This window comes from Aricia agestis, chromosome 5 (genome assembly GCF_905147365.1).
Source record: "Aricia agestis chromosome 5, ilAriAges1.1, whole genome shotgun sequence".
Lineage (NCBI taxonomy): Eukaryota > Metazoa > Arthropoda > Insecta > Lepidoptera > Lycaenidae > Aricia > Aricia agestis.
The window spans coordinates 21,164,252-21,236,340 of NC_056410.1; the positions used below are offsets into that span (position 1 = coordinate 21,164,252).

The following is a 72,089-nucleotide window of genomic DNA, read 5'->3' on the forward strand; positions in this document are numbered from 1 at the left end:
CATAGAAACTTACCCGGAACTAAGCCACTTATCAGAGCAAAGGCTAGCTGATCAGATAAGAGTTATTCACCGTAATAATAGAATATCTGTTAATGTAAGAGAACAAATAAAACAAACAGTATCTGAATCAACCCTAACTCTGGTGGAATCTAATAGTCAAAATACCTTGCAAGACACAACTTCACTACTTAGCATATCCAACATCAAACAAACTGTCAATCTCCAGTTGAAAACTCGCCCTCATGTCTTTCTGCTACCTTAACCTCACATCCACTACTCACTCTTCCAACACTTTCTAATACCATAGAAAACGAAGCCACGCTAGATACGGATGATACGGATGAGACCACCCAGAGAGCCTAATCCTACAGATAACCAAAAAATTGAAAATATATTTAAAGAAATGTTAATTAAGTATACGGGCACAGCTCCATTCCTCCGACCTGCAATCTCTAAACTTCAAGTAACACGCAGCATAATTATGCTGCGTGTTACTTGAAGTTTAGGGATTGCAGGTCGGAAAGATGGAGCAGTTTTAATTAAAACTGTTAATGTATTAAACCATGTAATTAGTAGACATTTAGATGAAAAAGAGATGCCTGATATAGATGAAATCCAAACTACCATATATTGCGCAGCTCTAACTACCACGACTTTACACACGACTACAAAATTAATTAACAGATCAGAACAAAATAAAAAATTGAAAATAGAATTAAACAACTACGTAAAGAAATAGGACAACTCACACAATACCTGGGAGGTAACCTAAGCGCGAAAAAACGAAAGAAAATAAACCCCAAAAATCACACAACAAATCAATTAGTAGATCAATTAGATAAATTAAAACAGAAGTTACAAGCACATTCTAAGCGTTTACGCCGACTTAAAATTAGTAATGATAGAAGAAGACATAACACATTATTCCTAAATAATCAAAAAGCATTTTATCAGAATCTTAACTCAGAAGATAATAAAATAATTACACAGCCACCAAATATAGAGGATGTCAAAATGTACTGGGAAAGTATATGGTCAAAACCAGCTCAACACAACGAACAAGCGAATTGGATAAATACCGAAACACAAGAACTTCCGGCGCCGGGCAGCTCACTGTGTTCAATATATTATATTCAATTTATATTTGTGTACCATCACTTTCAATGAAGTGTACACTAGAGCTGATGATAAGTACTTTTAATTAATATTTAAATATAAAATTCTTAACTCATAGAGCATTGTTTCTGTTGCGTTTTGTGGCTGAACTTTGCGATTGTTATATTTTTTCTAGAGGCATATAATATGCGTTGCGTATCCTATGTTAATCACTCCTAATAAAAAGCGAACGCTGCAAAATTACCATTGGTTTAAGCAATATTTGCGAACGCCTTTATTTTGTACATAAATTAGCCTCGTTTGAGGACTATAATTATAAATAAAAATATATTCTTACGTCTCATAATTTAAGTTCGCAGTATCGAATGAATGTTTAGCCTGGGAAAATTAAGGAAGTCAGACCAAATAATTCATGTAATTTTGAATGTTGGTACAGTTGTCCCTAAAGGTGTTCAGATGAATGAAAATGGGTACCTAAGGTACACTTTTTTGACAAGTATTGTGGAGCATGTTTTTGACGGAGTTACTTTTCCTTAGTTTTCATTATTCGTAGCTTCTATATTAATTATCTACATTAAATTTCCTATAAATTGCGTCCCACAAAATACTGTCCAATCACTTGCCTACCAACACTATATAAATTACTAACATCTATTATCACACAAAAGCTTAACACCCATATCACACAAAATAAAATTATACCGGAAGAACAAAAAGGATGCGCGAAGGGTTCTATGGGTTGTAAGGAACAAGTAATTATTGACACAGAAATTCATAATCAAGCTAAGAAAAAACACAAAAACCTATATTATGCATACATCGATTATCAGAAGGCTTTTGATAGTGTGCCTCACTCATGGCTACTGCACGTTTTAAAAATATATAAAGTTGATAATAAACTAATTAATTTTTTAAAACATATAATGTCTACCTGGTCTACCAGGCTTAACTTAAGAACAAGTAATACTAATCTTTGTACGCCCCCAATAAAAATTGAACGTGGTATATTTCAAGGTGATTCACTCAGACCTTTATGGTTTTACATAGCTCTCAACCCACTTTCCAAAATTCTCAATAAATCATGCCACGGCTATACAATAGATAAACTACATAATATCAAAATTACTCACCTGTTATACATGGATGACATAAAAGTCTACGCAAGTGATAGGCAACAGTTAGAACATATTCTAAAAATTACTGAAAAATTTAGTACTGATATTAAAATGATTTTTGGAATCGAAAAATGTAAAATTAACTGCATTAAGAAAGGCCTCCACACATAAACAGAACCAATAAATCTAGAGCTGCAAGAAGGAATAATAGACAGCATGCAAGCAAAAGATAAATACCTAGGATACATACAAAGCATAACAATAAATCACAAAGACATTAAAAACACATTAAAATCTAAATACAAGCAGAGATTAAATAAAATACTAGCTACACAATTATCTGGTCGAAATAAAATAAAAGCCATAAATACCTACGCCGTACCCATTCTAACATACTCATTCGGAATCTTAAAATGGACAGACACAGAACTCGAAGCACTCAACACTACAACTCGAATGCTTAGCTACAAACGCAATATCCACCATATCCATTCAGCAGTCGAAAGATTTACACTTAAACGAAAATTAGGAGGTCGCGGTATTATAGATATCAAAAATTTACACTACAGCCAAATAGAGAATCTTAGAACATATTTTATCAACAAAGCCCAATCTAGCCAATTACATAGAGCAATAGTAAGTTTACCTCATAAAGGCACACCTCTCCAGTTAAACAATGACCATTTTAATCCAAATAACAAAATAGTAAAAGAAGCTGATAATAATAATAATATCTATGGACGCTTCACACCACGTCAGTCTGGCCCCGTGCTAAGTACCTAAAGGACTTGTGTTACAGGTACCAGACAACGGAAATATATTTAATACTTTTATACTATACATATATTTAAGATTTTTATTTTTTTTATCATACATATATTTAATACACATCCAGACCCGGGAACATTGAAAACTTTTTGTTCCGTCGGCGGGATTCGAACCCGCGACCCCCGGCTTGAGCTACCGACGCGCTCACCACTGAGCCACAGAGGTCGTCAAATCGATAAGATACAGAAATGGAAGAGCAAAGCGCTGCATGGTAAATATCCTCATCATCTAGAACAAGAACATGTAAACCAGATTGCCTCATGCAGCTGGCTAACCAGGGGCAATATTTATTCAGAAACGGAAGGCTTTCTTATAGCAATCCAAGACCAAGTAATTAAAACACGTAATTATTCAAAATATATTCTCAAAGAATCAATAAGTACAGACAAATGTAGATTATGCCACCTCACCACAGAAAATATAGATCATATTACCGGGGGATGCGGCGCACTCGCCAATAAGGAGTACACACACCGTCATGATAACGCAGCTAAACACATTCATCAACAAAAATAGCAATGTAAGACTTTACTGGGATCGTGATATAGTAACTGACCGTACCATCCTTAGTAATAGACCAGATATAAACACTAACAATAAAACCTGAAAAAACAACCTACCTCATAGATATCGCCGTCCCCAACACCAACAATCTAAAACAAAAACACAATGAAAAAATCCAAAAATATATTCCACTGGCTGATGAAATTAAACAAATGTGGCACCAAGAAGCTGTCAAGATTATCCCCATCATCATCTCTTCTACCGGAGTAATACCAAAAACCCTCGCCACTTCTCTGAAAACTCTAGATCTTCATAAAAATACTTATATCCAAATGCAGAAATCCATCATAATCGATACATGCTCATTAGTTCGCCGTTTTCTAAACCCATCCTCATCTTTCTCTACACCCCAATCATAACACATATTTAACATGAACCAGGATACTTGGCTCATGCCCGTACCTGAGTCATCTTCTCCGGCAAACAGCCGAGACTACTCTTCTTTAAATAATAATAATAACAATAATGTCTTTATTTCAGGCCAAATAGCCCATAATGTAGCCTAACAGTTACACTTATAAAACAAAAAATAAAAAATAACAACAAATGTGTTAGTAGCTTGGTTAGTATACAATAATAATAATTAAGAGTTAGTATTTGTTAGTAAATTACTTTAATCTATTTCTTATTACTATTGAGGTGTACACTTGTCCAGTATTTTTGAAACGGGCTGTCAATTTTCCCAGCCAACGTTCTGAGGATACTGTTAGTACTATTTCTACATATCTTACCATTGTAGATGCCGTTTTTTTACGAATTATGGCAAAGAAATCATCAATTCTAGCTTGTGCAAACATCGTGGATGCGCTACAATACCGAGGCTTTCCCAGCAGTATCTTCAGCGCGTCATTGTACTCGATTCGGAGAGCGTTATAAGCCCGCCGCGTAAAACTGATCCATAGACTGCACGTGTAAAACGATTGGCAGAAGCTTTTAAACAAGAGCAATTTTATGTCATTTGTACAGCGTGCAAATCTACGAGCCAGCATATTGCAGCGGACTGCCAACGCTCTCCTTTCCCTCTCCAAATCATCATCATCCCGCAATTCGTCCGTCAGTATGTGACCGAGGTATTTAAACTTATACACTCTAGTAAGTGTTACCCCACACAGACTGATGGACGGAATGCTTGCAGGGGTTTTAGTACCGGCTTTACACAGCATGACGACACTTTTAGTGGCATTATACTTCAGTCCGTAAGTCAGTGTGTACCTTTCACAAATTTCGACCAGTTTCCTCAGCGCAGCTACCGATGGGCTCAACAGAACCATGTCGTCTACATAACTAATATTATTAATCATTCTTCCGTCAATTAAGCATCCGACCATGGCACTGTTCAGCTCCCCGATCAGCTGGTTGACGAATAAATTGAAGAGACTTGGAGAGGTGACCCCGCCCTGTCTTACGCCACATTTTAAATAATAGCCGTGACTGTGAGCGTTGTCCCATCTTACTGTGTTGACCTGTGTATCGTACCAGTACTTCATAAGAGAGATAAGCTCAGTCGGTAAATCAGACTCCGTTATGAGCTTATGCTACAGAACATCATAGGAGACTAGGTCGAATGCCCTGGATAGGTTTAGAAAACACGCGTAAACAGGAGTCTTCCGGTCTGTGTAGTATCTGACTGTCTGCTTAAGGCACAGAACAGCCGATTCTGTTGACAAGTTGGGTCTGAAACCAAATTGTGATGTAGTGTGCGGCTCACCTCCCTGCTATATAAGTTAAAGTAATTAGTTATTAAGTCAGTAATTAAACATATTTCGCAGTAACAACTCTTTTAATCACTCTCCCCTAAGCCACACATTGCATGGCGACCCTGCCAGTGCTGCCTTGCGGCAGCGCTGCGCAACGGATGCAGGGATTGTAAAAGTGAATAAAAACGGACTTAAAATTTTATGAAACTAAATAAGACTATCTATAATATTATGTTAAAAGTGAAATTTATAGTGACTGGAAATGTGGACAATAATTATAGTGGTAAATATGTGGATAAAAATAATTATAGTAGTAAAAATATGAACTAAAAACGGCTGTGTGTAAAAATAAAATAAAATTAAGTAGGTTTAAATCTCTAGTCTCTAGTCTCGCCATTATAGTGGCTAGTGATATTGGCCTATAGTTGTTCTTGTCAGATGGGTACTTACCCCCCTACTAGTAGCCACAGTACTAAGCCACTATAATGGCTTATTACTGTGGCTACTTTTTTATATTGTGTAGATTTACATTTAGTTTGTGGTAGCCAGTGAATACTTTTAACCGACTGCGCCAGAAAATTATATTATTTTAGGTAGGTAATAATATAAAAGGAGCGATTAAAACTAATATACAACAACCCAAAAACTTATTTTTTATTAAAACGTGCCCCGACTAATGAAAAAATTTCCGAACAAAGCTAAAAATAATTGGACACGACAGACTTGGATAAATTATACAGCCAAATTCTTCTCAGTAACAAGCGCTTCTGAGAAAACTACTCAAAACATTGTCCCTACACAGAAATCATTACTTACACGGGAGTAGCGTATGGTCTTAAATTTTAGTACTCGAAGATAAATACGCACCAGCTAGTAAGTAAATGTGCAGCTTTTAAATTGTGGGGTTATGTTGCTTATTAAAGACTAGACCTTACTAGACCATTTTCTTTCCCCAAAAATCCCTACACTCAAAATTACTAAACACGTTCAGCCGTTGCCAAGAATTGAATAATTCATAAATACATAACTTTATCTCAATTAAAGTATAGGATTCGAAAAAAATGTAATTTTCGACGTTCTGATAATTATTTAATTACATTCAGTTTAGGTATTCTCATATCGCGAGTCGTTCAAATCATCATCTCGCGCTCCTGTAACAAGTGTGTATAATCGCTAAAGTTAAGCTCATAACATACTTAGTTTAAGTACATGGTAGAGACGGCGGTAAGAACTATCATTTGGTTTTATAGATTAGAAAGAAAGAAAGAAAGAAAAAAGAAAGAAAGAAAGAAACTTTATTTGGTAAAACAATAAAATATGTAATAAATAAGAATAATAATAATTATGTTTACTAATACGGGTTGATTAAAAAGTATCCATCGTTTTCATCATTCATTTTTCCGGTATAAAAAGTATACTACGTCCATTCCCGGGACTGAAAGTATATACCAAATTTTAGCAAAATCGGTTCAGAGGTTTGGGCGTGAAGAGGTTACAGACAGACAGATACACTTATGCAATAATAATATAAGTATGTATTGCAAAGAGGATTTGATAACTTATAATTAGCTTGCGTATTTAGGCTTCATAGTTTTTCGACTAGATTTTATGAAAATCATTCATCGTCTAGAAGCGTTTTTGTGACAAATAAACAAAAATTACCTATCTGCATTATCAAGTTAAGCAGCTATTCACAAAATGCTGCTCACAATTCAAATGAAACTATTTTCAATCGGAGCATAATTTTCAATGGCACGATCAGGTTATTATCAATTAGCAACATACGTTCCAATTAAATAATTTCAAAATTGCAAATTCACTGACAAGCTGACATGGAATCAATGATAATTTTGATCAATTTTGTACAATTGTTAATTAGTACTATTGTAGAATGTAGGTATTTTATATTATGCCGTCGGCTGATTGTTTTGTAGTATTATCGAAAGCTGGTCGTACATTTGGTTTAAATTCGACCCCCATGGTATTTTTGTGATTTTCATTACACAATTTTAAGCTTATCATAAAATAGGTATGAAAATATTACGTCTAGAGTAAATATGCGATGTATCCTAGCGCCGGTTGCGCCAAAAACTTGATAAAATATGCATGGAAACGCTAAAGTTGGACTTAAATTATTTAAAGTGTATCAACATTGACTAAAATAATTTGGAGCTGCGTCACGGTATTGACACAGCCACGCGAGGGAGTTTAAACTAATATAACTTTATCACTGCGTGTTGACACCCGTCGCGGCCTCCGTGATTCGTGAAGGATGCATAGGGTGCTCATTAAACGACATCTCAGTGGTTAAGCAGTGCTCAAGTCGGTTGCCGGTTCTTATCCCGCCAACGTATTCAAAGCGCCATCACGTTTCGTCTGGCTGTGATTATATTTAGTTATAATAACACACAAATTGTGATTCGTGTGTTATTATAACTAAGCTTCGCTTGTTTATCGCGCATTAGCTAGCACAATATTGTCCGGTTCCTTTAGTACACGGAAAACCCATTTAATCATCGTTTATTTTCTCTAGTGATGGATCTTTATTCAAATATTTGGATTAGGATATTATTGATAAAACTGGAAGCGTAGGCTACGTGCTAGTTAATTTGAGATGGCTTTGTTTTAGTTAAAATTTTTAGGTAGGTAGGTTAGGTACTCCTGTAGTTTTAGTTACAATTATTGTAGATGGCCAAACTGTATACAATTATGACAAATATTATGTGAAATTATGACAGAGGACTTTATTCTGACAGAGCATACAACCTCAGTCGATCGGAAGATCTTTCATTGTATCTCTCATACACCAACATAACTTTATTAATTTATTTTTGGGACTCACTTTAGGTGTAAAGCTAATCTAAAAACGTTTTCATAACAACTCAAGTCGTTCCGTTGTCGCTTCCTTCTTTAGTTGACACATTTCATCGTTACTCCGTCCAGAAATGAGAAACTCAACTCGCTAATTACTATTTTTGTAAGTTGTTACGTTGACTCATTATGACAAAAATATTGCTGCTATTTATATTTCGATGCTTATAGAGTTTTCAATATACCATCTATCAATTTTAATATACACTCGTACATAAAAATGTACTCTGTTACATAATAGAAAATAAAAATCATGGAATAAAAATGCTTTCCTAAAACGAAGTTACATATTTTCGCTGAATTACGTTGAATGAACGTTGCGTTATTTCAAATATTTTATTTATGATGTGCGATATTCATGACTGTATAGCATTGTCGGAATGCGTATTTTAATGGATTGATGGACAATGGCCATCGGCATAACACAGCATTCTATGTTTTGTTGCGATGACGCGACCAAACGCAACGACAAGGGGTATCATGGCCTCGCTATTCGAAGTGAAATTTATAATTTTCTGTCGTCATGTTAACTTCTAATGGTTAGAATATTCGCGATGCATTTTAAATATTTTCATGCGAGTAATATCGCTCACCGCTGGCAGCCACTGACGTCGTTGTTATTGCTAGTATCGGACATGTTACAGTTAAACAACACGATATCGCGTCGTGCTACGATCAAAGTCGGAGCGCATTTTTATTTTTATGAAATAAGGGGGCAAACGAGCAAACGGGTCACCTGATGGAAAGCCACTTCCGTCGCCCATGGACACTCGCAGCATCAGAAGAGCTGCAGGTGCGTTGCCGGCCTTTTAAAAGGGTAATAGGGGACGGTGGGGATGGGAAGGGAAGGGAAGGGAATAGGGGAGGGTAGGGAAGGGAATAGTGTAGGGGATTGGGCCTCCGGTAAACTCACTCACTCAGCAAAACACAGCGCAAGCGCTGTTTCATGCCGGTTTTCTTATTGCAACCTACTACTGGTAGCGAGACATAATATCAGGCCTTTCTATTATTAAACTATTTTTTATCAAAATTTATATTACATTTATTGTTATTGTACCTATATATAATTAATATGAATAATAATATGAAAAAAGCAAAAAATAAGAATTTATACGACATTTTTGAAATTGTAGTAGGTATGTTGAATACTAAAAAAACTTGGTTCACTTCTTGAAATGTGTAGCAGCTTCTACGATTGTTCGTAGCACCGCTACGTCATCTCGTAGACGATGCTACGGAGCTACGCTGATGGGTGCTACGACGCCATATCGCAATGTTCTTACATTCTATCAGTTGTTAAAGAATTAAATTGTTTTTGGTGCTGGCAAAAATATTATTCGAAGTGAAAAATATTTTAAGACATAAACGAATGTAATATTATACTAACGTAACTAATAAAAGAGCCCATACAACATAATAATATTGTTTTAAAATTAATTTGATAATATTTTGATTTTTTTAAACTCTTGAACAATTAAAGTAAGGGTTATATTTTTCGGAATTAGTGCAAATATGGTATAATATTATGACATCTTATCTACACAGTGCGTTTTTCGCGTAACTTTCTGCCGCGCACTGTAAAATTCTGGAACGAACTGTCACCAGCAGTATTTCCGGACCTATACGACCTGCAAACCTTCAAGAAAAGAGCGTATTCGCTCTTAAAAGGCCGGTAACGCACCTGCAGCTCTTCTGATGTTTCGAGTGTCCATGGGCGACGGTAGTTGCTTACCATCAGGTGACCCGTTTGCAAACGAGCAATTTTTTTTTATTAAATAAGCCCCCTTATTTAATAAAAAAAAAACACATCTGTTGGCGCATATTAAATCATTGGCCTTTACGTCTGTGTCAGACGATTTACGGCGTATTGGTCTGTGTTACAGCTTGTTTCATGGCTGTGCAAGCCGATACGTGAGCGATATAGACGACCACAGTAACGACAGGAGAAATTATTAGAAGTTGATGGTATAATGGCTAAAGAACCGGAAATAAATCAAGATAGAACGGCTAAGCGGGTAGAGGACGCGTGTTTCAATCTTGCTCTATCGTGCAAGATTCGTTGAATTGAAAGTTCATTCAGTCAGCGCGCACGTCTCGACTTGATTATACCAGAGTGGTTAAAACAGAAGTACGAAAGTGAATCGGTCAAAAGGAGGTATTTCTTGCCAGGGGTAAGTTATTTGTTTTAACTAAAAGCAAAGCAAAAATTGACACGAGCGATTCCTTAGCAACGCACGCGCGTCGCCGTTCTATCTTGATTCATTTCTGTGATGTTACTGACTTAAAGTACGACCATATTAAACAGCATATAAATCGGTCCAACGATTGCAAGTGCGAAGAGGTTACAAATAAAGACACCTTCACGTTATTATGTAGCACATGTAAAAATGCCAAGGCTGATGTAACCGCTTACCCCACGCACGATGTGTGGTGTTGTAGTGGTGTAAGCCGCGACCTCGTTCAACGTATTTGGCAGCTGCCGAGGAGTTTTTAAACAAAGCCTAAATGAAACTAGGCCGCTACCTATCCTATCCCGGCGCAGAGGAATATACTCCCTATGCACTCGTAACAGGAGCTACAGTGGGGTATCGATATCGAGTGCATTTGTTATTTCATGCAAATAGCGAGCGATCGTAAAAATGTAATGCAGATTGGGCCTTATCCAAATAGCCCCAGCGACTCCACTTTATTGATTCTCCGAGGATCCTCTCCACTCCAGCACCGCTTACATGTTTAATCTCCCGTATAATGTTTATTGCTTTTTGAATTCCTAACTTTGAAAAGTAGCGAGAGCGAATGACTTTCACGTGCAACCTTCAATGAAAATGTTGCAAGTTTGACACGCAAAGTGATTGTTAATGATCACGTGATATGCCGTCATGGTTATGTTGAGGTAGTTATTTCCTAGCAGGGATCTATTTCATAAGATAATCAGGTAATCAGCCTGAATAAATTTTTAAAACTTGGAAATTTATTGATTATTCCAACTCGAAAATTAAGCCTCAAGAGCTTGTGTTTTTATTCCCGCATTGAAAACTGTAGGATATAAAAGACTCGAGATTTTACAGTTGAACTATAAAGAACCACAAGGCATATAGACTATATTTCATATTACTGTTTCTTATACCAAGACAGAGAAGACTACCACAAGCTTTATATTTTATGCTAAAAACTTAACTGAATGTTTTCAAAGTTAATGTCACTTCAAGTTTGCGATAGTGGTTGGTTGAACAATAAATGTTTTAATCTGCACATTTCCATATTTAGATAAAAGTTACAAAGGCTGGCTCAATTTGGACTGTAGGCTGTGACGTGACGCAATATTAAAAAATAAACCGACTCGTTGGCGTCTAACAAACTCGCTATATTAAATAAAAAGGTACAGGGCATCGAAATAAGTTACTATAGACACATAGCCGTGACGATAAACAATGTTAGTTTGGTTCCTCGATGTTATCGTGGTAGCCCACAATATCCATGTGTCGCAACTGTTCTTATCGGCTTAAATGAGACTTAAGGTACCGGTTGGCAGCGGACGACATGAAGCAACCGCAGACGACGTGTCGTCGCAACACTACTGGTTTGTATATTGTATTTCTATGAAATACCCTGCGCAGCTAGCGACATGAAGCTAGCGACACATTCATGTAAATATATTATAGAAACCAGTAGTGTCTCAACGACACGTCGCGTCGTCTGCTGCAAGCTCTGTAGCCGGCTTTCAACTTGTACCTTTAAGCCGCGTAGGCTGTAATTCGGCGCGCAGGTTATCAATTGTCTCGGAAAACGACCTTGGTATTATGTACTGCAGTGAAGCATGCACTGAGGATGTATTTTGTCATGCCATTGCTATATTTTTTGTATACAAAAGGAAGCAAACGAAAAACGCTAGATGTATAAGAGTAACGTTTCCTTAACATCGTATGTCTATGGGTACAGGCTGCAGAGCAGCGGCCAATTTTTGTACATTTTTGTAACGCGGGAACCCGCTCGTATCTTTGTTTGTTGTTTTAATTGTGCCATTTGATATCGCAAAAAGTTTACAGTTTTTGTGCGATACGTTTCAATATTTATGCAGCTAACAAGACGTTTATACGAGCCAAGCTGAGTTTGTTTATTTTTTTTTTATATAAAGTTATTATATATAGTTTATTATATCGCATTATAACAATGAAATGTAATATTTATTAATAATGAAAAAAATAAAGAGATACCTGTACGACGCTTAAAAGAAAGTAAGTTTCAATATTTTTCAGATGTACATAATTTTAATAATCAATTAAAACGTGAAAAAAATCTAATATTTACAAAAATAATGTTTTTTTATAATTCTACTCTTATAAAATTTGTGCTTACGTACAAAATAGTCAGGTTAATATGCATGTAGAGAAGATATGAGACCCGTAAGCCAATAATATGTACCTATGTTGAAGTGGCCACAAAACATTTACTCCTCTTCAGGTGCGGTGTGAGCTAATTTTCCCGCCATAACTGGTTCCCGGGATTTTACGCTCTCGTCAGTAAGTCGGACGGAACTGTATATTGTTCACGGGTATTATAAAGTATTAAAACTGAGAACAGTTTGTAGAAATGCGGATGCTAAATAAACACAGCTCAGTGATTCACGAGGTGCTAAGGTTGACGTACACTGATACTGCGAATCGCGAGAAAAATTAACGATTCGCAATCCGCATAAATGAATCAGCAGAACAGGTACATATTTTTGCCGTACGCGAAAGAAAGGTATTCCTAAGCGCGTGGCGTATACTCTCCGGTTTTTCGGGTTCTAAATAGATTATGTGTATTTAACCAGGCTTAACATTTACATACCCACCCCAAAGAGTGTGCTATACCGCTAAAGAATTTTTCTCTTCAGAAAGATCTGTCTCAAACATCAAACTGAAGTGCGCTATGTTTCATTTCGCTCTATTATTGCTAAATGCTTTGTCGCGGCTCGGTCTCGTGCCACAAAGATGAATAAAACAGATTAATACCAGGCATGGTGCACTGCAGACTCTAACTTCTTTGTACGTAGTTAACTGCAATCTTGCCCACTTACCCGCGTTGTAGTCGCCGAAGTACGAGTAGCGAAAATCGACAAAAGACACGGATACGCAGCGTAGTTAGCGAATAGATCTGCGTTCACCTTTATAAGACACCCCGTTATTGTGAAATTTAATATATTTCAGACGTACAATATTAAATTTATTTCAAGTTGATTGCGACGTTTAATATTTTAGAATACACTTTTCCTATTTCTCTATTCTATTTTATATTTCTAGCTTTAAGCCCGAGCAGCGTTGACTTGTCTATCAAACATTCCTTAGATTGTTACGATATTCTCTTAATGTTTTACTTACGAGTTTAATAGCTAATAAAGATATTATTTTCGGTTACTTAGTGTGATAGACAATTTAACTAGATTTTATAATGTTAATTCAAATCTTACTCCTTCATTCTTGTGGAAGTTAAGTGCGGTCGCGAGGGAGTTAGCTCAAATCCCACGGAAATCAAAAAGTTGAGATGTCTCGCGAGTAATCCGGCGATTTGCATAAACTCCATTATGCAGGCTTCAGCCTCCTCAACCGCCGCGGGCTGGAGGGATCTACGTTTACGAGTTATCTGTATCGCGAGACCTCACGTGAATACGCACTAAAATCACTTTCAAGTAGTTTTCAGACCGTCGTAACAAACTTATTTAAAAACAACTAATTATGTTTTTGTTAAAATTATCATTAATATCAAAAAAATCAAAAAAGTAGACAAAAGTGTAACTTTGTGTGGCGTGAAATAATCACGGTTGACAACTGGCGACAAAATATTTCCCACGCTTTGACTAAAACTGAAAATGAAAGTGAAGAAAATATTCTTCAGTCTCCGCTAAAAAATGCTGTGGAAATTTTATAACTATTATAGTATTATACGGGCACAAATAATTATACCCATGAACTACAAAGTCAGGTAAAGGAGTTAAAAAGCGCATAAATCACTAACGAAATACTATACCTACTTAAATAACATAGCTTGGCCTTTTGTAGCGGTTATTTCCGCTCAAGTTACAAGAAACAGATTATCATCAAAACATCACTTAAACCAGCGAACACTTGAAGGCATTAAAATTTAAAACAACGTTGTTTTGGCACGATGCGATGCGACGTGGCGTTGGGCGGCGTGGGGCGAAGGGCGGGCGGAATGAATATATTTATGGCGGGATCAACCCCCGAGTGCTCATTACTGGCCCAGACAAAAGAAAAACTGTCAACTTGCGCCAAGTTTAATTGCCTTAATAAATCTGTTCAGAAACATTCGGGCCGCGAGCGCCGCGGGTTTAAGAGGGCGACTAACCCAAAAAATCAAACATCGTTCTTCTCTCTTCACACTCACGCCCGTCTTTCATATGCCAGGTGAAAAAGAACGACGCGGATTCATCGCCAAATTAGTTTTTTCTCAATAACTCGAAAAATCCGCTAAGTCGATCTCTCAAAGATAGAATTTTATACAATGTGTTAAAATATTAACTTAGTTCAATGCACGGTTATGGCAATAAATGAAAAATTCGTGAAAATTAGATGCATCTTTGTGAATTTTTTCTATCGAGAAAATTTTAAGATATCGTGTTTTTGCTCAGAACGAATTCTCGGAAATATAATGTAGTATCTAATTTTAGAAAATGAAACAATTCGGGGCTTATTTTCAAGTATAAAAATGAATTATAAAATCGACACTTTAGGGTTAGTCGCCCCTTAAGGCGATTTTTTTGGTAAGACTGTATCTGAAATAAGTTGAAATTTACACTAATATATTCTTTAGTACCGCTTACTTATTTATTTATGGTTCAATTTAAGTTATACGTTTTAACACAAAAGGCCTGAGCTTAAACGCTAACGCCTGAAAACATGTTTACTTATTATTTATTAAATTCAACTTCGCCCATCCAAATTTGGTTTTGGATTAGATTTGGTTTGGAATCTAGGAACTTCAACCATTAATGAAATAAATACAACTAATTATTATTGTACCTACATTCTTAGCAAATAAACGATCTATCTATCTACGTCCATATTTTAAACTAGCTGTTGCCCGCAACTTCGTCCGCGTGAATGTATGTTATTAAAATCGAGATTTAGAAAATTGAACACCCATCTACGACTATTTTTTTTTTGGATCTATATTACACACGAAATTTTTAATGCACCACGAAAATAAACTATAATAATAAAAATTGTAACTGAGCTAGGTATAGCTAAATTAATATTGGAATTTGTTGTGATATATAGTTGCAGTGATAGTTCCATAGACTACCTATTTCATTTAAATCCAAAGTATCAGGTGGAAGAAACAGTAACTCACAAATGACAATAAACCAGATACTACATCTGGTTTAACTGATCTTTTAGAAGCTGGAGATAGAGTTTGAGTAAAAAAGGTTTTTCAAGTAAGCAAGTTTTAGATGAAAGAGGTAAAAAAGTTAAAATTATTATGCCCCCATTTTGAGCAAAACAAAACGAGTACTTTCAAGAGGAAACCGAAAGGACTTGCTATATTGAAGTGATTGAAAGCAATGATATTCTATATTACTATTTTAGAAACTCATTGATTGAAAGTGTATTAATGCAAAGACTCAGAAACATGAAGAATGTTTGCACTCCGATTTTCTTCCAGAGTATTAATGTTGTAAAAAATAAATAAAACAAGATTTTTAAAAACATTACATTTATTTTTTTCAAGTATAAAGTATTGCTTGTATTTTTGTTACTGATTAAAGCAGCAATATGTTTGCAGTTGCCGCTCTGGTTATAAACGCAGCTGCATTTTACTCCAGCAACAACCCGATCATTATTATCTATCCGTAAGAATGAATAAAAATGTTTAGACTTGCTGTATCTAAATGCTTAGTTACGTTTTTGGTTGGTTCATTACTTACGTTTGAACTTGTTTTATAGGGTGCTGAAGTCACCGATGTTCAACGAATTATATTGGCTCGTATTGAATAACATTGCCATTAGTTCTTAGCTCTTCTACATCCCTTACATGTCCCGCTAACACCAATTTATTTCCTTTTAGCACAGATTGGTCCTTGAAACTTATTGAGTGTTTTATACTTTCAAAACCAGTTTTTTATTATTATATTCATTTTCCACAAGTAGTTTTTCACTAAATCTAACCCAAATACCATTAATTATTGTTCTAAATATATTTTATTTGCTATAATATTTATAAAATAAACAAACTCTTGTTGTTTATTTTTTGACACATGCCCCTAAAACTTCGTTTGAAATATGTCACTACTGACGTGCACGTTCCGAATAGGAACGGATTAAGTTCCTATAGCGCTGTCCACGATATCACCGTAGTATGCGAGATCAGATTTACACTGTAGGTTGTCTAGCATTGTAGTTCTTTCGTCTTGGCAGAAAAAACTCTCCCAGAGAACATGATGAGAGGTTTATTCAAACATACTGCCTTCGGTCGTACATATTCTACCATTTCTACCTATGTGCTCGACCGATGCTAGTAACTTAGATCCGTAAAGTTTGACTTTAAAATTTCCATGGCCGGTAACGAATTGAGATACACAGTGGTCAATATCCATCCAGGGTTTGGAAAATCGTTTACGAATATTAGGAAAAGTTTTAAAGATCGACCTTTGCTAGAATTGGTAATCACTTTGGTTGTCGTTGTAAATTTCGAAGAGTTTCTTCAATTCCATTACTTTTCGAGTCACCTTTTTTAGGGTTTCGTACCCAAAGGGTAAAAACGGGACCCTATTACTAAGACTTCGTTGTCTGTCCGTTTGTCTGTCTCTAGGCTGTATCTCAAGAATCGTTATAGCTAGAGTTTTGAAATTTTTACACATTGTGTATATCTGTTGCCGCTATAACAAAAAATACTGAAAACAAAATAAAATCATTATTTAAGGGAGGCTCCCATACAATAAACATGATTTTTTTGGCCTTTTTTGGTCGATATCAATAATTGCAACAGGTAGGCAGTTGAAATTTTCACAGAATCCTTAATTATATCTATAATTTAATAATTATTAATAAAATTAGAATATAATAAAAATTTAAGGGGATCTCCCATACAAAAACACAACTTCTGGCCTATTTTTTCTCTATAACGGTACGGAACCCTTCGTGCGCGAGTCCGACTCGCACTTAGCCGATTTTATTGTAAACATGGTATCAAATTCGAGCAATCTATATAACAAAAAAATAATTTTGAAAATCTGACCACAAACAGCAAAGTAAACATTAACTCCGCCTTTTTTGAAAGTCGGTTAAAAAAAGTATCTAAGATGTTGACCAGGGATGTAAGGTATCATCATGCCAAATTTCATTGAAATCGGTCCAGCGGATTCAGAGATTAGCTTGTACAAACAGACAAACAGACAAACAGACAAACAGACAGAGAAACAAAAATGCCCCTGACTCGTTTTTTCAAGTTTATTTTCAATGTACAAAAATTTTACCTCTACGATTTTATTATAAGTAGTATAGATAGCAGATTAAAATCGCGGAGTTCGTGGCCCCGCTCATGGGGTCGCGGAGATGCAAATTAAACTCTTTGTGAACAACCTTAAGGGATTTATTCGCGAAAAATACCACCGAGCGACAAAAGAAAATAAATTAGCCCGAACTACTATCGTTAGCGCTACATTACTTTCTTATAATTTTCAGTAATATTATGTTTAATGAAGCCAGCTACTACGCTCTTATAAAATGTTGCCTAATAATACCTAATAGAGCATTAATGCTCTAAGTATACAAAGCATAGTTAGTAGTTACTAAATTCCTATTTTTCTAGGACTCAAAGGTACTTCATAAAGCAGGTTAAAGTCAGTTTAAAATCCAAATTTTAAAAACCGCCACCAAAAATTATTATTTTAATAGCCACACGATCAGTAGTCAATTTGCACAAGCCTTGTGGATTTATTTTTAAAATCTCGCCGATTGAGGCGCAACAGAAGAAAATTATAGCGCGTCGGAAGTTTGTACATTATTTTTACGCCGAGCTGAGAAGTTGGCAAGCATCTGAGAAGTTTTACAGAGTTATGCATCGACACGTTTGAGCCAACACCGGAAGGCCAAGGCTTCAAAGAAATTCTGCTTAAGATTGCTTTATATTTCATCAAGATAATAATATAAAAGGCACTAAAAACCTAGAAGGTCAAAAAACTTCTTTTGTATTGCAAATGTCTATTGGTACTGTTCCATGATGATTTCGTGCTGCTAAATATAAATGTTAAAGTGTTCGTCTCGTAACTCAAGCTCAAACAGCTCAGTCAATTTGGATGAAATTTGGAGTAGCGATACATCCAGCCATAGACAAAGGAAAATATTACTGGTCTCTGATCCAGCCCTCGAAAGGACATAGAACTGTTTTAACAAGACGTACTGTATATTTCAAAGTATACGATTCTCCCTGATCGACTAATTTCTTCACGTACGAAGTTACGGATCTAGTATTCTATAAAATGGTAAAATACAAACTGAGACCGCGACAAAGGAAAATAAATTAGTGCGGCGCGAACTTCGTAGATATATTATTATTACACCGAGCAGAGAGGCCGGCTCCAGACAGTAATGTGCTACTTACTAACGGGGTCGGGCAGGGCTGCCGCCCCCACAATATTTCCCTCATAAACACTCCTAGATATTGTTCAAGTAGAGACAACCCTAGACGGAGATGATCTTGGCGCTTTGTTTCTATATTTTTATCAAATAACGGTGGCACGGTGAATGGCCACCTCTTGTATGAAGATTTATATCACAAGTTGTAGATGTCGGAATGCCTGATTGTTTACAACGTTGTGTGGCTAACCGCTAATGTTTGCTGATATGTTATACAGGGTGTCACAAAAGAAAGTGATAATACTAAAGGATGTGTATTTATAGAGTTTTCATAGAGAGTTCACTGTGAAAGTTTTTATTTATAGAGTTCACAGTGAAAGTAGCAGCAATAAAAGATAAAAAAAGTGATTTGTATGGACGCCCGAGCGTCATGAATTTTCCCATACAAAAGTAGAAAACACAAAAGTCACAGTGAACTCTATACAGGGACTTAAACACAACCTATATTATAATCAATTTGGTTTGTTACAAGCCGTACACTGGAGCTTGAAATAGAAGATGTATTTATTCCATTGTGGCAACTAATATTGTAAGCTCCCTTAGACTTAGACATAAGGTCTGCTTGTCTTTGTCTTGCGTATTGGAAACGTTAATTGGCAGACGTAGACAGCGAATCTTGAGTTACGTGTGTAAATATTTTTATTAGTAGCAAAGGTAAAATTAAAGAGAATTATCTTTGTACTGAGCAAGTTTGATTTCAAGGATGTCAGCGTTCATAAGAAAAATATATATGTATACGTCACTAGCCGCGTACTGACCAAGCGAGCAGCCTCGCGAGGCAGCCTCGGACGTTTGCCTCAGTACGCATGCCGCGCGAGACGGCCTCGGTCTCTAAGTTTTCTAATCCGAGGCTTCCTCGGCGGCAAGGCCGAGCCACGCACTAACGAATAAGCGAGGCGAGCTGAAGGGCATTAAAAAGCATCTCTGATATACACTATTCACTAAAACGCCACTGTCACTAACCACAGTTTGTCTAAGAAGAATTTATATTTTTCGATTCGTCGTACAACAAGCACTGAATTTCAAAATAGCAACAACCACGTTTCTTATGACTCGGGAACTATATCAAAGATAGTCATTACGACATTGTAGTCTAATATTATGTATATGTTTAAGTTTTAATAATATATCGGCGTCGTGTCTGTAAATTTATTACCTCAGTTTGAATACGGTTCCCCGGGCGCGTGGGGCTAGGGGGGGCTTGGCTCAGCCGTCAGGCCACCGCTAACTTTACTACAAGTTCAATTGTCACAAGAATATAGTTTCTAAGCTATGTCCACACTGTGCACTTTCGTCTTCAATATTCGTCATCTTCTTTCATTCAACTTTCGTATTGCCGCATTCAATAATTGAATGCGTCAACGAAAGCAACGCCAACATTGTCATTAAAGAACAAAGCGAAAGTTTTGGATACGGTCAGAGGGCATGGGTCGCGGGCATGCCTCACGTTCGCTGTTGACTGCGCTGTAACGCATGTCCTTGATGAACAACAAAAGGCACAGTGTGGACAAGGATACACTATTATACCTGCAATTCACTGGAACTAGTGCTAAAAAGTTCAAGTTTTCTGAGACTTACAAAATAAATCCATATTTATAAATTATTATTACTAGCTATTTGACCAAGCTTTGCTCGGTATTCGATAGAACACGAATAAAATGACATTTTCTAAAAATTATTCCTAGCTAGATCGATTTATCGCCCCTGAAACCCCCTATATACTAATTTTCATGAAAATCGTTAGAGCCGATTCCGAGATATATACAAGAATTGCTCGTTTAAAGATACTAGCTATATGACCGAGCTTTGCTCGGTATTCGATGAAAATGACATTTTCTAAAAATGATTCCTAGCTAGATCGATTTATCGCCCCCGAAACCCCCTATATACTAAATTTCATGAAAATCGTTGGAGCCGATTCCGAGATTCCAATTATATATATATATATATATATATATATATATATATATATATATATATATATATATATATATATATATATATATATACAAGAATTGCTCGTTTAAAGATATAAGATAAGATAAAATATGCGAAGGTGTGTCTGGCAGTCTGTCTGTTGCCTCTTCATGCCCAAACCGCTAAATAATTGATTTTACTGAAATTTGGTATGGAGAGACTTTGTGTCCCGGGAGACCTTTCCCGGGACACAAAATAGGAGACTTTTTATCCCTGAAAAATGTACAGTACGGATGAATGCCTCATCTAGTAGTTTTATAAGTAAACGTCTATGTTTCTTTTAGTAGGCCTTAGGGTCTGCTGATATTGCAAAGTAACGTGTTGATGCGATGCGTTAAAATTAGCTTTTAAATTGGAAGTAGATTTGAGAACGGTATGTTTAAAGAAGTTAAAAAATAGTAATAACATCGGTATAAAGGTTTGTTAATTTTAAATTTTTAACAAAACATTTCGTTCCAGTTTTCTGCATGAAAATTTTAAACCAATAGGCATCGACTATTTGTATAACATTCCAAAAAACTAGTAGGTATCTAGTAAAATCCTTTGTAAATGCGTTGTATTTGTTTTGCAATGCCGTTAGTCATACACAAAAGCTTTCCAGTAATGTTTCCGGCCGGCTTCACTAGCAAGGTTTTCGAGCGTATATCGTCTATATTAAATAAAACCGGCCAAGTGGGAGTTGGACTCGCCCATGAAGGGTTCCGCAGCAGCAATTAGGTTTATTTTTTATGAAATTAAGGTTTTTGATTAATTTTTATATTTCAGTTGATTTAATGACAGTTAATTTATGGTTTACCATTTATGACGTTTAAAAAAACTACTTGGTAGATCTCGTTCAAACCAATTGTCGTTGGTAGTTTTATAGTAATGTACATCACATATTCCTTTTTACATATTATGCCCCTACTTTAGAAGTTAAAGGGGGAAGACGCACATTTATTTTACCACTTCGGAATAGTCTCTCTCGCAAACTATTCAGGTTAGAAAAAAATTATATTAGAAACTTCAATATGATTCTTAAAGACCTATTCATAGATACCCCACACGCATAGGTTAGATGAAAATATTTTTTTTTGTTTCAGTTGTACCCATGGGGACCCCTAAAATTTTTAATAATTTTTCCATTTTGTATCAAAATCTTAATGCAATTCACAGACTACATCTAACTTACCAAGTTTCAATAGTATAGCTCTTATAGTTTCGGAGAAAAGTGGCTGTGACATACGGACGAACAGACAGACAGACATGACGAATCTATAAGGGTTCCATTTTTTTCCATTTGGCTACAGAACCCTAAAAACCAGTCCACCAATACGTCCACTAAACAAATCTGTAGTACGTTAGATAAAATAACATTCGTTTAACGGAAATCTCCATAAAAATATGCGGTTATGAACGTCATTTTCGAGCATCATCAAAGCGGTTTTATGCAAAAATACCCGCACAAATTCCATATCCATAGAAAAATAAATGCTTTTAAAAACCCGGAATAAAGGGGTATTTGTGGGCCGAATTGTACTCGTAGTGGTGTTTACGATATAATTCGTACGCAAGTACTCTTGCCGTAGACTGTAGTACGCTATATTGCCGGTCCACACTGTTATTTGACCTCTATGCCGTTAACATAAGGACTACTCTCAGAAACTCTGAGCGAAATATAGTCCCGGAGCTAAAGTAGACTTGGGGTAGGTGTTTGAGACAACCTAAGACCTTGTCTTACACTTTTTCCACTTACCCCTACACATTGAAGTGTTAGTCAGGATTCCCAAAACTGAGTACTCTGATAGCACCCTTTTCAGATATCCAACTAAACTTTACAAATTAGAACGAAGTCTGTCAACAACATTTCATATTATACATTTTTATTTGAACCATATTTAAACTATTAACGTGACGTGCATAGCACTGTGTAATTTTTGTAAATAACACAATGCAAATTTTAGTTACGCACGACGTGTTACTATATTACCATAGACTAAGGGAAACAGTATATTATCTTGTCTCTGATATTACATACATATTTTATACCATACCATTTTTTTCTCTAAATGTACCCGAAATACGCTCTGGTGTGCGTGCACCTAGTACAAAAATTATCTACTCAATAAGATTTATAAACGATGATATCAGCTTGCCTCACATCACTGCTCTAAATTAGCTCTCAGCTCTCCAACTATAAGTGGAGACAGTATATTGTGCTGTGAACGTCACCGACACTGTGCCGTATACCTTTGTAATTGTCGTACTCCACTTCATTATCAAATAACAAATATGTTTAGTTGCCGAATTCGGTGCTAGTTACCTAACTGTATTATACAACGCTTTATTGCTTGCTAGATAAGGTACGGCTTACGTTAATCTATAACCAAAATAACTATTGAATATTACGCTTTTTTTTTTTAACGGGCAAAAGGCCCACCACACATTCCCACCACTGCAACTCCTGTGTCGCCAGGATCAACAGTGGTAACCAACCACGAAAACCCTTTGATATGATCTCAGGGATGCCCGAGGGACAAGCTAAATCTGTCTTGGGACCCGCAACGAAATTAATCAGAAGAAATGTAGGAGGAGTATTAGATACCAATTTCCCTCCCCAAGCAAAGCGGGAGACAGCCAAATTGTAATGACATTGATGTCCGAACAAAGGGGGAAGCACCACGGGAAAAAAATATAATATTACGCTTACGATACTTGTTATGTATGTGTATCACGATACTTGTGATGTATTGTGCGAGTTTCTTACGCTGGTTCTTCTCGCCGGGTTAGTTCCCGAACCGGTGGTAGGCCTCATGCACACGTTCTAAAAGTGTTAACTTTGTTAACCTATTTATAAATAAATATTTTGATTTTGATACGAGACCTTTTCGAAAGTTCGTAAGAGAAAGGGAGACCAGCAATGAGTATCCTCTTCTTTTCTTCCGCTCGGCGAAAATGTAATGCTTTAGCTTCTGCCGGCCCTTTGTGAGTGCGAAGTTTTTTTTATTTTAGATATCCATCCATACTTAATATTATAAATGCGAAAGTGTGTCTGTCTGTCGGTCTGTTATCTCTTCACGCTTAAACCGCTGAACCGATTTAGCTGAAATTCGGTATGGAGATACTTCGAGTCCCGAGAAAGGACATAGGACACTTTTTATCCTCAAAATATGTGCAGTTCCCACGCGTTAACGAATTTTGGAGTAACACACTTGCAGGTGATATCTAGTAGATAATAATATTATTTAAATATTTATGTTCATCGTCGGCAAGAGGTAAAACAACAGTGTAGGATTAGTAAATTACAGTTTTTTTTTAATGAAATAAGGGGGCAAACGAGCAAACGGGTCACCTGATGGAAAGCAACTTCCGTCGCCCATGGACACTCACAGCATCAGAAGAGTTGCAGGTGCGTTGCCGGCCTTTTAAGAGGGAATAGGGTAATAGGGGAGGGTAGGGAAGGGAATGGGATAGGGGATTGGGCCTCCGGTAAACTCACTCACTCGGCGAAACACAGCGCAAGCGCTGTTTCACGCCGGTTTTCTGTGAGAACGTGGTATTTCTCCGGTCGAGCCGGCCCATTCGTGCCGAAGCATGGCTCTCCCACGTATTTGTGTGGATATTGCATATTTACGATGCAAGATTGTTTAAATTGGAATTCATTCCCGCGTTTAACACGTACGCTATACCGTAAATAAATTGAATATTCATTTTATTCAATATTCCATAGCTAATAGAAAATAAATCGGTTTAAAGAGTTACAATCTAGCCGAGATTGCTTCAAATTGCAATCTTAAACAGAACTCGGGTGATTTGAAGGTGTGATTTCTAATCAATTTTTTTTAATTGATAATGTGTTAAATTGATTGATTTTATTTTAAACAAAAACAATAATTAACTAGCCTCCTTGTTTGATAAAATATGGCCCCGAGCAAGTTTCTTGGGCCGGTTCTTCTTACCGGGCTAGTTCCTGACCCTTTGGTAGGCATCATTTTAAATTCGACTTTTACAAAAAATATGATTTACAGACGTATGTATATTGTAAATTGCTCTTGGCAGTGCACGTTTATTTATTTCATTTGGTAAGATAGTACTTAAACGTTTCAAATAACATATGGACTTATCGTCCTGACATACGTAGTATCAGCCCCAGATTTATAAATAGGGCTAGGGGCGGCAGCGTCCATAGAGGCATTACTTAGGCCATTACGTACTTGGGCAGCGGAAATAATGTGACCTATTCTCATAAAAAAATATAAATTCAGCACTGCCTAGCATAAACTCATAAAGTAGGTGTCTAGACAGTCTAGTCCTCTTGGATATGTGGAACCGCAGAAAAAAACGTTCACAAGAGTGCGTTATAAAACTGGCCGTAATTAGTTTCTCCAGCAATTATATTATGAGTGCATCGTGATGTGTGGAACTTTTAATGTGTAAAGTTTAATGAAAGCTGTAACTAGCGAGTAGTGTTGCCGTCCGACTCGCATCCGCCGCTGTTTTATGTTAAACTTGTTACATTATAAATCTAGTTTGTAACGCAATCTGTTTGATTCTCAACAATACTACAATACAAATTCGATATGGTTATGATGCAGTTTGAAATGTAATAAAATTACATAATTATTGTATTCACTATATCAAATTAACCGCCAACGTTAGAAGATTTCCGTACACCAATTTTTCAGTTAACCGTTGATTTGTTTTATATGATTACGTCATTGCTGTTGACAGAGATAATGATAATATCACAGGGTCAAAATCATTATTTTCGTAAATTCACTGTTAAATTTTTGATCTGTAACTTTAAGCTAGTGGAAACAACGAAAGCATCTTGAGTGAGAACCCAGATTCTTCATGATGAATTGGGTTAGTAACTAAAGTAAATATAATATATTTCTATGTCGGTAACTTGTTATTATAAATAAATTATAATCAAAATCTTTTTGAAAAAAAGCTTTTATTTAAACAGTAAACACGCTAAAAAGAAGAAAATAAATCTCTCTTTAAAATGTTTAACTAATAAGTTATAACCACAATATAATAATATTATACAATTTGCATGATAATAAAAGCTTGTCGCGCGATTTGTGAATAAACTAGTACCAATTTAACTAGGAGTAAATTGATATTAAGTATATTTTTTATTTTAATAAATTTATTAAATACTGACAGATTGTTAAGTCTCGCGACAACCTTTTAAATATATCTGCTTCAAAATTGAGTTCCAAGATTTCACCCGAACATACATAGCAAGTTAAATAAAAGCTTTTAATAATTAGGATCACCACTAACGTTATAAATGAAATATATTTTATAATTAATGAATGAACATATCTTACCTTACTCGGTTACTGATGTCAAAATTAAACGCCATTTAAAAAGGGTAATTACAATTAATTAGGCCTAGTTATACTCGGAGAGCCCGCGCGTCTCAAATTAATATTATTTAATAACAATTTTGACGTACAACAGACAGGCCTAATATTACGCGCGTAACAAAATGAAAATGTTTCCTGTTTAAAAGCCTGTAATTAAAACCATTCGCTTAATCAACATATTCTGATAAAATACGAGCACTTACTGTGGCATAATGTGCGAGACGGGTATGCTATAAGGTGTTGTTTATAAGACTGATATTTAGTATTCTAATTATTAACATTGGGCCAAGATATTTTAATTGCGTCTAACAGGCATTATTATCTGACAAACGGATCAATTTGATAAACTGAGAACAGTAAATAGCTTTGAACAGTGTGCAAAAAGTCTATTTTATCATCAAAAGCTAAGTCAATTCTTAAAGCAAGAATTTGTATTTTTTGTCTCAGACTCATTATAATATTATCTCGTCTCCGTCTGAAATAAAAAGCTGCTTCTGCAGATTCGTACAAAAGTATTAATTAATGTTCCTTTGTGACACTTACAGAGCCCGGACACTGGAAAAGTTGGATAATCCGAAACAATTATTTTCTTCCATCTTCCTAATAGTTTTCTATCCAAATATCTTACCATTTTCGTCTCTTTCACTCATCTATCCTTCTCTGTCGGCGTCTCGGGGATCAAGTACGTTCCGCTATCTCGCGCCTCGAGTCCCGAGTTGGCGTCGAGATAAGTTATTTATGAACGTAAGTGAAAGCTCCGGCTATTAACTAAGAAAGCGCCGCTCCGAAAGCTTTCCATTTAAAATCAAAAAGCGCTGAAGCTCATTGCTACAAAGATTGGAAAATAAAAAACCGGCCAAGTGCGAGTCGGACTCGCGCACCGAGGGTTCCGTACAAACCTGCAAGGTCGTTCATTACGACAATCGAGTCATAACTATGGTATTTTTATAGATTTTTTTTTTTCACGGGTTAAAGGCAATTAGATCTAAGTATTTGATATGAATTTCAACTTGATAGCTCTACGCGTTCATGAGGAAAAAAGTAATAAGTTTATATTTATTAAAAAATATATATTTTGTAATGTAACTAAAAATTTAAGGTTTTCGGAATTTTTCCTTTATGTGTGCTATAAAACGTTGCTTCATGCCAAATTTCAAGATTCTAGGTCGACTGGAAGTACCCTTTAGGTTTTGATTCCCTTGCGAGTACTTGCGAGTTTCAAAATATGCAGCTTAAATTGCTGTTTCTTTTGATTGCGTTGACATAGAAGTTTGATTTTGTTACAGCTTAAAGGTATTATAGACCTGAGTATTTGGTATGAATTTCAATTTAATACCTCTACGCGTTTATGAGGAAATGGGTAGTAAGTTTAAAATTATTAAAAAAAATTATATTATGTGATGTAACTAAAAATTTATGGTTTTCGTAATTTTTCCTTTATCTATGCTATAAGACGTTGCTTCGTACCAAATTTCAAGATTCTGAGTTCACGGGAAGCACCCTGTAGGTTTTGATTCCCTTGCAAGTGTCGAAAATTTGCGGCATAAACGGCTGTATCTTTTGATTGCGTTGGCTTAGAAGTTTGATTTTTTCACAGCTTCAAGAGACAGTAGACCTGAGATATTGATATAAATTTCAGCTTCATACCTCCACGCGTTCCTGAGAAAAAGGGTCTTGACAGACGGACGGACGGACAGACGGACAACAAAGTGATCCTATAAGGGTTCCGTTTTTTCCTTTTGAGGTACGGAACCCTAAAAAATGAGGGATTTATTTACGCATTCGCCACGTTTTATTCGCCGTTGCCCGTTGGATTAATCTTAAACTCAATCGGAGTATGAATGAATCGGTCCTTTTGTAGCGGCATGTAATTGTGAAAGAGTTCCGTGCGAGTCAAAAGCCGCGGTCGATGTATAATTTTATAGCGGTTTATTAAGTACGTAAAATATTACTATTTCATTTTATTCGCGCAAACATTTTAAAGCTCATGAAAGAGTTTTGTCAAAGCTTTGATACGGTTTTAAATAATATATAATAATTTATTCGTTATCGCTGGCAAATTGCATAGCGGAGCCACACACGTGCGAGAAACGCGGCTCCGAACAGCGAAAAAGCTACGAGCAAGTTTCACAAATGAATGCGAAACTCTTTAGGCTGGTTTTATCGTTAACCATTTCGCAGCACCGATTGAGCGCGCGCGTTTGAAGCTGTAACAAAAAACAAATGGACGAACGGCGCTGCTCAAGCGCGTGACTTTAAAACGCTACTACTACCCCCATACATCTTCAAACGCGCGGCGCTCCAACGGCGATGCCGAAACCGGTGTCCGTCTCACCGGACTACCGGCCACACGGTGAGTGCGGCACCGCAACGTTTTGCAGTACTGTAGTAGCGACGGACTAGAGCTCCCCACGTCCTCGCCTCATCTCGATTCCGGTGCGCGTGCGGTGCAGCGCCGGAGCGCACCGGACTGCGCCGTGTGCCATTCAATTTTTATATTATGTAGGGCACCGGAGCGGTACCGGTCAGGCGCCGTACCGCCGCCGCACTGCATCGTGTGGCATGGTACTTAGTGATCATGCGCGATACACAAAACCATCACACTTGATAGACTTCACGGGCATTCGCGCCAGTGTAGAGAGTGCATACCGAGCTGCAATGATTGCGAGCCGCGACAATGGAATGGCCGACACGCGCTCATAAAATCTCCAAACTAATGTATGCAGCGATGTACATCGCGGGGCGGCCGTAAACACGTGGGTTATAGAGCGGCACCGGGCGCGCGATGAATATTAAACGACGGCACTTATTGAATTTTAAAAAAGTTTTGTAAAAAAGTATACTTTGTTTGCGAATTTAAGCAAACGACGGCTGAAAGTAATCCCACATTCGCTATTCGTCTTCTCGCCCGACCTTGTAATGCTGACGTTGGTTTTGTAAAATGTTTTCTTATTTCTGACATGCTTAATAGTTTGCCTCCTAGAAAACCTTTATCTCGGGTTTTATCCTGGCGATTTATGTTTTATATTAAACTTCAGAGAAACATTTTATTATAATACGAGACTATATTAGCTTATAATAAGCTAAGATAATAATAATTTACTTGTTTTTATAATAATAAAAATATTATATAATTAATGTGAAATATGAAACTGTAACTAACTGTAAAATATTATATTTTAAGGTCAAAAAGTGTTATAAAACCTATTTTGAATAAACGAATTTGACTTTGACTTTCTTATATATATTTTACTCTATCGATGAGAATATCACGAAAGCAGTATTTAAGCTCTCGGCTAGTCCTTCTGCCTGTACTTTCTTATGTACATGTTTTCATTCTGGGTTCATTGGTACAAACTACAAAATAATTCGCACACAATGAGCGAATTGCTGTGCAACAAAGTTGCAAGAAGCATCAAATGTACAATAAAATGTAAAACGATCATTACAGCGCTCTTAAGGGGAGGCCTCGAGCCCTACTCCGCCACGGTTTCGTGTCGGGCCATTAGCGGAGCGGCTGAGCGGCATTGCGGGGAATTGCCGCGTAATCTCGGAGCGGTTGTATTAAAATTTCACACAAATTGCACTTTGCATGTTAGGGAGTTGGGAATTCGGGATGCGCCGAGACTGAGTGTTGTCTGTTAGCGGGATTACTGCCGACGCCGAGCGATCATGTAATTACTGGGAATTCTAGCTTCGTTTACACGCTAGATAAGATCATAGTAGTACATAGGCAGACGGGTACGCCATGTTACTTGGACGGGCTATATCAAATCTAGGTGAAAGATCATCACTAACTTTGTCTTAAATCTACCAAATTCACCATTCTACCAAATAAATCAATTTATCTGATATTGCTTTCCTGGAATAACTTTTCATTAAGTTTGCAGTGACCAATCATTGTAAATATTATCAATGGATCACGTTGTAATTAGAAGACGATAGTTCTACTGTATGGCAAGATGTATACAGTACAGCTAGTTAGTGGTCCAGGCCAACGGCAATACATCTCACATTGAGGGCAAATCTCGCGGAACGGCGGCACGCGCACTCGCTGTGACTGCAGTGGGCTGGGGACATAGAGGATGGATAACGCTCAAATTACAAGTTCCTAGTTATTCATCATGAAAAATTGACGAAATATTTTGTTCGCTACCTTTCAATTTAAAGTATTTCATCGTATTTTGCTACTTTCAATTATGTACTTAAATTGAAAGCAGCAAAATACGACAAATTTTCAAGTCCGTTGTCGGACTGCCATGATAATATGGAATATTTAATGTTTTAATGCACGATATCTTGAAAAGTAGAGACCTTTTCAAGATGAAGTGTGACAAAACATTAGAAGTGACAAAACATTACAATAATTATTTTACGAGAGAATCAGATACAAAATTATAATTTTAATATATTTAGTAGGTTATGTTTATTTTCTTTTGTCTACTAATAATATTATGATGATTTTGTGAGAAAAACTCACACCATAATAATATAAATAAAATAAAAAAATAATATCATTCAAATAAATGCCGAGTCTAGTCTCTATGTCCCTGGCGCGAGCTGTCTACAATAGCCCGTCCATTTGCCGAGGCGATGTTGTCTGTTCCTTTAGGAATCCAAATTACTCGGAATGTAACATGTTATTTGCTATAGAAATGTTAGAAAATGGTTTTCTTAATGTACGATGTAGCAAAAGGATTTCGTCATTGATAAAATTTCCTGAAAACCCGATTTCTATTTCGGCTTACCGATTTTAATTACTCTACTTCGAAAACCGGGTTGTTCATTTTAATTTTTTTTATTTTTAACGGTAGACTTGTAAGCTTTTGTTATTATTTCCTTTTTTACAGGATTTTGAATCCCACAAAAGCTTAGGTCGAATACTCTTTATAATCATTAATTAATACAATAAAAATTTGTTCCCTGTAAAAAGTAAGTTGTAGTTTCCTATTGACGTGAAAAAAATATCTTAATAAAAAAAAAAGACGGGTTGCACTCCGGGAGTGCCGGCAGAAGTGAAAACTTGATTATTAACGTTGTGCATTATTTTTTTTTAACCCATTTTTTATGAAAATCGATTTTCAAAAAATAGTTTTTTTTAATTAATCGAAACCCTTACAACCGATTAAATTTTTAACCCATTTTTTATGAAAATCGATTAAAAATATCGACAATCGAAAAAAAACAATCGATTGTTCGATTAATCGATTTCGATGTTACAACACTACTCTCCAACGGTCTTACGGTTTTTCGATCAGCACGAGAATCTGACGCGAGTTTCAGAGTTTTTACCCATCTCACAAAAGTGCTCAACGCCACTAAAGAAGTTTTCACTTCAAAAATCGTATTTTTTATATATTTTTTTTTGTGAAATAAGTAAAGGGGGCAAAGTGCAAACTAGTAAACGGGCCATATCGTCAATAATAACTTGTCAATCGAACACGTGCATGAGGGCAATATATCAAGCGCGTGACGGGTGAGTGGTGACCTTCGGCCGCGTCAAAGGCGAAAGGCAATTTATAAACACTATCCATCTTCTGGTGGATTTAATAAAGTATACCCACCAACCTCATCAGTCATAATTAATTTTGTGACCGTCCCCACTCCGACTCCGAGACGAAAAAAACAAAAGTTTCACCCATTACTTAGGCATTCAGTGAAAAATGACTTTGCGATCGCTTCAGACGGCCGGCTGATTAAATAAAGGCATTTTAATATAAAAACTCGCCCGCGTAACATTTCTTTTACATTTTTCTTATCCGCGGCACAAAGTTAAAGTATGAAATTAAAATTTCTAAGACAAGAAAGTTATAGGTTTATAATTTGTTTTAGACTTACTGTATCAAAGTCTAGGTTCCAATATTATTATCTATTGCTTGTAAAGTTACGACACAAGAAGTTACGACATTAAACGTCCCGACGTAGTTGTTCTGTCGCACCTGTAAAATGAAGGGAAATGAAAATTTTATACTGTGATTTTTACGCAATAGGTTCAGCCGTTCTTGACTTTTAGCGAAACGTATTGCAATTTTATATTCAAGATAATTTTATCTGACTTCATATTCCGTTTGACGAAGCTGCATTTTAGTGCAGCCTTAAAACCACCATTACGCCATGAATTTAATGTAAATATTTGAGGGGCTTTAGCGAAAAAGCTTCCAAATCAAAAGCTCGTGAAAGCTCCGGCGGAGGCTCCGAGGGTAGTTCAAACAGCGAGGGGGTGAGATACGCGGTGCAGTGAGGGGGGGGAGTAAACAGATGCACTGCGTTTAGAGAGTTAAAACAACAGAAACATTCATTAGCAGCTCGTGCTCAAGTTTTTAAAGAGAAAACTTAATTCTCACGTTGGTTCTTAGTCGCTTATGTTCTGAAATTCTTCTAGCTTGTGAAATGTATATAGTAGTGCTATAGTCCAAATAGGGAGAGGAGGCACCAGTGGTCTTCAACTTTCCTAGTCAAGAAGCGATGTACAAAACGCTCGCACCGCGTTGTTATTTGTTTTGAACTTTACACAGACAGATGAATATAAATTCACCGGAATATTCCGTCTGTATTCCTTTTAAATTTTAAGTAATTCACTGAATTTTTAGTTCTAACTAAAAACGTGATACGATAATATCGCCTTTTATAATAATATGTAACGTCCTTAGATTAATGACTTGTCTCAATAATGAGTGGAAGAATAGGGTAAGTAACATGAAAAAACTTCCCGTTTTTTTGCTGAAATGGAGTTATTAGGGCCGGAAAAAATATTTAAAATAAAAAAACTGTGGATTATATATGTAGCCCGATATATTAGCTAGGTTATGAAGTAAATAAGTTACAAGTTTTATGAATATAATAAGGGTAAAAAATGAGTTATTGTGTATGTTACGAAATGTTACTTGTTCGATTCTTCCACTCACGTCTTCTTATTAATCTATGGTAACGTCATTGTCAATCACAGTATGCTCTAAATAAACGATAAAAGTATTTTTATACATTTTATAGTGTTTTTCGAATCACCACGTAAACTGTAGTACTAATGCAGTAGTAATGTCCCAGACAGAACTTAGTGTTAATCGTAGTGTTAGCTCAAGAATAATATTCACCTACAATGCAATGTTTAAGTTACCACCAGATTGAGATAACTAACCCAGCCGCACCGAGCGTAGCCGAGCTTTACCGAACCATGCCGAACAACGACAAGTAGGTAGATAGTAAATAGACTGTTCCGAGTTCCTTCTATAGCTTTTTAGGAGTTTACTCTTATGCCCAACCGAACGAAATAATGACATACTTATCCTAATGATTCTAGCAATAGGGTGTCCTATCTGTACCCGACCTGCAAGCCATCCTTGTCCTACTAAAAATATCTGAAACCTAAAAATGTACCTTTATCTTACACCGATCTAAAAATTGTATGCCTCAGCGTTTTGCACAATGTTGGTACATAGACGGACTTAATGCCAAATGGCATTCTCTACCTGCAGTCACCCTTTAGGTGTTCAGAAACAAAATATTATTTTCTTTAGCTTGAGACTGAAACTACACCGAACTTCGCCATAGCGTTTGATTTCGCAAGGTACAGAATAAAGAATTCATGACTATTCCAAGTTTGGCGAGATACCCCTGCTAATCCAGGGTGCCCTGGAGTATAGGGCACTAGTCGTCGAGAAAAATCGACCTATATTATAAAAGCGAACCAAGCCGAACCGCGAACAAATATTACAATAACAGTCACGTGCGGCATAAGTTTACAGTTCACATGGACTCCTGATATATTGTACACAGATAATGTACAGGTGGAGTTTGCCGGCTTATCTCAGACCAACTTCGCCACTGAGATGTAAATCGTTAGACAAGTGATATAACCCCTCTTTGTTTTGGTCCTGATGATGATATTCCAAAATGAAGTACAGTACATAGAATGGACAGAAAAACAAATGGTTCGTTGCTACGAAACACCATCGTGGGTATCGCAGACACAATAGATTTTCAATTGCTATGCGGCAGCCGGCTGCCGCTTGGGGATTGATGGGTTAATTTTTATATCTAGTTTTAAGTTTATCATTCAATATTTCACTCGCATTTGAAGAAATAATATCAAATCTAAACACTGATACAAAAATTAATCTTCAATTCCAAAATATGCTTCAATTCCAAAAATACACGCAGTAATTACGTGGGAGAGCCATGCTTCGGCACGAATGGGTCGGCTCGACCGGAGAAATACCACGTTCTCACAGAAAACCGGCGTGAAACAGCGCTAGCGCTGTGTTTCGCCGAGTGAGTAAGTTTACCGGAGGCCCAATCCCCTACCCTATTCCCTTCCCTACCCTCCCCTATTACCATATTCCCTCTTAAAAGGCCAGCAACGCACCTGCAGCTCTTCTGACGCTGCGAGTGTCCATGGACGACGGAAGTTGCTTTCCATCAGGTGACCCGTTTGCTCGTTTGCCCCCTTATTTCATAAAAAAAAAATTACAACAGATCCCCACATTTTAGCTGTGCCTGTCCTGTCCAAATTTTATTCCCGAATGACCGAAAATTGTAAAGTTTCAAATTGAATTGAAATTACATATTTTCATGTTCTCATGTTTTGAACATTTCAATATTGAATGTTTCTATTATATCTATAAAATATTAAAATGTAAAAATAATGAAAATCGAAGATGGAAGCATTTCGTTACGTTTGTTTTCTAGGAATTGAACATTTGGCGAGCCATTGGCATCGGCCGTGATTTTAGCAGGATTGTTAATGGAGGTTTCCACCAGAGATGTGTTGCGAGGAATGTGTTTATGAGAACCAATAGAATCGCTTCATTGACGTGACCTCGCTCAGCGCAGCGATTCTATTGGATCTTAGAACACATTCCTCGCAAAACATCTCTGTTGGGAACGCAGCCTTAGAACCCAAAGCTTCTGTTACAAATATTCTTGATACTCGCAGTGTAAGGGTCAATTCAGACCGCAGCGCGACGCGTTGATGCATTTCTAAAGTATGGATTTGATAAAATTGCAAGACGTCTTACGCAATTGAAATCCATCAATTCAGTACAAATTTAGAAATGCATCTACGCCTCGCGTTACGGTCTGAATTGACCCTAACGTCATTGAGTTAATCTAAACGTGTAGGTCGCACAGCGCACTGTAGCAAAATGTCACCCAGCTTACTTTGTACAAAGACATCTGCTAACGACTCGTGTTTCACTTGACCGCCTCTGTTTCACAGCACTGTTCGCTGTGACGCAGTAAACCAGCGCATCCAGTGTTGGAAAGATGCGTCAGTTTACTTCCAATTTTCATCACTATAACATAAAGCTCAAACGGCGAATAGCGGTACAAAATTTTATATAGAATATTAGAATTCGTAAGAAGTTCTGTGCGTCGTTATTTTAATTATACTTTATTATTTAGTACTGGATGTCTCCCGTGACATTACGCACATATAAACTTAACATTGTACTACCAGAGAAGTTGATTCCTATGCAAATCGGGGACCTAAGTAGTTTGGTTGCGTTACATACATCAAACCCAGCTGACAGAACATTGAATTGACATATTCGACCAAATAACGTTGGTCTGTCAATTGCATAGGAATCAACTTCATCGATGGTACATTTGCCAGAGAAAATTAGCCTATCCATCCATGTGCGATCAAAATCGGTTAAAAGTTAAATAGCATATATAAAGCAAGCTGAGAAAATTTAATATTATATTTTATGTTTGGTCCAATGTAATAAAGAAAATACAGTAATAATGAGTGATTTATTTCTTTTACAAAATGAAAAACGTAATGAGGAGGAAAACAAGGAAATATTAATTGATATTAAGTATCTTTGTTATTTTTGTCTTCGAAAAACGGAGGCCACATCAATTTAGTTATATTGAAATTAATTTTAACTTCTGGCTAATAATAATTATGCTTTTGACAGACGATTGATTGGATCGCACAAGGAACGAAACTGTAATGTTGCAATTATAGTGGAATATGTTAAATGTTTATAAACTGCAAAGTATCAGTCATCATACCAGCCTATAGTCGTCCACTGCTGGACATAGGCCTCTCAATCATATAAAGTATCAGTACTTACATAATTTACAGCATGAAAGAATTCTACAATCAATGTGACATTACACATTGTTATACATAGGTAACCAAACATGATAAATAATTATAACATAAATAGAAGTCGTAAAATAATATTAAAAAAAATTGACACGAAGGTTTTGTGATGTAAAATTGACGTTGTAAAAAAATAAAAGGCTGCACAAAATTGTTTTCCATATCCTCACATCTATTTATAATGAAATTATCTCTGGCAGCTCAAATAAACTCTGGCTCAAACAAAGGCACTGCGATAAATGGCCAGTACATAATCCTACTAATATTATAATGGCGAAAGTTTGTCTGGATGTATGGATGTGTGGATGTGTGGATGTATGGATGTATGGATGTTTGTTACTCTTTCACGCAAAAACTACTGAACGGATTTTAATGAAACTTTACAATAATATAGCTTATACATCAGAATAACACAGAGGCTGCAATTTTAACCGACTTTCAAAATGGGGGAGGTGTTATGTTCGTTTTCTTATGTTCAACGATTACTCCGCCGTTTGTTAACCGATTTTCAATTTTTTTCTTTTGGTATATAGGGTATCATCCCAATTTGTTATTATATTCACAAAAGTGGTGATCTGATGATGGATCCATAAGTAATCGAGGGAACTCCTCACAATTTATAGGGAAACATGTGGTGACTTCGGTTTCGTGAGAAGTATTCCAAGCATATGCTACGAACAAGTAAGATTTCGTACCGAGGTATACCTGGTATACCGTGGTTCGGAAGGTGCTGAGAGAACTCCTGATTCTTTATAGATACAAGTTTGGGAATTTTGGCGTTGTTTTAAGAACGGAAAGCATATGCTACTATGCAAATTACATTCATCATCATCATCACTACCATAGTATATGATGCATCGTCCTATGGTTATGACTTATGAGCCTATAAAGACCCTGTTATAGGTATATTTCATAGTCTTTTAGATCGAGTCTCGAATTTGTAAAGCGATAATTTAAAAAAATCTATACCTACCTACCATTATAAACCTGAAGAGTATGTTTGCTTGAACGCGTTAATCTCAGGAACTACAGGTCCGATATAAAAACTTATTTCAGTGTTAGATAGCTCATTTATCGAGTAAGAGTTAAGACTATAGGCTATATATCATCACGCTAAGACTAATACGACCGAAGAAACTCAGGAAAATGTGGGAAAAAACGGGGGAATATTAGAAATTACCAACTACTGGAGCAATTTTTATGGCAATATTAAGCACAGATATAGAGTAGACCAAGTGAAGGGAGTAGGGACATACCTAAGCTATTTTTTATGGGAAAATGTACGCTTTCCGTAAAATTCGTAATTTACGCGGGCGAAGCCGCGCGGGACATCTAGTAATATTATACACTCCCGACCATCACAAGTGGTACCACGGTTTTCGTAAAGAAAATATAAATATTAAAACATAATATTTTGAACGCAAAAATTGTAAAGTTGAAATAATAATTGATTGATAGAGTGAAAACTGAAAGGTTAAAGGAAGCTTTTAAATTGTATGTAGCCTATCTATAGAAACGGATCCTAAATCATTTAGCCAATAATATGGTTTTGTCAATTACAACAAAGAAACATAAAAATATATACAAAATGAGATGTAAGGTAACAACCCTTATGTCGATGTCGATATATTAATAGAAGATCGGTCTTGGTCATCACAATTAGCGCTTACAATTATTAAAAGCCTTATGTCAATACACGATCTGCTCTTAAATCAGCAGCAGATCAGCGCTTGCAGCGACGTCTTACTCTCTCGACGTCTCGAGAAATACTTTAGGAGTACTGTTATACAGGTGTACATATTGTATATATACATACTACATGTGCATATTATGTACGAGTACATTGTAAGTACATCTATACATCTTATATATAAAATGCTCGTGTCACAATGTTAGTCACCGTACTCCTCCGAAACGGCTTTACTGATTTTTACCAAATTTTATATGCATATTCAGTAGGTCTGAGAATCGGCTACTGGGTACTTTTTATATTGATAAGTGCATTTGTTGAATAAAAAATAGTAAATTATTGCAACTCGAGGCTGACGGCGACCATTGTTTGTGCGACGGGATAGCAACTTTTATGTTATTTGGCACAGATAAGAAGCGTAGACCACGTGAAGGATCATAGGCTATTGATTTTAATCACTTTTTCAGTGGCTATATATTTTATACCCGTGCGACGCCGAGGCGGGTCGCTAGTACATCCACGTATGTGTATGTGCAATGTGTGGAAATAAAAACTAGGCCTTTACATCCGTTGTGGATGATTTATACAGTATTTTTCAGAGCGAAGTAACCACCCCTCAAATACTGTAGTGCCTGGGACAAGAATTTTAAATATCCGTATGGTTGCCCAAGCGCATACGGCATTCTCGCATCATAGTCGGCCTAGTCCAGAAGAAAGAACTAGTCAATACGTCTGGGACCAACTATGTGCGGGTTTCCTCACGATGTTTTCCTTCACCGTACGAGCGTCCGTATTATGTACTTGAGATCAGAAAATGTCTCATAGGTACACGCCTCCACCCGGGATCGAACCTGCACCCTCTAGGAGTGCGAACCGTAGGTCTACCCATTAGGCCCCGGACGCTCTTTGTCTGGAAATACAATCTATACTAATATTATAAATGCGAAAGTATCTCTGTCTGTCTGTCTGTCTGTCTGTCTCGCTTTCACGCCAAAACTACTGAACCGATTGCAATGAAATTTTGTACACAGTTATTCTAGAGTCTGAGAAAGGACATAGGCTACATTTTGATGTGGGAAAATATCTTATTTCCATGAAAATATCGATGAAAATTAATTCGCATTGCGCGTGGCCAGCGCTCATCCCGGGGGTCCTGGGTTCGAGTCCCGCAGGCGGAACAAAAAGTTTTCAATGTTCCTGGGTCTTGGATGTGTATTAAAATAATATTTCAAAAATCTTAAATATATTTTATGTATAATATTATAAAAAAATCCAGAAATATATCGATGCAATGAACATTTTAGTTCTAATACGATTCAACAGATGGCGTTTTATTTTTTACTTCATTGTAACATAGAACTAATCATACTTATTAGTTATTATGTTTTTGTTTATAGTTTTTAATACGTTAGAATATTATGTTTAATAATATTATCACTTGGTCTAATTCTATCTTATCTTATAGAACTCCTACTGCATTTCTAAGGAGTTCGAGTGTACCGTGTTGGCCTATATTCCATCCAGAAAATATATCAATGCAATCATCATTTTAATTCTAATATATGAAAACAGATGGCGTTTTATTTTTTACTTTATTATTGTAACAGAACTAATCATACTTACTTTATTATATACTAATATTATAAATGCGAAAGTATCTCTGTCTGTCTGTCTGTCTCGCTTTCACGCCAAAACTACTGAACCGATTGCAATGAAATTTTGTACACAGTTATTCTAGAGTCTGAGAAAGGACATAGGCTACATTTTGATGTGGGAAAATATCTTATTTCCATGAAAATATCGATGAAAATTAATTCGCATTGCGCGTGGCCAGCGCTCATCCCGGGGGTCCTGGGTTCGAGTCCCGCAGGCGGAACAAAAAGTTTTCAATGTTCCTGGGTCTTGGATGTGTATTAAAATAATATTTCAAAAATCTTAAATATATTTTATGTATAATATTATAAAAAAATCCAGAAATATATCGATGCAATGAACATTTTAGTTCTAATACGATTCAACAGATGGCGTTTTATTTTTTACTTCATTGTTACATAGAACTAATCATACTTATTAGTTATTATGTTTTTGTTTATAGTTTTTAATACGTCAGAATATTATGTTTAATAATATTATCACTTGGTATAATTCTATCTTATCTTATAGAACTCCTACTGCATTTCTAAGAAGTTCGAGTGTACCGTGTTGGCCTATATTCCATCCAGAAAATATATCAATGCAATCAACATTTTAATTCTAATATATGAAAACAGATGGCGTTTTATTTTTTACTTCATTATTGTAACAGAACTAATCATACTTACTTTATTATATATTATTGTTTTTATTCATAACTAGCTGTTGCCCGCGACTTCGTCCGCGTGGACATTAGTTTATAGCGCGCGGTGTCAACAAAATTTGTGTCAAATTTAAAGACTTTTTAAAACCCTGGTAAGTGGTACCCCTCTTAGGGCCGCGCTACACCGGAATGGCAGCGCTGAAAGTGCTCGCCTTGCCGCTGCCATTCCGGTGTAGCGCGGCCCTTAATTAATCAAAATACCCAAAAACAGCTGTGCAGTGTGCACATAATCTATACTAATATTATAAATGCGAAAGTATCTCTGTCTGTCTGTCTGTCTGTCAGTCTCGCTTTCACGCCAAACGCCAAAACTACCGAACCGATTGTAATGAAATTTTGTATACAGATAGTCTAAAGCCTGAGAAAGGACATAGGCTACTTTTTTACTGGAAAAAAGGGTTGTAAGGGTCGTAAATTTGTTCAAAAAATTCATAATAGATGGCGCCGTGCGTCTTCTACATCGCGCTGACGCTTGCTCAAAAGTCTTTCTATAAGAGGTGGAATCATCTTACATTTAAGTCTCGATTTTTTTCGATTGTTATATCTATTCTACGGTATTAAATAACTCAGTACTTTATCTGTGCAGGCAGTGACGTAACCTTAAGACCAAATTTCACCAACGACTGTTAAAGTTAATGCTCGAATTAGTATCACGTTAGCTGTTTCGTTTTTCATATGAATGAAAGAGAAGACAGGACATTTTAACAAGCTGTTAACACTAACAGACGTTGGTGAAATTGGGGCTAAACCTATCTATGATAAATAGTTTATGGGTAAAGTTGTGTAATTATTGTTGTGTATACGTGGGAGAGCCATGCTTCGGCACGAATGGGCCGGCTCGACCGGAGAAATACCACGTTCTCACAGAAAACCGGCGTGAAACAGCGCTTGCGCTGTGTTTCGCCGAGTGAGTGAGTTTACCGGAGGCCCAATCCCCTACCCTATTCCCTTCCCTACCCTCCCCTATTCCCTTTCCTTCCCATCCCTACCCTCCCCTATTACCCTATTCCCTCTTAAAAGGCCGGCAACGCACCTGCAGCTCTTCTGAAGCTGCGAGTGTCCATGGGCGACGGAAGTTGCTTTCCATCAGGTGCCCGTTTGCTCGTTTGCCCCCTTATTTCATTAAAAAAAAAATTGGGGGCTAAATAAGCTTTAAAATTTGGCATAAAATATAAAGTTTAATATAAAACAATGAAGTACTTATTGTGTGCACACTGCACAGCTGTATTGATTTAAGGGGTACCAGGGTTTTTTATAAAAGCTTTTGACACCAATTTTGTTGACATCGCGCGCTATAAACTGAAGTCCACGCGGACGAAGTCGCGGGCAACAGCTAGTAATTAATAATATTTCAATTCAATATTATGTTGTGTTAAAAATATTATGTTGTGTAACATTGATTCTGACAAAAAAGTAAACTTAAAACTATTGTAAAATTTTGTAATGCCTTGAATAAATGAAAAAAATAATAATGATTGCCAACTTCGCACTTTACTAATGAAGCCAAGTTATCTAAGTACCCTGATTTCCATGAATCCGCAAAAACTGTATCGAAGTAATAATGATGCTTAAAGTTATTTGAAAAGAAAGCGTATAATATTGAGCGTTATTTGACGTGTCCTACATTGGGACTCGTGCATTGGCGACCGGCCAGGCTGCGCCCCGACCCCCGACCCCGAGATACCAAACACAATACTAATCCTTCGCATAACATACGTCTTTGTTGCCAGATTGCTTTATTGTTTGTTGAAGATGGCTTTCGTAAGATAGAAAGAAAGTAGGTGTTGCTTTCGTATGAGCATAATGAGTCCTGTAGAAATATTTGAGAATAATAAAAAATATAATGCTTATATTGTAATAATATGTATAATGTATTGACATAAATGAACATAATAACATTTGTCTGTGGTCACTTATTAATATCACTACACTAAGAAATAGACTAAATTACTGTGATGTAAAGTTAGCTATACAGTTCGGTGTGACCCCCCGGGGGCGGCGCGCGGCGGGACTGAGCGCTGCAAATCGGGTATGTTCTCAAAGGCTTAGCACCGCTTGAGATCTCATCACTTTTAAGCCGACGTCGCTAAACTTGTGAGACTTCACTAGCTTTACAATATTGTGGTAGAGTATAATTTGTATTAATATGTTGAGGCCACAAAGGAGAATGCCCAAGGTCGGTACCATTAATTCTCATGCGTCAATATGAAATTCTTATAGTAATTATGGTTCGAATTTTTTACGTAATTACACGCCCGGAATCCAATTTTTAAACCCGGAATTTAAATTAAAGAATAAAAGTTACTAAATAACTCCCTCCACATTCGGTTAGTGATGTAGTGCATTATTAGAAACACATCAAACAATATATTGTAACAATATCGATACATTCGACTAAAGCAGTTAATTCAATCGATATTCCAATTTTTATAAATATTACTAGCTTTAATACCAATTTCCGAATGATAATATTATTTATTGATATCATGCATTAGCTTTTCTATATTATGTGTGTTAAATAACAGTAAAATTAAGCTAATCCATTACACCTAATCGATTCAGTGCTGCTATCAGACATAAAATCGATTTTTTTCATAGACTTCGATTTATCGATTGCATCCCTAGCCGACGCATTTTCTGTCATTGTGACATTTGCGAATACGTCTTTTATTTTTCAGAATTATTTTCACAAAATAATAATAAATACTTTAGAACAAGTGTCTACTCCACAGGTCTACTCCAATGTTTAATTAATTACAATCTTGGATAACTCCTAGTCCGGTAAGCACACCTTAATTTACATTCTGAATATGTAAAGTAAGTAGGTACCTATATTAAATTCTAAGTAAAAAGCATAAACCTATAATGCTAAAGACCAACAAAGAGTGCGAGAGAGAAGAAAATCCTTTATGGAATTATAACAAGATGAAAAGAGAGAGGCAGTCTAATGAAAATTGTAACCACTTTCATTTGACAGGTCGTCAAAAGTCGTCAGTCGCTTTTATGCCCTTTCGGTATTTCCAATATATTGTTCAATTTGTTTGTTATTTTGAATAAATATTATTATATTTAAAATTGTGACTTGCGCTGTAAGTATTTGCAGTGTAAATCATATGAATAATCCTGAAAAATATACATTTCACAGGTAATTAATCTTCATGTCCTAATTGCTACGATGTGTTTATTTTTGCTATATTCTGTCTTTAGTTCTCTATTTCTAATAAAATATTGTGAATCCTCCCTTTTACTTTCATATTTTGTGTAACTAAAGGTACTATTGTTCTTATATTACACAAATTTTGAAGAACCATTTTTTATCAAATAGTATAATATAATAGCTAATATAATATAACTACTATAATATAGAGTGACTCTAAAACTAGAGGAAGGTTTATATTTATATATCATAATCATTTGTTTTACAGATTCCCTCAAGATCCTCTAATAAGAGGAAAATGGCTGAAATTAATTGGGCGTGTTGGTTGGAATCCCAAGAAGGTTATTAATCGAAAGATTTTGAACGTTTTCTGGGACCATATGTTCCCATTTGAATATCAAGGAGTCACCTCGATTTCTCATGGTTTCCATCACCAAACCACCACTTTTGTGAACATGATACCTACTCGAAACAATACAATGTACAACGAAAGAAAAATTTTGAAAATCGGTTCATAAACGGCGGAGTAATCGTTGAACATACATAAAAAATATGTATATCCAGAGCCGAACGTCTAGACTCCTCCTGTTTGGAAGTCGGTTAAAAATAATTGTAATAAAAAATATTATGATAATAAGAATAAAATATAATATACTAGTATAGTGTGTTGTTTACTTTCAACGTTTACTTTCAATGTAAGGGCTGATTTACCAGATAGATTTTACCTGAGTAATAAATAAGTAACTTTATAATGTGTTATGTGTATATTATTTACCCCTATAAGAACCTCATGTCATAACATATCCGACGATTGAAAAATCATTCCAAAAGAAAATGTGTATCTACTTTTCAATCGCCACCTTTTTTTGCCAATTAAAATTTATGATACCTAATTTGAAATACAAATCTGTCAAAGTTGCATATTATTTATTTCTTATAGAAACTCAGGTAAAATAACTCGAACGGACTAAACTATCGATAGCAAAATACTATACTATCGATAGTAAAATATACATCACTAGCACACGCACACATTGACAGATCGAAAATGGTCACGCATTTTCGGGTTGTCAGGTGGTCTATACGACAGTATATATTAAGTCTTTGGTAAAAAGGCACCTTCTATGTACCTATTTCCTGACAAATTATCTAGTATTTGATTTCACAATTACCATTTAGACTTTAAAGATGTTATTTCTATGAATTTATTACAAACACTATTTAATTCATTGTTTTATTACAGCTGACTTCCGATTCTGTACAGAGCAAACAGAACCAGTGAAGGCTCTTTAACTGCTTTTGGTCATAGAAGAGTATGTTTTTCTTGTGGCCAGTCTATTCTACCTACTACAAGAACATAATATCCTGTAAGACAAGATCGACATGAGAGAAACATTATATTAGACAGTAGACTAGTTCCGTTGCACTTGGTAATAATTTTTGTTTATTTTAAGTTGTATCCTATTAATATTTTTCATTTTTAGTCTCCAATATTTTAATACTGTTGGTAGTGCTTTTCTTATTGCGTCCTAATAAACATGGTTTCACAAATAATTTAATGAAATATTTTTATTTCTTGTAACTATTATTTGTAAGTTTTAAGTTTTAACAATACAATGAATATATTATTACTATATTACATATCACTTTTTAGATCTCAAGATTGGAAAGAGTTTGTGCTGCTTGCTGGAGGTCAGCTGAAAGAGAATCATGATGAGCAAGACTCCAATTGCCCTGGTTTGTTAAGAGGTATTCTGACGACTGACAGATGCTGGATCAAGTGATATACCTCAGCCACCCCTCAATCAAACTATACAAACCCAAAAATGATTCCTTCTGTGTACAAAAGAGCTGCAAGTACATCTAATGTATTGGTTAATTGTTTTGAAACGAACATTTACTAGTACTTTTATGTATGAGACTGGTTTTAGTGTCACGCGGACAGTTGGTAGGGATCACTCCGCTTAGACCAATCTGTATGAAGCTTTAAGGAGGGTTTTAGAGTAATGCGAACGAATCTATACGGACCCGTCCTCTTTACTCCTTAAAGCTTCATACAGATCGTTCTATACAGAGCGATCCGTACCGATAGTTCGCATGACACTAAAACTAGCCTAAAGAATTGTATAATTACTTAATTATAAATTATATTTTACACCATATTGTATGATTTAGATTATGTTTTTGCAGGAGTATGATGAATGATTTAAATAGATATTTTTCTTTTATTTATGTAAATAAAAATGAATCTTATTTAAATGTTTGTATGATCATGTTCACATTTTACAGTACATATTATTATTAATAATATGTACTGAAAAATGTGAATTACTTACTGAATTATGTGTATTAATTATTCATTCACTATATTAGGCTTACTTTACATGTTATATTATTATTGTTCTCAGAATAATTGAGCCTTTTGTGTTTGCCCTTTTTTCTTTTGTTTATAATACAACTCTGTTCTTTGTTAATGTTATAATGAAACCGCTGGACGATCTATGCATATATGTATTTGTTATTATAACAATGTTTGGATAAAATAAAAATAAGTACATATGTAATTTGTTTTATTTTTGACTCCAGTCAACATCATTAGCATAATCTCAATAGCGCACTAGCGGCGGTTGCGGCGGCCATCGACTATCGAGATAGATACCTGAGTATGAAACCGCCATAGATCCACGCGCGCAATTGGCCACCAAGCGGCCACACCATATTTTAGGTGGCCGCTAGTGCGCTATTGCCTATTGGGCTATGTGTCCATTGTGTATTGTGACTAAAATGTTAGTTACATTTCTGCTTGAATCACCTAAATTGCTTAAGAGAATGTATTCAATATTAATAAATACCCCTAGATAGTAGATATTATAGCGGCGGCTTTTAGTCACATTTCGGTGATGATATATTACTAACATAAGCGCCTTACTCTGTTTTTAGAGCAATAACGTTCGCTCGTGTATGACCTATCACCCATCAATAAAATAGTTGCTTTGAAGATTTTGAGGTTATTTTCGATTTTATCAAATTACTCTGAAACCCCGGTTTTGTTTACAAAGAAATTTTTATAGGAGCTAAAGTGATTATCATAGACTTTAAAAAAACAAGTTTCGTTTTGACGCATAATGGTACGGGGTACCATATATTTTTGGGCATTCTCCTTTCAATGTTAATAAGTGAAAATAAGAACGGCTTTGACGTATAATTTAAAAACGTATATTAGTAATTAAAAACGAAATATAAAAAGTAAAATTTTATATAAAAGAGCTGTACAATTAATGTACTTACCTAGTGATATAAAATTAAAAATATATTAATATTCTTATAACAAACGGAATAATATAACAAAATGTATATAAGTTGAGATGTAGAGCGTAGCTCATCCTGATCTTACCTATAAATAAAATGACTCAACGCATACCAGCAACGGTTTCCATTTCCATGACATTTTTTTATGCTTTGGATATCCATCCTGGTCTTATGCCTGAGACTTTTGTTTAAGCGTCCAAAGCCTTATCCCTTGCAATTACCGATTTTATGAATGAGACTTTTCCTTGTCCTTTGTCCGTTTCCTTTGCAATTACTACTACAACCACTAGCTTCCTAAACATGAAGTTTAAAGTTCGCATTGTAAACTAATCTCACGTAATAAATAACGCAAACGGCTTGGCAGGCCTATATCCCGGGTATAGATTCTCCGATACATTAGTTGGCGCGCTCTGTGACGTGATTGGCTACCTGCCCAGTGACCGGCACTTAGTGTCTACTAGTTACACTATACAACCTACACCTATAGATATGGCACGTCGATATTGTCCATGTTAAGAGGATTCCACACCGCCCTTTTTTCCATACAAACGTTGTCCCCTGTTTCCTCTCTGGATAATGCTAGTAGAGTTATAATTTTTTTCCTGAATATCTACGGCCACTAATACAATGTCCCTATGTTTTCTTTTTTTTCATAATTTAATTATTAAATAAGATATGAACGTTCAAAAACCCAAAAAAATGGCCAGATTTTCCACTGTGTTCAAACGTCCAGAAAACAGATTTGGCTAGATTATACAAAAAAAGCAAAACATAGGAACACAGCTCAAGCCTTTTTTTAATCTTTAATGAAAAAAGTACTTAAATCGGTTAAGTTTTGGAGAAGGAATCAGGGGACAACGAATCGTTGATTTTCTGGATTTTCTGCAGTTGTCTCTATCGCGTTCTGCGGTATAGGCTTGAGGTAAGGGAGACAGCTATAGATATTACACGTACTTTTTTTTCATTTCTCTAGCCCCTGTTGTATCCTCTTAAGGATATTATGAAATAGCTTCTGGCACTATAAATGGAATGCCGTCGACGGCTCGCGTCGACGGCATTCGACGGCAGTCAACGGTAGTCGACGGCAGGTGCCATTCGTCTGTAAGCGCTTCATAACTAGATGACGGCCGCAACTTGAGTGACACTTTACAAGATGGCGGCGTCGAAACCATCCTTGTAGGATTGTACCGATCTTTAGGGTCTATTCATCCTAGTGCTATGTCATAGCTCAGGGTATCAAAATAGTTTTTATTATTCGTAGATCAAAACATTGCGAATTCAGACTTAAAATGTATCAGATAATAAGCGTTCGTCGTGCACACATCACAAAAGTGTTACTTAGAATTAGGAATACTTTGCAGTCGAATAAAGGTTTTACTTTACTCAGAATTTCTTCTTACCACCCAACTACAGCAATTACAAAAGGAGTGTTTTGGGTCATATATTTTTGGTAGTCCATGTATATTCGCTGCAAAAATACATGGAACTTCACTAAAACTACGGTTCGGATTATAATAATAATAATATTTATGGACGCTTCACACCACGTCAGTCTGGCCCCGTGCTAATTGGACGACTCCTGAAGGACTTGTGTTACAGGTACCAGACAAAATTTAATACTTTTATACTATACCTACATATTAAGTATATTAAACATGTTTATTATATGATGATTATACACAATTTATTAAATACACATCCATGACCTAGGAACATTGAAAACTTTTTGTCCCATCGGCGGGATTCGTACCCATGACCCCGGCATGAGAGCTGACAACGCGCAACGCGCTCGACCACTAAGCCACAGAGGTCGTCATAATATAGGTCAATTATTTCAATGTTATTTATAAATAGGATAGGATGGTGATAAATTCGTGATAATAGGTGATAATAGCCTATATTATAATACGCGTTGTCAGTTTCTAGGTTAAAATTTGAGCCATTGCTAATATGAATTCGCCCCACTACTCGTATTTACCGGCCGATGTCAGCGCGACAGTGACACGACAAGATCACCGCTGACACGTGTTCGGTTGTGTTACAATCAACGCCTTGCACACAGCTTGTTGTTGTTGCTATCAACATCTCCACAGTAAATCTTGTTACACACGTAAATTGCACAAATCGGTCACAGCAGAAATATAAAAGTCAATGAGTCTCGTGTAAATAATAATTTAGAAAAATAGGCAGATTCGGATAGTATAATAATAATATTATATTTGAAGAATTTCTCCCGTAAACGAATTTTGTTTGTTGAACCAAAAGTTGCGGTCTAAATCAGGCACCAGGTTGGGTCACTTCAGTTACATCATGGTGTGACACGGCTAAGCTATCTAAGGTAGTGATTCATAATTTAATTTTATTTACTACAGCTAATAAAAATACACGTTTCCTACCTCGACATTTGACAATGGAAATTAAAATGGACTTACTAAGAATCTTAACTTTACCAATAAAATAAAATTCATTGTTTATTAATAACTTAGTTCAGTAGCTATTAAGTAATTTTAAATCATAATAAACTTCTAGGCCTGCCACCCACGATACAGATGGCTGTTTTTCTCATTGAGTAACAGGCTCTATTTTAATGTAAAGCTCATTAAATTACTGGATTTTGCCGGCATATTCTTGTAGGTATAGAGACAGAACTAGACTTTACGAAAGACATTTTTAATATCTAGATACCGCGCGATCGTTCTACAAAAAATTCTCTGATACCCACCATAATATTTTGCTCTGTAACTATTATCGACTGTAGCATATGTACGTACAGGCAGAACTATCAAATATTTAGCGTTAAATATACAAATACCTCGAGAGCGGCGGCAAACATTTCCAATCCAGGCAACCTCAAGCATGATTTACGAATATTAAATTGAAATAATTCGTCGTCAGCCCTCCACCACCGTTGAGGCGGTGCAAGTCATTACATATTCCGCACTCAGGTGCGGAGCGCGGAAATTAAGTGCTAGTTCAAAGATCAAGCCGCGTCCACATTTTCAACAAAAGTTGCGGCAAATTGTCGACCAAAGGGATCGTAAAGTCAAATGAGTCGCGACGGTCAAAGCTAAGGTCGCAGATATACTTCGCTTATCAGTTATCATAATTTACCTTATTATAATCGTTGAATAAAAAATCTTGACGTCTTATATTTTATTGGTTAAATTATACAGCCAAGAGAAATGATTGGTGCTCGTGAAAGGCGATGGGACTATAATAAAGTCCCCAATCTAAAACTCTATCAGACCTGCTTAGTTTCATTTTATTGACTATTTTACCAAAATACATCTACACACCTGTATGAACACGCCCCTGTAACCCGCGTGACATAATTAACAAGACGCGAGTGAGCGCACGCCGGCCGCTAATACCTACGCCAATTAATATTCGCCTCGAGTGTTCCCTTTCGTCGGAAAATTGTCTTCGTCTTATCCGGGATCGATTCGTCTGTGGCGGCTGAGGGTTAAATAAATGTTTAGATGCGATTATATGCCTGTGATTACAGATACGATTCAATAAGGATTAGATAGGATTTATTTTCTTTTATATTTCAACAGCCACGATAATACTGGGAATTGAATTGTATATTCGCTTTAAGTTTCATAAAACTTCTGAATCTTTTAATATGCTTACCATTAACGTACACTTTATTTTCGATGAAAAACTAAGTATTTAATTAGTTTTTCATCGAAAATAAAGTGTACAATGGAAGATACTGTTAAAATATAATTTTCGACAAAACAAAACTTAATAACATCAATGCAACTATTTTTTATTCAAGTAATTTTACGGTACGGTCTACAGATAAAGATGTATCTTGCAATAGCCAGCCCAATTTTTATATATTTTTATCGTCGGAAAACATTTTACAGGTGCCTTCGGTATTATTCGTGGAGTAATTAAGGCTCCGCACCGAGAGAGGTTCTTGTAATAACTGCCGGGCTGCTGATTTCATTATAGTTGTACTTTGCCGTTTTTTGCTGGCAATTTCGAAGCAATCTCGACTACGGTTAACTTCTAAGCAAAAGATTTTATTAAATGCAAGAAAGCTAAAACAATTTGCACTTAATTAAATTTGATATTCTAGGGCCCAGTTGCGCCAGCATCAGTTAAAATTGATCGTTGCATCGTGCTATCTCTCTTTCCCTGAATTCACGAAAGAGAATACATGATAATATTATACCCAAAATTGGCGCAAGTGGGCCTATTTTACATGAAGGCATTAATTCAGGGTTATCGTGCTTTAATTTAAGCAAATATAAATTCTCTCGCATTATAAATCAAACCCCGCATTATTTCCCGCCCTTAAGGCCGTCGTAATTTTTTCCGTCGTCGTGATAAATGGCTTCCCCGAAAACCGGATTCTTTTCTAAAGCGTCGGCGATGAGAACTAATAGTTTATTCCCGTTTAATTACGTACCTTGTTATCTCGCGCTTTACAATCATCTATCTCGTTGGAAATGTATTTTACTGTTTCACGGGACAAAGGTCCTGGAACTGGAGTTAAATAATTGTTTCTTGAGAGCGTTCACTTTTTATCCCTCTTATTCGATAGTTAAGTTCCACTAACGGCCGTTCCCAATATTTGATCTATCTCTGGTTTTGCCCTACTAGAGATAGGAATAGCTCACCATTGACATAAAATATTATATGTCTCTAATGTCTAATGTGAGCTTTTCCTATCTCCAGTAGGGCAAAACCAGAGATGGATCAAATATTGGGAACGGCCGTAAGACGCTTTCGTGCTGTCGGTTCAGCTGTCAAAGGGATATCTTGAGATTATACTTAACTGAACCCTCACTTGTTTGAGACGCATACTTAACTTAGACTTAGACTTAACCTAGACTTAATTAAGTGCACAGTGCACACTTATTTTTACCTTCAAATGCTTAGGATAAATTGCTTGTGCTGTTCAATTTTCAATGCCTTGCTTAAAATCTTAAACTTTCGGGACTTGTATGTACAATATTCCAAGTTTATGTAAATACGTTGTTTAAATAAAGCTACGGTTAAGGCTCTTCATTAGTCACATCATGTACGTAACCCATAAAATTTTGAATTTATTGATTTACTTTCTTTTTACTCAAAGTTGTAATTTTAGGTACGGTATATATTCTGAACTTATGATGTTTTTTTTTTTCTAAACTTATGTTTTGTTTTAGCGATGAAAATAATTTTTAAAATAGAAAATCCTGGCTTAAATTTATTTGTTCTCAAAAGTATACATAAAAGTCGTTTTTCAATTTGCTGAAAATGTTATAATATGCGTGAACCCGCGATCACCTATCAGATCCCGTGGAAATCCTCCTTTATCCTGTGCCGTATTATTCGTCACTTGACAATTTGTTTAGACGTATCCGACTGACACTTTTTGAGGCGAACACAAAATAAATCGAATTTTTACGAAGCGAAGTGAGCGGGAATTATCGTGAGGAACATTTATCTCTATCTGATAGTCTTATTGGGTTAGGATTTCTTTCAACGTTCGGATCGGTAATACATTTTCAACATGCTATACAAATAAATCGCTCCTGTAAATAATTCGGTGCTTCACAAGTGAAAATCGCATAATGAAAATGTAAGGGATTACATTCTGTATCAAATATTTTAGGACGTAAACAATATTCTATTACCAATAGGTACTTATACAATTAGCAGCTTTACAACAATAATTAGTGCCAATGTTACAAAGTAGACGCTAACTCAAAGGCAATCTTGAATAAATTAATTTAACGCTCGTGTACAACTATAATGTTAAACACAATTAAATAATTAATCAGTTACTTTATTGTGACTTAAACCTACATAACAATCTATAAAATATAATAATTACTAACGATATAGGATTTGATGTCGATGCGCAATTCACACATTGCAAAATTCCCAGAGGCGTTGGCAAATGGCTGCTTTTGACTTCAGTCTTAAACGACTTTAAGCTACTATCGATGTTTCCTCTTTCTTCTTTTTATATTTACTGGGCTGTAATGCCCTGCTTTTCGACGAACTCTCTGACGTCTTCGTCTACCTCGAGGATCTTCTTGCCTTCAGCCGAGTCGATTGTCGGCGCCTCTCCGACGAACGTATCCTCTGTGTAAACATGCTTATCCTTCCTCATTGTGCCGTGTAACTGGAAATTAGGTAAAATAACTATTTTACTCTAAATAATATATATAAGATACTCAAAATACTCTTTTTAAATTAAATTGAAACCGACGAGTGAATGCTTTATAATTCTGTTAATCACAACGTCTAGTTAGTTTTAGTGTTTCAGAAAATTTTGATGATGATAGAGAACAATAAACAAATATCGCAAGCTACCTTATCCCACAGGCTCATGTTGAATCCGAAGTTGCAGTGGAAGAAGAGGTGATGTTGGTCGTGGAACTCGGAGGGCGGCTGCCAGGGCTGCCACCACTGCGTTTTGAAGTGGATGCCGGAGTGGTCGATGATGCCGTGATAGTAGTTATACATCACGATCGTGAAGAACGGCACTAGAAACACATAAATTATATTAAGTTAGTGATAAGCCGAATCTATTTATCTACTTATTAGATCGCGATCGCCACAAATTGGAGTATGTTTTAGATTTCAATCAATTAATGCCACATTTTTACTCAAAGTAATCGGTCAACTAACACCAATGTACATTGACGGTGAACAGCGGCAGCACCATGGTGAGCTGGACGTGCATAATCTCGACGGGGTGGATGGCGGTGACGGAAAAGGCAGTTGGCTGCTTGTACTTGTGGTGCAGCTTGTGGAAGTGCTTGTACAGGAAGCGCGTATGGTACAGTCGGTGCAGGATGTATGTTGTGTAGTCCTGATGATGTAAAACGAGTTTTTGTTAAATAATAGCATCGGGTTGAACCAAAATCTATGATAGATAAAAAGAAAGTAAAAAGTTTATTACAAAATGCATACACAGTGTAAAGCTGTAATTGAATTTAAATCCGAAAGTTTAAAGTATGCTTAACTTATGCTAAATAAATAAATACAATAATAATAATTAGTCTACTACATAGTCTCTTATGGTGAATATAATATATTATATAAATCATCAAAAACAATATAAACTTCATTATTTAAAAGTATTTTACCATATATATGAATAGAAGTGGGAACTGCAGGAAGAGCCACAAGTAGCCGTACTCGTCAAACTGGAAGTAGACGGTCGAAGGATTCCCGTTCAGAATGTAGGTGGCCAGCATGGCGGAGAAGGAACCGGTGACGAACAATGATAGCGTTCCCAGCATTATCTCATGTCTTTCCAGCTCAGGAGATAGCCATTTTGTGGGCTGGATCTTCCACTCGTGGGCTAAATGCCTTCTCCGGACGTAGAAATACCACTGAAATAAGATAATTTCAATGTTGTAATTCCAAATATTTTTTTATCAAAATTTCCATAAAAACCCCTTTATTAACATTTTGTCTGTAAATTATTAAAGTTTCTATTACTTTAATGTTTAAATGATCATTACGGAGTTTCGATCATCTTTGAAAGTATTTCAGTATCAAATTTACCAAAAACATTTTCTTACGTGGAGGAATCCTCCGATGAGGAAGTAGGTGCCGTACGAGACGACATGCGCCGCTATGAAGATGGTGGAGAAGTGCTCCATCTTGAGGTTCTCCAGCGTGAACAGCTTGTAGATCTCCTCCGTGGTCATGTTCCTCTCCGTCTGCGTCTGCCCCGAGATCTGCTTCAGGGCTGATACTAGTATCACCACCCATTCCCCTGGAAACATTATTTTCATTAATTTTAAAATTGCTTTTTTATATTTTGTCTAGTAACAATTTAAAAATATATTTTGATTTGCCTTTTAAAAGTGGTTCTTATATTTTTCGTCCACCAAAACCACATCATAATTAAAGTCTACGTAGAAAAATTAATATTCGCCTAGTAGCTTTAGGCAAGCCTTCGTCTTAGCTTCACTTTTTTTTTTTTTTTATGAAATAAGGGGGCAAACGAGCAAACGGGTCACCTGATGGAAAGCAACTTCCGTCGCCCATGGACACTCGCAGCATCAGAAGAGCTGCAGGTGCGTTGCCAGCCTTTTAAGAGGGAATAGGGTAATAGGGGAAGGTAGGGATGGAAAGGGAACGGAATAAGGGAGGATAGGGAAGGGAATAGGGTAGGGGATTGGGCCTCCGGTAAACTCACTCACTCGGCGAAACACAGCGCAAGCGCTGTTTCACGCCGGTTTTCTGTGAGGACGTGGTATTTCTCCGGTCGAGCCGGCCCATTCGTGCCGAAGCATTGCTCTCCCACGTCAAGAAGAGTCACTTTGTTCTATTTTACGACATTTAAGTGTAACTCATAAAATGAATTATAAAGCTTAGTACTACTAGTACACATAATTATAGTAGTGAGAATTTAAATAATGCAAATTGGAATTCAGAATTTTAAGGCAAGTGAGTCCCCAGCATTGGAACTTTGAGAAACTTTTACTTAGCCCGATTCATTTAATTTGCGAGTACAAAACAGATATCAGATTCCCTTTGAGCGAAACTTCTAATATGGTTTACGAGGGATAAGTCTGGGGTTAAATTTAATATCTTAATCCGAGGAATAAACTCGTTACTGGACTTATATATTATTAGTTTCTATTTGCATGCTTTACAATTTACTGGACTGAATTTTTAAGAGCTTAACTTAGTAACTACATAACTCGGCAGGGGTAGAGTTGTGTAAAAGTATAATACTACATGCAATTTGTACGATGCAAGCATCGCACATTCCTAGGTCAGCATAATAATTAGTTTATCAATTTTGTAAATATCTCAATATTTAAACGATTTCGTAAAGTTTTAATTTTTGCTATACTCATCATTATCTTTGTGTATATAAAATGTGTCTGCTATAATACGCGAGCACTTATTCTTATAGCACTTATTCTTATATAATTAATCTTATATCATTGTACCTTTGTTAGTGTATCAATAAACAGTTATCATTTTACGGCTGTTTCTATAATCAATCATCATTATCAGCGTGTAAGGTGTACAGACCCGTACACAATTTACTAGTAAAAGAGCTTTTTACTAGCAAAATCTTAAAGTAAAAATTATTGAGCAACACAATATTAAATATTGTGTTGCTCAATAATCGATACGTAATTTTTTTGTGGGATGATACACAGCGTATGAATGCAGTCATGATCTTTACATCATTTAGAACAAGACTGCATTCTGCATGCAATTTATGTTTAACAGCGTCCAATTGTTGTTACTTGCGTAATATACGATATGCACATGGTAACTAAGAAACTTGGAAAGCAAGGTTTTCACGTTGGATTTGATGCTGTTTAATCTGCTTGCCCAGTATATAAATTCAAAATTGTATGGAATGAAATTTGATTGAACGTCAAAATTACCGGCTCAAAATTACACGTGTATAATTATTTCCGATAACATGATATCTAATTAATCGCTGATAGGCGCATGTTTGGAGTTGTTTTATCGAAAGCTACAACTTTTATATTAATATATTGTTAATTAATGTGTTGCAACATCAAACATTATGGTGTTTACGTTAGTGTTATTAGCCCAATACGGGTAATATAGAACGAGCAAACACAACCGCGTCGAATATTATAATGCAACATTACGGCTAGCGGAAGATTTCATTTATATTTCATAAATAACGGTGTTATATATAACAGTGCTTTAAGATATTAATAATCGAAATTAAAATTAAATACTTGTTATTTCCGATTATTTCTAATAATATATAAATTAACCTCTAATGTTTTAAGATCACATGTAAAGAATAGAACTTAAAATTCAGTTTGTTATTATTTTTAGCAATATTCCGCTATATATATTATTATAATAATAATAATAATAACAATCATTTATTCACTTGATGTGGTTTTACAAAGATGGTTTCTACTTATCATTGGTAATCTATATTGCTAAAAATATCAACATACAAAATTTTAAGCTATGGATTTCCGCAAAGTAACGCCTGATTCTGTTAACTAAGAATAGAACTGTAAATTCTCCATTACTCTGTTTGTATTTTAAATCAAAAATTGTGGTACATACCCTATTAATTTTGTGAATTTTTATTTTATAAAATACGACTCTTTAACTCTTTAACCTATACTCGTAACTAGATATTGCTTATAATAAAAGTATAATTCATGTAAATATTATAAAGGCGGACCTTAAGAAACCACACCTTAAAATGTCAAATCTGTTTAAATATAGAACCTACATATTCTAACGAAACAGTAGGTATAACATTATGAAACAATTGTACATTATAACAGGTAATGTTTAAATTGTAGTCATATACAAAAAATACCACGTAAAACGTAACACGGAGGAAAACATTGTAATTCAACCTCGCTGGGATCATCAAAAAGTGAGGGCGAGCAAGGCGAGTCACAGTTACCATAGTAGACATGAAGATTGAAGAGATATTGTCTAATATTATATTACATGAAATTCTCGTGTCACTGTGTTTGTGCGCGAACTCCTCTAAAACGGCCTAACCGATTATAATGAAATTTTTAATGTACCATCGAGGAAATTGATTCCTAGGCAGTTGACAGACCAACGTCATTTGGTCGGATCATGTCAATTCAATGTTAATTGTGATCTGTCGGCTGGGTTTGACATAATAACTCGACCAAACTACGTAGGTCCCCCATCTGCCTATGAATCAACTTCTCTGATAGTACATTCGTTAGGTCTGATAATATTTAATAACTAGCTGACCCGGCAAAACAACATTTGCCGGGTCAGCTAGTTTTATTTAAAAATCTATACTTAGTACTTACATATAAATAAAATTGGAGTGTCTGTTTGTAATATTGAAAAATCGTTTTTTACTACATGCATATGAATATACATATGCATATGAATATGCATATGAACATACAGACACCAAAACAAAATTTTTTTACAATTTTTGTATAGATGGCTGTCTGTCTGTTTGTTCCGGCTAATCTCTGAAATGGCTGGAGCGATTTTGACGGGACTTTTTTAGACACATAGCTGATGTAGTAAGGCATAACTTAGGCTACTTTTTAATCGATTTTCGAAAAGGAGGAGGATATAATATTTCACTTTTTTTATAATGGTTCGCGGACAACTCCGGAAAATTTGTGGACCGATTTCGAAAATCCTTTTGTTGTTGAATGAGATGTAGCCCAAATTTGGTAACATAATCACAAAAGTGGTGATTTGATGATGCAATCTATGAAAAATCGATGGGACTCCTTGAAATTTATATGGAAAAACATAGTAATTTTACGTTTTTCTGAAGGATTTTAAGCTTAAACTATCAAAAAATAAGAATTTGGGCCGAAGTATACCCTGGTTGTGAAGGTGCTGTACAGAACCCTTATACCTCTAGATACAACTACGGCAATTTCGGCGTTGTTTCAACAACAACAAGCATATTTAAATGTCAATGTGTCAATTAAAATACTAATCATCATCATCACTATAATTAGGCCATGTAACATCACATTAGGTATTATCAAAACTCTTGCCTCTCTTTTATTATCTTTGTTTTCACATTTTGCTGACGTGGACGAAGTCGTGGGCAACAGCTAGTTTGATATAAAGATAAAATTGCAACGTTGTAAGCTGATAAGAATTATCAGTTATACAATAAGAAGCTAATCGTTTTGATTTTAAGCGAAACACGATTTGTAGATTGCATGATATTATCTGTAATATTATGCATCGTTAATATACGCATCATACAGTAATAAATTCGCAATATGTTTAGTGTTGCTATACGACATAGGTATTTATTGATAGCATTAGGTTGAAGTAAAAATAGTGGAAGAAAATAGGTGGTATATTATAGGAAAGATTGAAATAGCCGCTAAACGCTTCGAGAAAAGTATGGTACGGCCGTGCCTTTCCTCTCAACTTGACTGGGGCACTGCCGTGCACCCAGATGTATCGGGCCTTTTTATTTCGTAATTTTATGTTATTTGATATCTTGAATTTCATAATTGTTAAAAAGTAACGTAAAAGTTATCGATTTAGACAATACAACATGTCATTGTCATTATACTAGTGTTTATTTAGATACAACGACTCCCTGACCCGCGATAGTGATGGCCAAACAACATTATATTATAATAATATTATTTGATGATTCTGCGGTACATTGACTATTTTCAAAGTTCGTCACAGGTATTTGTTACAAGGAACGCAGTCTGTCTGTCCATCTTGCTCTAAATTTTAAATCGAAGAAAAATACGTGAGTAATATCTACTTTGAGATCGCTTGACGAAATCGGAAAGGGCAATAGGAACAATATCTAGCAATAATGTATAATAGATGTCTTACTGACTAATCTCAATCTAGGTAGATCTACCAATAGCATGTCCTTGAACACAAACACCCTGCTCACTTCTCATCCCACTTAGGAGACCTAAAAATGAAACACTGCGCTTCCCCTTTCCACTTTTCCAGCCGATCTTAAAGCTTAAACTGCATATACTCAAAAACAAATCTACTTTCCAATCTATTTTTAAAACATTATTATTCCTATTCCCATAGCTACAGCAACATGATTAGATACTAATTAAGTAATTCGCCAGACTATATCTAATCGAACAGGTGTGCGGAGTAGGCGGACAGTAATTAAAAGCCACAATCGGTTAGACGCTGATCTTGGGATTACTTGAAAGACGTGACTGATTATAATTAGTACCTATCATTTCTGCATGAACTCCAATCTAAGGACCTTTCCTAGCCTGGGGTAAAGTAAATCCTTTATTAAATATGTTATCTGCTTCGCTTTCTACACTATGAATGACGGAGTTGAAATAATTATATTAAATATCTCAAAACAGTTGTAGCAAACTGTGGACATACAAGTGAAGTTGTCTCTAGTTGTATGGCAGTCTACAAACTTTAATCCCTTATATAAATAAATAGATCTTACGCAAATATTAAAATAAATGAACAGAATCCATTTCAAAGTTAAGAGGAAAATTGTTCAATTTAAAAATTCGCCAGTAGTTTTACTTTCACAATATCAAAGAGCTTATAACATCAATATTAAGTTCAAAATATTTGAATTGAACAATTTACTTCTTCACCCGCCTTACTCCTCATGTTTGCTACTAGCAAATTGTTCTGGGTCAAATTAAAACTAATTTTGCGTCTTACCTCTTAAAGTAGAGCCCAGAGTGAAAACAGCTAGTGTGGCGACAAACGTCGCTATGAAGTCAGGTAGTTTATTGAAGAATTTCTCTATGGAGTCGGCATAGTTCTCCACCCATCTTAATCCGTCCGTGAGCGGATCCCAGTATTTAGGTTTGTCCTCTACATCCTTCTCTGATAGATCTTCTTTATTGTTGTTTAGTCGTTGACGCGTCTCTGTAGCCATGCTGAAAGTAATATCACTTTAAGTATTCCGTCTAAAATTAATCGCTTTATTTAACAAATTGGTTTTGTTTATTATTATTCATCGTAAATATTTCATATTATTTTTGATCTCAAAATGCTTAAGCTTGTAGTTAAGAAATTGTCATTACTTGAAGCTTACGAACTAAGTTACCGAGCTCAAATCAATCACAACACCAATTCCGGAATAGAAAAGCTCCAACACACACAAACATTTAACATTTTGCAATACTTAAAATTTTATGTATTTTTTTTATTCGTAGCGAAAACTTATCATCAATCAACTAGTACTCGTCTATTGTGAATGTGAGTTTAAACGGGATCCATAAAATTAGCTCAAAGTTAGCAGGAGCAATAAAATTTATTTCCACCACAACAATAGCTTAGAAATTACAATTTGTGGTGCAGTTTGCAATACATTATATTTTTACGTTTATATATTAGCGCGGAGTTTACATAATGTGTAAAGTATCATTTATAGATCCGCTTATTTATTGGTTTAAAATCTATTGTTACTATTTTATATTTTGATTGCACAATATTTAGCAGTTCCTTTAATCAGGAGCTACTTTTTATTCTAACATATTTTGTTAACACTATAATATGAGGCAATGTCCTGTAAAAACTACCCAAAACCAGAGAAATATAAACTTACCTTAGCAAACACTCATGTGAGTTCGATGTGTAGGAGGTATAGACGCGTCTAAATGATACAAATTAATGAGCGATCGAGACTTGCGAATTTTTTCTGTCGTCGTATCGATAACATTCTTATAATGTTTGGTAGCCGCTCACGTCATTAGCGTGATTACATTCTTATCTCCTTCACTCGCGTTCATCTTTTGTACCTACAACGTGTATCCATCGAGTGAGTGTTCTGTTACTTTCTTCTATTGAATTTTTATTTTCTTTCTCACATGTCTCCTGTTGTTTGGTGTCGTGATTTTGCTTAGTTGGATTTGGCATCTTTGGTTTTGACATTCATTATTAATTCCACAGTTATCATTATTTATCTGTAGTAGATAAGTATAATGACCGGACATTTTGTTTAACTTTGCAAACATGTAAGTAAAAGTTATTGCCCGCGTGTTTTTAAACGAAGAAAAACATTTACCCTTTCCTTTAAATTTGAATTTTCGAACCAGATTAGGCCATGACATACATACTGATGTAAACCTGAACAAGCAAGCAATAACTTTTAAGAGAATTATTCACATATTTTTAATTTTAATTTAATATGCGGGTAAAAACCAGTTCGGCGAAATTATTAAACCATCTTTGAGTTGTGTTTTCGGAATTTATTTATATATTATGAATTTCTGGAGAATCTTAGCATAGATTTTCACTTTTTTTCAGCATCATTTCGACACAAGGCAAGGTTAATGACCTCGGTGGGTACGTGAGCGGTTGCACGTAATCTGAAATCAAATAATCATTGATATTATTTTAGTTGCGTCTAAATGCTTGGATTAAGGGAATGATTAACCCAAACTTGTCTATTTTATAATTCATTTTTATACTTGAAAATAAGCCCCGAATTTTTTCATTTTCTATACATAGATACTGAATTATATTTCCAAGAATTTGATCTGAGCGAAAACACGATATCTTAAAATTTTCTCTACAGAAAAAAATCTCAAAGATGCATCTAATTTTCAGGATTTTTCATATTATACTGCCGTAACCGTGCATTAAACTAAGTTAATATTTTAACACATTGTATAAAATTCTATCATTTAGACAATGGCGGATTTTTTAAATGTTACATATCGAGTTATTAACTCTCGGTTGGTCGCGTGGGGCCTTTAAAAGCCCGGAGTTTGCGAAAACGTGAAAAAACTATATTTAAATTAATCGTAGCAACTCCTCTCTTTAGGTAGCTTCCTCAAAGGAATTATATTTCAATATAATCGCCACTCGTCTGAGCTCACGTGCATGTGTTGTGTGTTACAGATGCGTTTATTCACGCTGGGGTATTTAAAGACACCAGGTGACCAACCGCGTCACTATATTTGATTTGATATTTCCATACAGTTTTCACACCGGATTTCTTTCGTTATTTTCATTGTATTTTAATAATAAATCAATAAAAATCCTCGTGTGTTGGTTCTTATTGTTTTATGTCACTTAAAAGAAGCGTTAGCCGCACTTTTCCAAAAATGCATATTTTGCTACCTAGACCGAAATGATGATTTTTTATTTTTTGGTGATGATGAGAAAGTAATTAATGGTATATTTACCATACGTCTTAAGTGTCAGAACAGGAAAACATATAAAATATAGTAAGTTTTGATGCTGAAAATTTGTCAATGTTTAACATTCAATAGTTTATATGTTATTTGGACTTAGCTTTTTAAATTGCAGGCTAAGTTATAGGAAATTTAACTGTCATTTCAGTTATCTTCATGTTTTACTAAAATTTTAAAATAATTTGATATTTTTCAATTTTCCAATCTTACGGTCTCCAGCTAAAATTTTTTGACTTGTATTTTTAAATTGTGTGTTTAGGTTAATAATCTTCAAAATATTATTAATTTTTTGATTGAATCTGATTATTACTGAATTAAATAATAACAATATAGATAAAAAGGTGACGAAATATATAAATTTATGCCATTTTTATGTCATTTAATTTTCGGGCTTTCAAAGACCCCAGGTGACCCCAGGTGACCCCAGGTAGCCTAAGTTACACCTTACTACATCAGCTATCTACCAAAAAAAGTCCCGGCAAAATAGCTCCAGCCGTTTCAGAGATTAGCCGGAACAAACAGACAGACAGACAGACAGACAGACATACAGACAGACATACAGACAAAAATTGTAAAAAATGTTGTTTTGGTGTATGTACCTACATACATTCATATCCATGTAATAAAAAATGGTTCTTTCAATATTACAAACAGACTCCAATTTTATAGTAAAGATGTATAGATGTATAGATGGAAGAAATTTAGTTTCCTTTTCCTCGTGCATAATGTCAAAATGAATAAACATAAAATTATTTTGAAACAAACCGGGTTTCATAAAAGAAAAGCGTCTTACATTTCACTTCAAAGCCTATGTCCAAAATAAATACGAGGTCGTGTAATACATTAGAAAAATCAAAGGAGAATGGTGCGTTACAAAGGTGGCTTTCATGTGGCACGGAGTTCTGTTCAAAGTAGCTCCTAGCTTATCCCTGGCGCTCGACAACATCCCCGGCCCCGGCCCGCCGGCCCCCGACCCCCCGGCACAACGGCCACCGACCCCCTGCCCCTTTGTGTTTTTCCACACTTTGTGCTTTTTAAATGTCGTTACCTTCTCACCTCTCGAGTCTTTGTGCGACCTATCGGCTGCAGTTCGGTGCTGAAAAATCTGGACTTTATTTCAGCAATACCCACCCTCATCTTTATTTTTTTGTGTTCACGTTAGCAATTTTCACATTTTTTTTATAAAATAAAGAGTAAACGAACAGATCGTCTGATAACTTTTACTGTTGCAAACGGATTCCCACAACGCTGGAGCAAATATAAATGCGTTATCAGTTTTTTACTGTAAAACTAGCTGTCCTTGCCAACGTTGTTTTGCCATATAAAGTATTTCGCCCTTATTAATTTATTGAAGTGACTAAATAAAACATTTATTTTAAATTTATTCAGAAATAAAACAATTTTGATTTTGATTTGATACTGAATATGCATATAAAATTTGATTAAAATCAGTAAAGCCGTTTCGGAGGAGTACGGTAACTAACATTGTGACACGAGAATCTTATGTAATTTCTAAGTCGTCGCCCGTCGGTTATTTACAAGTAACGACAAAGTGTTAGTAGTTACTCAAATGTGATGAACAACATATTATGCCCTGGGACCGGGGACCGGGGACCGGGGAGGGCTAAGGCGGTTATCGGCCCACACAGAACCGTGCTCCCTTCAGATAGTGACGTATTACATAGTACGTTATCATCAAGAGACCAACTTGTACCCTGTACATTATGTACCATCGAAGAAATGAGTCATGACTCATGAGTCATGACTCGAACTGTCTGCTGGGTTTGACATAACGCAACCAAATTATGAAGGTCCACCGTCTTCCTAGATATCAACTTCTCTGATAGTATTTTAGAATTTTATAATAATGAACAACGAAATATAACGAACATATTTTATTTATCAGATTTTTCCGGGATAAAAATTATCCTAATGTCCTTTTTATCCTAATGTTCTAAAATTTGGCATGGAGATACTTTGAGTCCCGACTCAAAGTATCTCCATGCCAAATTTTAGAAATATCGGTTCAGCAGTTTGGGTGTGAAGATGGAGACGGACACATCTTCGCATTTATGATATTGTATTAGATATAGACTAATCATTAATCAACCTACATATATACACATACACATTAAACAGCCTATAATTTCCTCTAAATCTCTGCTATGTGACGTTTCCAGACAAGAACTAGTAAATTTTGTATATATTTTATTCAAATCAAATCAAAATTGTTTTATTTCTGAATAAATTTAAATAAATGTTTTCAGAATGTCCTTCATGATGCCTACCACCGGTTCGGGAACTAACCCGGCGAGAAGAACCGGCGTAAGAAACTCGCACGGGGCCCACTTTTTTACCAAAAAAAGTGAGAAAAAAATTAATCTTTTAAAATAAAGTTTACAATTTTGTAACTAAATATTATATACAATATCCACATACATAATTGTAAGTCCTATAATAATGAAGAAGTAGCCTTGCAAGAAGCCATCCTACTCAAACGGTGTGCCATCGTTTATGAAATCATTGACCTTATAATAGGCTTTGGCACACAAACGTTCTTCACTGTGTTGTCAATTTTATTAGTAAAAATCGATTTAAAAAACCCGTCAGAATAAAAGCTATTCAATGATGAATTTTCTTAATCCTCGAAGGTATATGAATTATAATTATAAATAATAAATAAAATAAAAATAAAAAGCCTTTTATTTCTTGCTATGATACAATGTGATAGAATAGAGCTAATGTTAAAATAAAAGTTTACAAACAGTGGTAATAAATAATAATGACTATAAAATATCAAAACTACTCTTAATTTACTTGCGACTATTAACTAACTATACTACTATACTACTCTAATTACTTAATTAATGTTAATGTAACTTTTTTTTTTCTCTGCAAGAACCCCTCTCAGTTGAAGGTGAAGGCCTCCTCTAAAGAATTCCATTTTTCTCTATCTCGAGCAACTGTTGGCCAGGAGCGACCGGCTATTTTTATTATTTCATCCTCCCATCTCGCATGTGGTCTGCCTTGGAGACGTTTACCATACGGGCCAGCCCATTTAGTTACCCTGCTAGTCCATCGGTCATCCTCTAGCCTCGCTACGTGTCCTGCCCACTTCCATTTTAATTTTCTAGCGTAGGTTAAGGCATCTTTCGCTTTTGTTATTTTCCTTATGTTGGAGTGGCGGATTTTTTGTATTTTTCTGATGTTGAGCATACTTCTTTCTATGCCGCGTTGGCAGGTGGTAATCTTGTTTTTAATTTTGTTAGAGAATTTCCAAGTTTGACACGCGTAGGTCAGGCAGGGTAGGAGGCAGGTATTCATCGCTTTTGTTTTTATACTTATGGACAAGTTGCTTTTAAATATCTCGCTGAGCGACCAGTATTTGTTCCACGTATTTTGCGCTCTTCGCTCTACTTCCAATTCGTTTAGTTTTCTGTCTGAATTATAATTAATAAATATTATTATCATTTATTATAATTGCCAATGCTAGATAATAAAGTACAAATATCTTTTTAGTATTAAATACTAAATCCTAGCATACAGATTTGATACCACTATCGGATTTTATTGTTACGAGTATATCGATTTTGGCTTAAATTAATTGTCGATGTTTCGATTTAATAAATAATTCAATTGATGGCTATGCATAATAATCGCAAGCAATGACAAAGGACTTGATACATTGGATTATTTGCACGATCAATGTCAGTGTACTGTGCATTGAAAATGATCGCAAATACCAGTATTATGTACCAATACTATGGCCTCGTAGAAAACTGTTATTAACGCTTCTATTGTAAGTAACCAGAGCCCATAACCAACATGTTTCCCTTATCGCTTCTTTATAGAATCGCTGATCAAAATGTATGGAATTGACATGACATTAGTAGAATGTCGACTTCTAATAATATTATTATTGAACGCTTAGGGCCGAAACGCATAACCGCGTTGCGGCGCCGCGCCGCACCGCTTAAATCAGTAAAAGCAATAACGGGTTTCCTTACTTTACATTATATTCCTGTAAGTATATATTAAGATGACCCTGATTAATAGCTCTTTGAATGATAATATACTCATTCTAAAGTAGGTGAAAAATTGTTTTTCGTCTATCTTAATGAATGCTTTGTATTTTCGAGAAAAGTACTCGCCATCGGGATTCATAGCCTTATTAAATGGATCCAGCATCTTCTGTGTCGTATATTTAAAACCGAGTAACGTCTTCCTAATAACAATTAATAAGCAATAAGTTTCTCTCGACGATCCATGCCACGTCCATCCATACTAATATTATTATTCACAATAAAAAATCACGAGGAACTGGTTACCCTACCAAAACGCTGTTTTTCGCGACGCCGCAACGCAAACTGCCGATTTCAGCGGCGCGGCGCCGCAACGCGGTTATGTGTTTCGGCCTACGAATAATAAAAATGTTTCGGCCCATAAAATATGTCAGATAAATAATGTCTAATATATATCAGATAAATATGAGTCCCGGAAAAGGACATAGGATACTTTTTATCCCGGAAAAATGTACGGTTCCCGCGCGATAAACGACTTTTGGCGTAACGAAGTTGCGGGCGTCATCTAGTTTGACAATATATTATGCCTCGCGAAACATCCACGTTATTGGCTCACAAACTGCGGCCGTCATCACCCATCCACCGGCTAACTTATGGTGCATCGGCCGGCGGTTTATAGCAAAAATAAACGCGTCAACACGTGGCATATTTACGGCGAGAAGTATGAGCGGACATGAGCGATGTGAACGGGAGGTCGACAATAGCGATGTCATCGCGGTGACACATAACTTGCATCAGGAGTTATATTACCGCTACAACCATCTACATTCTACAAACCTTTGATATGAAGCTCTAAACTTGCGGCCAACCGTTGCGATCAATTGGAGTGAAGAATCGTAGTTGAAAGTAGTTTTGGAGCTAAAGATGTAATGTTAAGCCATTATAAGTTAAACATAATAATATTTATATAAAATTATCAGACCGCACAAGAAAAGATATTATGTTTTTTGAGCGTAGAGTTTAGAACGCCCTTTGAAATGTTTAAAGGGCTCAAACGGCTTGTCAGATTTGAGTCTCTATCTTGGGAGGTACATGTCGGTTGTGTGAGTATAGAAATACTATCAAAGAAAACCTCTACGCAGATATAAAGCCTAGTCGAGAATGTTGCTAGTTAATAGAATCAGGCGTTACTTTGCGGAAATCCAAGGTAATAACTTGAACAAACAATTCCGTCATCTGGCTATGAATCATTTTCTGTGATTAAAAACGTATTGTTTATTTTAAGAACAAAAATAAGGCTTCAATATAACATAATTATAAAGTTTCAAATACCTACATGGCTATGATTTTGAAATATTATAATTTGAGATTGTTATTGAATAACACAGCGAGTAACGACGAAGTGGCCAGCGAATCGAATGCCGGCGCGGCTCAAATTAGCATTCGAAGAATTAATCGTTGTTCTTATCATAAATAAATATTTACCGGCGGGAGATGCTCGAATCATTTTAATTTTAAATGAGGCGAAAGGCTTTATGTCGGCCATCTTGCGATTAATTTGGCGGAGTCAATCAGAAACGCCCCGAGACTAAATTTACGACAATAGTAGAGGGGAATTGAATTTTGTTACTTGTTTATTTGTGAGTACCGATGGCAAACTTAATTTTCTGTTTGAATAACGGCCCGGGGACTGTTAAATTTTATTACGCCGTTCCCTTGTCTAGCTGTTAAACGGAGATTTAGTTTTATATTCCGTTCGTCTCTTTATTCCTAGCATAAGCGGAGACAACTGAGGCAATTGAAATTTAATTTATTTATATTGATCTGTTTTCAGGATTTTACAACAACAAAAACAAATAATTATTGTAACTGTTTTATTTCTAAAAAGATTTATTATATTTTACAGATATAGATTTTCTAAATAAGAAAACGGTAAAGTCTGCATCCTCTATCGGTTGTATCACGGGGAGTGCACACTGGTCTGAGGAATTGTTCGGAATCATACCACCTGCTACTTTTCGCCATCCTCCCACGCGAGAAACATACCATCCTCATCACCTTGATGAGTAGCAGTCTTCCACCGTGCGTTTTTCGCATAACTTTCTGCCGCGCACTGTAAAACTCTGGAACGAACTGTCACCAGCAGTATTTCCGGACCTATACGACCTGCAAACCTTCAAGAAGAGAGCGTATTCCCTCGCAACGCACCTGCAGCTCTACTGATGTTGCGAATGTCCATGGGCGACGGTAGTTGTGAAACGTTTGCTCGTTTGCCCCCTTATTTTATAAAAAAAAATCAAAAAAACCTCGGCAATTGAAATAAGGAAATATTTTGTTTATTTATTATTATTATCTGTAACTGTTGTGAAATTTATTGTAAATTATTATTTTAATAATAATTGTAATGTAACCACAATAATTAATAATAATAATAATAAACTTTATTGATAACAATATTATAGGTATAGGTACATTGTTTACATTGTTGACAGTAATTATTGTTACAATAATATCTTAACTTTAATATAAACAATTTTTTGGTACTAAGTACCTAAACTAGGTCACATGACCTGTTCTTATAGGTTCTTTAGTCATGTTAGTGCTCGGATATTGTGATGTATGTCTGTGTGTCGTGTATGGAAAATATGATCCTAGCCCTACGAGTAATCTTGGGATGGTAACAGCTTCCTATAGGATGCAGTTCCGCTAGGGGGTATGAAATTATGAATTCATATGAATGGGTGTAACCCTGTGTAACCCTAGCCCTACGATATCTCATATCTTGGGATGGAAACTTCTCCTCTCGAAGAAGCTCCACTAGGGGTTGAGTTGGGTAATGGGTTGTGTGGCTATTAATTTTGTGTGTTAGTTTATACTTTAAGGTTTTGTTCGAGTGACTGGTAAAAATTAACCGGCAAGTGTCAGTAGATTTTCTGTTGTAGTGTAGTCCATGGATAATAACCAATCATGTATAACTGTTTTACATTGATGTTTGTTTTTATGTAGTATGTTTAGTTTTCTATTTATTCTGTTATACAAAAAGGGACCAGCAAAAGTTTCGAATCTAGTTGAAAATTTTGTTTTAAATTTGGGAACATCGAAAGGTTTGGGGGTGCGTCTGTTGGTAAGAGGGACTACTTCTTGATCTATTAGGGGGTGTTGTTTCAGTGCAATATGTAGATAGTATAATTGACGTACGGTAAGAAGTTTTGAATCATTGTAAAGTTTAAAGGTAGGATGTCTGTAGGGAAGGCAATACATTACTTTAAGCAAAGCTCTCTGAGCCCTTTCAAGTGTTAGTAGATTCGTTTTGTGACCTCCCCCCATACATTTATACAGTATGTTAATAACGATTTACATAGGGTATTATATCTGCAAATGCCACTATTTTGCCATTAGGAAAGTGAGTATTTATTATATCATTAAGGTATACCAGAAATAGGGTGAGTCCTAACACACTTCCCTGTGGCACTCCATATTCAGTGGAATAGGGTCACTTATAACACCTAAGATCCTAACTGACTGTTGCCGGTCGGTCAGATAGCTTTGGAACATTATGAGTTGTTCATTACGAATTCCATATGATTCCAATTTGTTAAGTAGTAAAGGTATAGACACGGTGTCAAAAGCCTTCGCTAAATCTAGGAATATTGCTAAGCACTTACGGCCTGCATCTAGTTTATTAGAGATAAAGTTTGTGAGTTCTGACACCGCATCATTTGTTGATTTACCAGTCCTAAAACCAAATTGGTTAGGAGAAAGCAAGTTATTATGTTCAAGATAGTTAATAAGCCTTTTATTGATTAGTTTTTCTAATATTTTAGATAAGCAATTTAGCAAGGATATAGGACGATAATTTGAAAACATTTTACTGTCTCCACCTTTGTATAGCGGTATAGTAATAGATTGTTTAAGTCTCTTAGGAAAGGTCGAGGTAGTATAAGAGAGATTGCATATACATATGTGTAACCAAAGGTGCAAGGGTAGGAATATTTGATTTTAATATTTTATTAGAAATATTGTCCCATCCTGGTGAACTATTGATTTTTAGTGATTTAATTGTAGATATGATCTCATTTAAATTTGTGTCTAATAGAACAAATGAGTTTTGCGAGTGAGTTTTTATTTGAGGCGTGAGATTAGTCGGTTGCTGTATAATTTTTGCCTACAGTGCTGAAATAATTATTAAATCTGTTTGCAATCTCTTTCGGGTCATTCAATTCATTAGTATTTTAATAATTATTATTTGTGTCTTTAGCTTTCTTATATTGAGTTATTTTATTAATCACTTGCCAAGTTTCTTTCATATTAGTTGAGTAAGCTTTATCAAGTTCTTTTTTTTTTCATATTCTTGTTTAAGTCTCTTTAAAATTTTACTGAAGAAACGATATCTAATATAAATGGTTTTAATTGTTTCATTATTAGGTGATTTTTTTAAATCTAGGTGCAGTTTATCCTTATGTCGTAAACATCTGAGGAGTCCAGGGGTCATCCATGGTTGATGTAAGTTTTTACGTTTTTGAATTCGTAATTGAAACCCGAGCTACCTTTATAAACGTACTATAAATAATGAAGCTAAATGTAAGTTGTTGTAATTAACTTTAATAAATAAATAAATAAATAAAAAAAAAAAAAAAAAAAAACTACCCTTACATGCACCCAACTGGCTATCTCTTGGGTACCTTAGGTTACCAATCTCTAGAGGTCCGACGAGGCGTTGACCTAATTACTATTTTATTTAATTTGTGTATGTATTGTAACAATGTCATAATTAATTTTAAGTTTTAATTTTAAGTCAAGATTGTAGTTAATTATTGTAATTGGGATGACCCGTTGTAATTAACTTTAATAAATAAATAAATTACCAAGGATTCTTCATCTTGATTTGAGACTATTTTTAGCAATTCGTTTTGAGGTCAAATTTTAAGAATTTTTAATTTTTATAATTGTGAACAAGATAATCTATGTAGTTCACATTTTTAATTTAGAAGTGAAGCCATGAGTGCAAGCAGTTGGTAACTAACATTTTACAACATTTAAGCCCGTGTAAGTTTCTTCTTACGCCGCGCGCCGTTTCTTCTCGCCGGGCTAGTTCCCGAACGTTAAAAAAGTGTATTTATAATACCAGCTATTTTGAATAAAAAATATTTTATTTTGAACAATTATTTTTTTTTCCGCTCGGGCTACCTTGTCGCTGGCGGTCATTGACTCCCTGTCAAAAACTTATAATTTTCCATATAAACCGCGATTGACAATGAAGTGTCAGATATTGTCAATCGACTTTTGACAGGGAGTCAATGACCGCCAGCGACAAGTTAGCCCGAGTAGAGTATAGGTAAGTTACAAGTAACAAGGTTTATTCAAATCACATCTTCATCATCCAGCTAATATACAGGGTGTAACAAAAATAAGTCAATACTTTAGGGTGTGTATGTGTTCCTTATAGAGAATTCACTGTGAAAGTAGCAGCGCTGAAAGACCAATTTTTTTTTTCACTTTTGTATGGACAAGCGCCAGAACGTCACGAGTTTCCCCATACAAAAGTGAAAAAAAAAATTGTCTTTCAGCGCTGCTACTTTCACAGTGAACTCTCTATAAGGAACACATAGACACCCTAAAGTATTATCACTTATTTTTGTTACACCTTGTATATTTA

The 72,089-nt window shown here is 35.7% G+C and overlaps 1 protein-coding gene and 1 long non-coding RNA gene across 2 annotated transcripts; one reads left to right on the forward strand and one right to left on the reverse strand.

Moving 5' to 3' along the window:
- Positions 1-28,535: 28,535 nt before the first annotated feature.
- Positions 28,536-45,522, forward strand: LOC121727198. The gene is made up of 3 exons (XR_006035624.1): positions 28,536-28,547; positions 30,505-30,506; positions 45,391-45,522. It is a non-coding gene; the product is annotated as an uncharacterized LOC121727198 (long non-coding RNA).
- A 7,228-nt stretch (positions 45,523-52,750) lies between these two features.
- Positions 52,751-60,145, reverse strand: LOC121727158 (delta(7)-sterol 5(6)-desaturase erg32-like). The gene is made up of 6 exons (XM_042114835.1): positions 59,926-60,145; positions 54,318-54,514; positions 53,877-54,125; positions 53,416-53,599; positions 53,098-53,270; positions 52,751-52,906 (listed from the first exon to the last, which is right to left on the reverse strand). The coding sequence occupies exons 1-6, from the start codon at positions 60,143-60,145 to the stop codon at positions 52,751-52,753; spliced, it is 1,179 nt and encodes a 392-aa protein (XP_041970769.1).
- Between the last annotated feature and the right edge of the window lie 11,944 nt (positions 60,146-72,089).

What these genes read in the sequence shown, in the direction of transcription:
- LOC121727158 (XM_042114835.1), bottom strand. Translation starts at nt 60,145, where the DNA reads ATGGCTACAGAGACGCGTCAACGACTAAACAACAATAAAGAAGATCTA. An exon ending in TCTGGGCTCTACTTTAAGAG is followed by an intron (nt 54,515 to 59,925) that starts GTAAGACGCAAA and finishes TAATGTTTCCAG; the next exon opens with GGGAATGGGTGGTGATACTA. An exon ending in TCATCGGAGGATTCCTCCAC is followed by an intron (nt 54,126 to 54,317) that starts GTAAGAAAATGT and finishes ATCTTATTTCAG; the next exon opens with TGGTATTTCTACGTCCGGAG.